The sequence below is a fragment of the Curcuma longa genome, chromosome 14, assembly GCF_044706935.1.
Source record: "Curcuma longa cultivar G26 ecotype Majalengka, Jawa Barat chromosome 14, ITB_CL_G26_1.1, whole genome shotgun sequence".
Lineage (NCBI taxonomy): Eukaryota > Viridiplantae > Streptophyta > Magnoliopsida > Zingiberales > Zingiberaceae > Curcuma > Curcuma longa.
Window position 1 is genome coordinate 419,118 of NC_133874.1, and position 72,089 is coordinate 491,206.

At 36.7% G+C, this 72,089-nt stretch overlaps 2 protein-coding genes and 1 long non-coding RNA gene across 3 annotated transcripts in view; 2 read left to right on the forward strand and 1 right to left on the reverse strand.

Moving 5' to 3' along the window:
• Positions 1-114, forward strand: part of LOC141844960 (uncharacterized) — a 1,233-nt gene extending 1,119 nt beyond the window's left edge. The window contains exon 1 of the mRNA XM_074732949.1: positions 1-114. This exon is cut by the window's left edge and continues 1,119 nt beyond it. Within this exon, the coding sequence (XP_074589050.1) occupies positions 1-114 (114 nt within the window).
• Positions 115-10,823: 10,709 nt separating this feature from the next.
• On the reverse strand, positions 10,824-11,861 carry LOC141844765 (uncharacterized). Its single transcript, XR_012603191.1, has 3 exons — positions 11,546-11,861; positions 11,371-11,459; positions 10,824-10,904 (listed from the first exon to the last, which is right to left on the reverse strand). It is a non-coding gene; the product is annotated as an uncharacterized LOC141844765 (long non-coding RNA).
• Positions 11,862-16,910: 5,049 nt separating this feature from the next.
• On the forward strand, positions 16,911-54,088 carry LOC141845357 (uncharacterized). Its single transcript, XM_074733422.1, has 25 exons — positions 16,911-17,320; positions 17,570-17,715; positions 17,879-17,977; positions 18,122-18,172; positions 22,017-22,133; positions 22,210-22,266; positions 28,397-28,516; positions 31,941-32,003; positions 32,083-32,161; positions 33,375-33,484; positions 33,581-33,634; positions 33,716-33,783; positions 33,859-33,961; positions 34,111-34,313; positions 34,391-34,487; positions 39,685-39,756; positions 39,832-39,908; positions 39,996-40,112; positions 40,527-40,611; positions 40,694-40,861; positions 43,527-43,637; positions 43,717-43,803; positions 43,889-44,016; positions 44,181-44,263; positions 53,517-54,088. The coding sequence occupies exons 1-25, from the start codon at positions 17,113-17,115 to the stop codon at positions 54,086-54,088; spliced, it is 3,075 nt and encodes a 1,024-aa protein (XP_074589523.1). The 5' UTR covers positions 16,911-17,112.
• The last annotated feature ends 18,001 nt before the right edge of the window (positions 54,089-72,089 follow it).

Here is a 72,089-nt window from a genome sequence, read left to right on the forward strand (position 1 = left end):
GAGCGGAGACAGCCTATCCTCTATTCATCGACCCCATCGGCCAATACGGAAGTCAGACACACTGAGGCTACAACCAGGACTGAAGCACAACGGAACGAGAGATGGATCAATTAAGTTCTAATTTTAATTACTACGGTATTTTTGATACTATAGTAGGTAGATAATAAATTTGGGGACCAAATTTTTATTAGTGGGGGAGAATGTAAGATACCAGAACAGAACTTTTTTGAGTTTATTGGTAAATAATTTAAGTTTAGGATTTATTGGTAATTTTAATGGATTTTATAGAGAGTTTAGTGGGAAGATTACTTGATCTTAGTTTAAATTGATGGGTTATGGGATAAGATTTAAACCCGTTAACCCATACGCCCGTTAAGGAATAAACAGTGCCGATCCTTTTCTTTCCCCCCCCCCCCCCCCCGGACTTCTTCCTCGCGCAGACCGCGTCCACGCCTCGCCCGCGTCTTGCGCAACGGAGCCGCCGCCATCCGCTACCGAGTTTCTCGCGCAGGAGAGGGTTATAAGAGGAGGGCGGCAGAAACCTAACTCTATTCCTCCCCTCCTCTGCTGCTGCCTAGCCGCCGCATCGCTCGCCGCCGCCGCGTGAAGACCAGCAGCCTTGCTGCCCTGTCCGCCGCGTAGAGGAGAAGCCGAAGCTGCCTTCCCTGCCTTCCCGTCCTCTTCCTCTGTTTGCTCCTCACCGCCGCCGTCGCCGCCGCCGCCGCCGCCGCCAACCAGAACTCAATTTTAGGGTTTAAGTTAAGGTGAGTTCAATTCTTGGTTAGCAACGAAGTTGGGAATCTTGTTTAACAACGAATTGGGAGCTTGGATTGGGTATTAGGTTTTGATCGGTTGAGGTAAGAATTTGGGGATTTCATAGGATTTTGGATTTGATTTAATTAGGTTAATTAGAGTTTAAGTAGTTGATGTAGGGTAAATTCATTAACTGTTTAATTAAGTTGTTAATCGATTTAATTAGTGTAATTAAGTAATTAATTACAGATTTAGTTAATTTGGTGATTAAGATGTAATTAAGGGCGATTAGGAATTTAATGATCCCTAACTTGAGATTCGGTGATTGGTTATTGTAAGTACCATGGGTTAGGTTTTGTTTTGTTGGTTACTGTAGTTAAGTTATACTAATTGAAGTAGATTAAAGTTTAGTTAAATAATTGAGTTAACTAAATAATGAATGAGTCGGCTAAATTAATTAAATACTTAGTTAATAATTGATTAATCCGTTTAAATTGATTAATGAAAAATTGATTAATGAAAAATGATGAGTTGATGATTTAGTTAGTCTAGTTGGACTAAGATAGGTTAAGTAAGGTGGATAATGATTTAATAACTGTGGTTAATAGAATTAAATTAGTGAGTATTGTTTATTTTAATTTGCAGGACCTTGATTCATAGACCCTACTATATAGAGAGGTTCTTATTGCGACGTTCGTCTAATCCAGGTGGGTAATCTCTGTATCTGGTCAATACAGATCTATTCCCTTTTATGATTACCTTGTTGATATCTCTACTAGAGTTGTTGTTTGATTCATGGTTTGATACTTACCTTTGTCCTTAATATGATCCTACTACCATCAACACAGTGTTCTTAAGTGTTAATTATCTATGTTGAATTTATCATGATTGATATTGCACATACCTTGATGTTGTTGTAGTTAGCGGTTGAACTATGTAAATAGCATGTTGTGGTTAACTCTCACTGCACAGGTTGAGTGAAAGCATTATGGCACTGCACAGGTTGGGTGCTACCTCACTGCACAGGTTGAGTGAGAGCATTTTAGCACTGCACAGGTTGGGTGCTACCTCACTGCACAGGTTGAGTGAGAGCATTTTAGCACTGCACAGGTTGGGTGCTATCTCACTGCACAGGTTGAGTGAGAACATTACAGCACTGCACAGGTTGAGTGCTACCAGGACTAGCTAGATAGCTCTGACTATGCATGCATTTATTGTTGTTTACTGCATTGACAGCTGGTACATATGTTATTATATGATTACGCACTTGTTATATAACTGCTGCATTGGTATGATATACATGATGGTTATATTAGCCTTGCTCTTGAAGTATCATGTTGGACTATATACTTTCGGATATCTATGTTTACATTCCTTTGATACCTTATCATATTGTGCACTTTTATCTAGTACCCACTGAGTATGTATACTCACCACCCAGACCCTGGGGTTTTCTGTCTCCCCAGGTCCCAGATAGGTTTTTCCTTGGAGCTGGGAGATCGGCCGGACTGCCCCCATCTCACAACAGGGCGACGTGGAGATTCCTTCGTGTGTTTCTTTTTGATTGTGAGTACTTGGCATGGTTTCCGAATTTTCATGGATGTGTAATTCTGTATTGTTTTCGATGTGTGATTTTTAGTTTGTACTCGGAGGCGTGGTTTTCATATTTTAATTGTATGTGTTGGATTTGTGTATGTGGCCGTAGGGGCCTTTGGTGATGTAGTAGTCTTGTATTTATCATGTTGAATTGTATTCTTGGTCGTGTCAGCCTTTATGTTTATTATGTATTCAGGAAATTGTCATGGTTACTGGGGAGATGCTGCCGAAATTTTTCGGACAGCCTCCCGGGGCGTGACAGTTAAACTCATTAAGTTCCAATTAATAAGAATGACAAGACCCTGAGAAAAAGGTAACCTATAAGGGTTGCTAGGCCCTAAGAAAACGTAGGGTTCAAGTCAAACAAAGATGTCAATGTGGGTATCCATGATATAAGATTTATGATATGAGTTTATCTCATGCAAATGATACGAGACGAAAGTCATGATATGTTATAACATACAACATGAAATGATGTCCGAAATGGATGATGAATGATGAAATGATAAGAGGACATTCATAACGAAATGAAAAATGAAAGCATATGCATTAAATTATTTTAATGAATGGCTTGTACCGGAGCCCGAAAGGGGTCCAAGGGATGGCCACCTAGAGAACGGCCCTAGGTCGAAAGGCAGAAGACCTAGTAACCGAATAGTCGAGACTTGCAACCTCGTACTACTTGGAATGGCGCGCAAGAAATGAATGGGTACAAGCCGGGGATCCCAAAGAATGATAAGAATGACTATTTTCATCTATTATGTAATAAGCTTTCAAAGGCATGTGCATGATGATTATGCATAATATGACAAGGTAAAGTTAAGGAAGTTACATGTGCTCAATGTTTATGAAATGATATGCTTCGATGTTTATGCTTGCTTTTATCATGTTATATTTATATGCTCGGATTAACGACTTGGTTTTTGGTGAGTAGGAAAGGAGCTTACTAAGCCTTGTGCTTACAGTCTCTTTTCTCTTATGTTGCAGAACCAAATCAAGGCCGTTAGGCAACGGGAAGCAGCAGGACAAGGCCAAATAAAGATGTGTGTGGTGGTGCCATAACAGACGAATATGAAACTTAAATATTGCATGCTAAATGATTGTATTATTTACTGTCGCTTTAAGACTTATGATGTTATGTGGTTGATAGTAAAACCTTAGTAAATCTAGACAATACATGCATGCATGGGTTTAGAAGCAATTGTTGATCTTATCATATCATGTTAAAGAAGGATTATGAGTTAGTTTTGTTTATGAACAAGTTAGTAATCATTTCATGAAGTTTAGATAAGTGTTAGATATGTTTAAATTGAGGTTTTTGTAGTTCTGGAACCCTGAAATCGGAATTTCAGATTCACCAGTCGACTGGTACAGTCATCAGTCGACTGGTGGTGAAGAAATTCGGAAACAGAAAGATCAGTCGAGTCCCGGTCGAGTGACCAGTCGACTGACCAGTCGACTGGTCTATTAGCAGTCGACTGGATAGAAATAAAACAAAAGAATCTTGGACTGGTGGTAAGCCATAAAAGTCCCTAATAAGAGGTCTCTAGTTCGAATCCTGACTCATGCATATTTATTAGATATTTGGTTTTTGAGGAAATAAAATAGTTCAAGCCCTAGAATTATTTATTTTGGATGAATATATTGAATTAAACTTAGAGTTTATGCCTATTGATAATTCCTTAGATATGATGGGAATAAAGTATGATAGTAAGAAACAAATTTATAGAGTTCTTAAACACCTCATATGCATGAATACTCAAATGTAGGTCCACAACTTACAGTATGATGTGTCATATTAGTTAATTAAGCTTCCGCTAGTAGCGTAACGATCCACGACATAGTAGTGGTAGAAGGTGGGTCGTTACAGTATGGTATCAGAGCAAAGTTCCGCCCTTCCGCCACGCCGCCATCAAGCAATAGTCGCCATCCAAGTAAGAAAGATTTAAGTTTTCTTAATGTTTTCTTTCTCTATTAGTAGCATGAGTAAAGATTATGAAGAAAGTTATATCTTGCTTTAGCATCAGTATAGAATATGCTTTACTTTTATTTAATATAAAGCATAAGTAAGTTAGAAATGCTAATACGGCAGGATAAGAATAGTAAACTTATGTTCTCCCATTCTTATGCCTAGTAAAGTAATGGCACCAAGGGGAAGACGTCCTAGAGCTAGAGAGCAAGTTTCTGAAGCAGTACCCCCACCTAATCTGACGGAAGTCGTTACTCAGCTTCAGGGACAGCTAGCTGAGCAACAACAATTGATTGCTACTCTTATGGCCAACCAGCAAACTCCTCTAGTTACACCACTTGCTGCTAATGTGGTGGCTCCAGTAGCAGCTGAGGTCCCACCAGTTGCACCGGTAGCCCCAACAACAGTAGTAGTAAGACAAGAGGCCTATCTTCTCTAGTGGCAGAAACTTAAGCCAGGAAATTTTTCTGGTACTAGTGAGCCATGGGATGCACAGGCTTGGTTTAAGACGCTGGAGAGTATTATGGAGCTTTTAGACTGGCCAGAGAACGAAAAAGTCAAGTGCGCTTCATTCAGTTTATCTGGAGACACACGAATGTGGTGGGAGTGAGTCAAGGCTAAGGTATTAGACAAGAAGTTTCTCACAACTTTACCCTCGGGTGAGGTGATCACCTCCACCCATTGGTTGCGAGCAATATCGATCAAGTTTTCAGATAGAGAACTTTATAGTGATCTGATATTGCTTAGTATGAAGGATTTTGATGTTATTCTAGGGATGGATTTCCTAAGCAAATACAATGCTTCTATCGAATGCCGCAAAAGAAAGGTGGCATTCAGACCGGAAGCCGAACTCCAGTTTAAGTTTATTGGGGAACCCAAAAAGAAGACTAGGAAGTTCTTATCTGCATTAATAGCTCAAAGAATGCTGGACAGTGGATGTGCGAGTTTTCTTGCACATGTGGTAGATATAGAACTTCAGAAAGGGTTAAAGAAAGAGGAGGTCAGGGTTGTCTGTGACTATCCAAAAGTTTTTCCAGAAGAATTGCCAGGGCTACCTCCTAACAGACAGGTTGAGTTTGAGATTGAGCTGGTTCCAGGTACCAGTCCGATTTCAAAGGCACCTTATCGTATGGCTCCGGCAGAATTGAAAGAGTTGCAGGAACAACTACAAGAGTTGCTCGACAAGGGTTTTATACGACCTAGTCATTCACCCTGGGGAGCACCAGTGTTGTTTGTCAAAAAGAAAGATGGGACTATGAGGATGTGCATAGACTACAGAGCACTGAATCAGGTAACCATCAAAAACAGATATCCGTTGCCTAGAATTGATGATTTATTTGATCAGTTAAAAGGGGCTACGGTATTTTCAAAGATTGACTTAAGATCAGGCTATCATCAGCTTAAAGTTAAAGAAGATGATATACCTAAGACTGCTTTCCGAACTAGGTACGACCACTATGAGTTCGTGGTTATGCCCTTCGGAGTAACAAATGCACCTGCGGTCTTTATGGAGTTGATGAACAGGGTGTTCCAAGAATATCTGGATAAGTTTGTCCTTGTCTTCATCGATGACATACTAGTTTATTCAAAGTCTCCAGAAGAACACACTGAGCACCTGAGGACAGTATTACAAATTCTCCAGAAAGAACAGTTATATGCCAAATTTTCCAAGTGCGAGTTCTGGCTCGATCAGGTGGCTTTCCTTGGTCACATAATCTCGAAAGATGGTGTTAAAGTCGACCCTACTAAGATTGAAGCAGTCAGAAATTGGAGTCGACCTAGAAATGCTACAGAGATCAGAAGCTTTCTGGGATTAGCCGGGTACTACCGGAAATTTGTAGAGGACTTTTCTAAGATAGCTTCTCCTCTTACAAACCTCACTAAGAAGAATAAGAAGTATGAATGGACTGAAGAATGTGAGCAAAGTTTCCTTGAGCTAAAGAAGAGGCTCACCAGTGCTCCCATTCTTACAGTACCAGAGAGTAACGAAAGCTTCGACATATACAGTGATGCTTCCAAGATGGGGCTAGGAGCTGTACTCATGCAGAAGGGTAAGGTGATCGCATATGCTTCCAGACAACTCAAGAGTTATGAAAAGAATTATCCCACTCATGATCTTGAGTTGGCGGCAGTAGTTTTTGCTCTCAAAATCTGGCGGCATTATCTGTATGGAAGTCAGTGTCGTATTTACACAGATCACCAAAGCCTGAAGTACTTCTTTACTCAGAAGGATCTGAATATGAGACAGCGAAGGTGGTTGGAGTTGGTCAAAGATTATGACTGTGAAATCCTCTACCACCCTGGTAAAGCAAATAGGGTTGCAGATGCCCTAAGTAGAAAATCTAGTGCAGCCCTAATGTCACTAGTTTCACTGTCCCAGCCATTACAGAAAGAGATAGAAGAATTTGAGCTTGAGATCATCCAGGGGAAACTCTCTGCTCTGACTTTGTCATCTACTTTGATAGAGGATATACAGCAAAAGCAAAAGCAAGATGATGAAATTCAAAAGATTCACCGAGAGATGCAAACAGAAGAGAATAGCAAGTTCCGAGTATCAGACAGTGGGATACTTTATCTTAGGGATCGTTTATGTGTCCCTAATGATAAAGAGCTGAGGAAAAGGATACTTGAAGAAGCTCATGGGACTCCATATACTATGCATCCTGGTTCCACCAAGATGTATCAAGATCTAAAAAGAAGATTTTGGTGGTCTGGTATGAAGCGTGATGTGGCTAAGTATGTCAGTACCTGCCTGACATGCCAACGAGTAAAAGCAGAGCATCAGAGGCCAGGAGGAGTTTTACAACCCATCCAGATTCCAGAGTGGAAATGGGAAGACATAGCCATGGACTTCATAGTTGGCCTACCAAGGACAACTAATGGCTATGATGCTATATGGGTAATAGTAGACAGATTTACTAAGTCTGCACATTTTCTGGCTATTAAAGTATCATATTCAATTGAGCAGTTAGCCCAGCTATATGTGAAAGAGGTGATCAGATTACATGGAGTACCCAAGACTATCATATCTGACCGAGATGGCAGATTCACCTCACATTTCTGGGAGTGCATCCAGATGGCACTAGGCTCTAAGTTGAAATTCAGTACTGCCTTTCATCCCCAGACGGATGGACAAACTGAGCGTGTGAATCAGATTTTAGAAGACATGCTCCGAGCCTGTGTGTTGGACTTCAAAGGAAGCTGGTGCAAGTATTTGTGTCTAGCTGAATTTGCATACAACAATAGCTATCAGGCTACTATAGGTATGACACCCTATGAAGCCTTGTATGGAAGAAAGTGCAGATCCCCTATATGTTGGCATGAAGGGGGGAAAAGAAAGAAATAGAGTCAGAACTGGGACAGAAAATAGACTTTATGGAGGAGACTACCCAAGCCATTAAGAACATTCGGCAGAGAATGGAAACAGCTCAAAGCAGACAAAAGAGTTATGCAGATATCCGCCGTAGACCACTTGAGTTTGAGGTGGGTGACTCAGTATTCCTCAAAGTAACTCCAATGAAGGGGGTAATGAGATTTGGACAGAAAGGAAAATTAAGTCCCCGCTACATAGGACCCTACACCATTACAAAGAGGGTCGGAAAGGTAGCATATGAACTGGAGTTACCACAGGAGATGTCAGCTATTCATAATGTTTTCCATATTTCTATGCTGAAAAAGTGTCTCCATGATCCCAGTCAAGTTATCGAACCTCAAACAGTAACTATTCAGGAAGATCTTAGTTACAAGAGTCGCCCTATTCGGATAGAAGATAGGGAAGTCAAGAGGTTGAGAAATAAAGAAATTCCTTTAGTGAAAGTTATCTGGCAAAACCAGAAGCACGAGGAAGCAACCTGGGAACGCGAAGATGAAATGAAACAAAAGTTTCCAGAATTGTTCTAAGTTCGAGGACGAACTTTTTGTAAGGTAGGGGGAATTGTAACACCCATAATTTAGGATGAGTAGCTGAATGAGATGTGAACTGTCTCCACTCTGGCTATAACTGACCCTGGGTTACAGCTATCGTCTGCTGAACATGATGAGAAGGTACACTATAATAAGTCGGTACTGCTAGTGGCTGGTGCTGCATCGGAATCGTAACATAATAAATCCCTGACTGGAGAGCTGCTGGTACTATCTGGTGCATCGGTCCTGAAGATGATAAAGATCTTTGTTGTTTAGGTGCTCTGAATCTCGATGGAATCCTTTGCGCCTTCTGTGGTCGTTGTTGTGTAGAATATCCTCCCGAAGCTGCAACGTCAGTAGACTCCAACTGAGCCTCCAAGGTACACTCTCTAGCCATATGCCCGGACAATTTGCAAAAGTAACAAACGGGGTGATCCAATGGACAATCTAAAATCCGATGACTATCAGATCCGCAACGATAACATTTCTTGTCCTTATCCTTCTTCTGCTGAAATTCACTCAAAGATCTAGTAGATCGTTTCCCTTTTTGTCGTCTCGCTGGTCGACTACGCCCACGATTTCCAGGAGCCATAATATTACCTGGTTTACATATAACTAATATAAATTTCTAGAACAAGAGATAACTATGCTAGAAATTTTACTTACAACTTGCTTGGAGAGTTCGTGCCGCTGTCTATCCATCTCACAACTCGGATCAAGTACGCAACTCGATAAAACCGATACAACAACAAATTCGGAACGAAGTCCAAAACTAAACCCTAAAACTAAATATGATAGAACATCCAAACTTAAATGCTTAATCTAATAAACCTACAGATGCAATGTTAACTCTCGGGAACACCGAAAAATCCAATGATAAATCTGACGGACACCGAAAAATGAACACAAATGCAACGAAAATCCGAATGAACCTAACCTGCTCTGATACCACTAAATTGTCACGCCCCGAGAAGGCCGTCCGAAAAATTTCGACAGCATCTCCCCAGTAACTATGACAATTCCCTAAATACATGCATAAATACACGGCCACAGGCGGTCGGTGAATAGGACTACACGTCCAATAGACACCCAACAATCAACAGATATAAAGTAAAGGCCTACACGGCCATACAACCACTAACACATGCATACTAAACAAATATGCGACAAAAGCAACACAAACTAAGCGGAAACATCGAAATCCGAATCAACATCCGATAATAAGTACAAATCCATCACACTACAGTCATCACAAATCCAAACCATAATTACATGCCCACGAAATATAAAATATGACCGGAGACAACGACAGATCAAACACAAACCAACAGAAAAACCTTCCGAGATGAGATAGCAGCAGCCGACCCAAATCTCCAAGCTCCAAGTACCTATCTGTTACCTGGGGAGAAAACAAAGTAATCCCCAGGGTCTGGGTAGTGAGCATTAGATGCTCAGTGGGTACAGAAAATAGTGCATGTAGAGATATCAGAAAGGATAACAAGGACATAATAACCAAGATAATCATATATAGAAGGAACAAGATATACATGGCAGCAGGTATCAACAGAGTATCAAAAGTATGAACTAATCAAGTATGGTATATCAACGGGGATGATATGAAAAGATCAAACTGTGCAACAGGTATAGAAATCAGCTACATGTAAGCATGTATGTAATGTCATACAAGTGCAACAATCATAGCAAGTAAATGCAACAATCAACATGCATATGAATAAAGTAAACTATGTAATAATCCTACCAACAATGCATATGATATGCATCAATCAACGCAATCAAAATATCCGTCATTGTCCGCACTCGTCGTCCCAGTCACTCTCCCAGAGCTCAGTGAAATGGGGGCAAGACATGACATACTGCACAGCTCCGACAACTGGCCACTAAAGATAAGTGGGGAGGGGCAGTGTGGCAGGAGGGCAATGTAGCCAGTCCTGGTCGCACCCAACTGTAGTGCAACCTCTTACCTATGTGGCACCACAACGCGGTGCAGGTAAGATCCAACAACAAACAACACCTACAACTACTATGGATGCATGATGATCATCCCAACATGTAATAGCTAATTAATTAGCATGCTCAACAAGAATTTATGAAGGTCAACATATGTCGAGAATACAGTAGGAATATTGGTCTAACAGTGGATAAATAAATCAAGATCAGATAATGTGTGTCCATCAACATCTAACACTAGTATCAACAGCGTAACTGACATGATTAGCAAAGGTATCAACATGATAGGAATCAAAGCATCACAAGGTCAACAGAAGTAGCAACAGAATAACATTAGATCATGTCAAAGGTCAACTAGGTCATCAAAGGCCAACTAGGTTAACAACAGGAGCAACAGGATAGTTATTAGATCATATCAAGGGTCAACTAGCAAGTAACAAGCAACAGGTATCAACAAGATAAGCATCATCAGTAACAAGAGCATCGACAAGATAGATAAAAGCAACATACAAGAAATCATATTAAGGTCAAAGATAAGTATCAAACCATGAATCAAGCAACGACTATGATAGGAATAGTAATAAAATAATCATGCACTACGAAAGGAGAACCTGTGTTGACCAAGAGTACCCACCTGATTAGACGATTGTAGGCAACAGAACCCCCAGAAAGATAAACCAAACTCCGTGTAATAGGACCAATAAAAATCAAGGTCCTGCAGCAAATAATAATACAACACTTAATAGACTATCGTATTAAATTTAACATAACATAAACTCTAACCCGATAGTTTAATCATAATCAACTACTAGATCATCCATCCAACAAAACGAAAACAACTCTAACAGTAGATACTTAATTACCCTCTCAACCTCATTAGGGTTCCTAATCGAACCTCGCAACCTCCGTAACAAGTAAATTACAATGCCAACCAGGTTCACTCGCACAGACCGAGCCACCTTTAAATCCTTAATCTAGGTCAAACCTAACCAACCAACATTTCAGCAACGGTATCTCCCCTGTGCTCAAACCCACATGAGTCAAAACAACACCCAACCCTTGCTCACCTCATCCAATGTAACTAATCAACCAATCAAGGTCGGGTTATCATATAGACCCCTCCAACAGGTACAATCCACCACATTAACCAGTAAATAAACCAAAAACAACAAGAAACTTACCCAAACCAACCCTAGATTAGCCTTCCTTCCAAGCTGCTGCCGACCGAATCCAAGAATTCCCACCGGCTGACCAACTCCAAAACCAAGCTCTGCAAATCCGACAGCATCAGATCCGAGATCAATACCCCCTAAATCTAGGCTCAAGAACCCTAGAACTCAAGAAATTTCGGCCTACCTTGCTTCTTCTTGCTTCACGACAGCAACTTCTTCAGTCTCGATCGGTCAACCCTGATGTGGAGGCGGCGGCTGCTCGGCGACGGGGAAAGCAGTGTGTGGTGGCGATTGACAGGCGACGGCGATCGGCGACTAAGGGCGACGCCTTGTCGCTTCCCACAGCGGCGACGGTGGCGGCGACTTCGAACAGCTGAGGGGGCAGAGCAGTGGTCAGGCAGAGGAGGGAGGGATCTCGCTGGTTGCGCCGGTGGCTTGACGGCGGAGGAGCGCTGGCAATCGGCGTCGGGCGTCCGCGGAGAGAAGAGGCGGAGGCGCGATTTGGGAAACCGGCGGAGGAGAAATCGCGAGGGCTGGGAAGCTACAGAACCGGCTTTTAAAAGTTCCTTCGCGGATCGGATCCTAAACCCGGTAAACCATTAACCCTTAATGCTTATTAATACCATTAAATAAACTAGGGTTTGATTAATTAACCAAATCAACTTTAGGATAATTCCTTTTAACCTTTCTAATCTTCCCTAAAATAAATTATTAGGGTAATTTATCTATAATTAAATCCTAGTATTCTCCGGTATTTTACAAAAGACAAATTCATAGATGTCCAATTTTTCTTATCTATATTATATAAGCATCATGTTTGGACTTATGCGCAAAATTTTTTTATCTTTACTTGATAATGGTTTTATTTAAAGTAATTTGCCACAATTTTATTCAAAATTTAAACACTTCGAAAGTTTTTTCAAAAAAATCCCTTAATTTGCCTATATTGTTATATTGTTGATTATATCAAAAGAGGAGATCTAGAGAGCATAATTTCAAAGTTAAAAGTTAAATATATTTTCAAAAAAAATTGAAAATAGTTTTCTCTGAAAAATTTCAAAGTTTTAATTCTTAATCTTTTCAAGAGAAATATCTTTAAAGTGTCCTAAAAAGTAAAGTATATTTGTAAAACATTTTTTTATAAAATGTTTTCAAACCCTAACTGTGTTAAAACACTAAGTTCTACTTGAGTGATTCTTAAACTCAAATTGCCAAATGAAAAGACCGTGTCAAGTTTAAGGGGAGAGATAAAAAGATTATTTTTAAAAGTTTTTTAAAGTATACATTAATTTTAGGAGGAGATACTAAATTAAGGGGGAGATTGATTTTTGTGACTTAAGTTTTTTTGAAATGACATTTTAAAAGTAATTATTTTTTTACTTAACTTTGAACTAAGATTGTCATGATAAAAAATGAGGAGATTGTTAGTGCAGGGAGCACCAGATAATCGAATTGTAGTTTTAATCATGGCAAAGGGTTTAAGTTAAGTTTGTGGTGTGTATTGACAAGCTAAAATGATTGCGCAGTTAGCACAGGGCAGATCTAGTTGAAGCTAGGTAAAGAAGTTTTAGTCTAGAAGACTAGGCTAGGAAGTTTTAATCTGTAGGATTAGACAAGGAAGTCCTAGTTATGAACACTGGACAAGAAGACTTGGTCAGATCAAAACACTAGACGGGAAATCTAGGCAGATCAAGACCGAACTCTAGCAAAGTGATGGGTCAACGAGGACTGAACATCGGAGGAAAGTCCTAGAGGGTGAGGATAAAATGCTGAGCAAAAATCCAACTAGGTCTAGAGGACCGGATAGTTGACAGAGGTAATTTCTCCTTAGAGGAGTAGGTGAGGATGCGTTTCCTGAAAGGGAACAGTAAGCGTCGGTCTAACTTAGGATTTCATTGAAAACCTAAAAGTTAAGACCAGACAGTTGGTAAACTGTCAAAATTTCTGCTATATATGTTTTACACTAACTCTGTGATACAGGAATTGAGGATCGAAACTTTGGGTTCTGGGCGCTCCTATTGAATTCGAGTGACTAGACTGTCCAGGCGCCTAGAAGGGATCCAGAGGCTTGGAAGTTAGCCGATTGGGCTAGCGAGGGGGGGGGGGGTGAGTGGTGAGTCAGTAGTGGTAGAGACACCTCAGTTTCCAAGCATCTGGAAAGGCTCTAGACACCTAGAGATGGATAAGGCGCGTCGAAGTCAAACTTAATTCGGTAACTTCTACGTCAATATTCAAGGCATCTGAAAGGGATATAGGTGCTCGGAGATGCTAAGTCAGCATCGAGAGCAGATCGACAAGATGATATGGAAGCTCCCATTTCTGCAATAAAGGTGGAATCCGCCACCTTAGCGGCCCCACACGATCGGCCCCACGACCATTTGTGAGGAGGTAAATCAAAAAACTGCAGTTGATCACGACGCAGGAGGGTATTGCCTGGCTTCGCCAGGATTCGAACCCTTGCCCTCTTCTGCAAGTCTGCTACGTCGTAACCAACTCAGCTATGTCTCGGGGGCATGATATGGAAGCTCCCAGAAGGAGTTCTAGGTGCTCGGATTACCTTATAAAAGCAGTTGTGAGGGGAAACTGTAAAGCGCTAATTTACACTACCTCGACGTCCATTCTGTGGGTAATTTGAAGCACCTGAGACTCTATCGTAATGTCGAAAAGTTGCATCGACAACTACGCAAACTTCTTACATAAATTGTTGGTAAAATATTTATTTTTCACTTATATTTTGTACTTAGTTTATTAGGATGATAAAAACTTATCGATCCTAAACTCTATAAAAGGTGAAACTATTTCTCGAAAGAAAAAGAGTTTTTTAGTAGATTGTCCATCGTAAACAGTCAAAGACTGTGGACCTTGGAGTAGCAGCTAGTGATTGTGAATTAAGTAAAATAAACGAGTCAATTTTGTTTCTACTGTGCATTTACTTACTATGTTTTATAGAGTTTTTCGAATTCGTGAAAAAATGACAAACACGTTATTCACCCCCTCTGATGCTCACTTCTCAATCCTACAAAATGTAAGCCTTGAGATCTCACTTCCCGACTTGGACTCGCTTTCCCAACTTAATACTCAACGACCCACTTAGGCTTGAGCAACTTAGCAGTCGAGCATTTCCGATAACAGTTAGGCAATTTGGTCTCTTGACTTTGTGCTCAGCAGCATTCGTTAGGAGTACTTGACGTCCACTCGAGAGCACTCGACGTCCCGACTTCATTCTCGACTTTTCACTAGAACTCGGGAAGTACTCAAGCTGTTCGGACCTCACGACACTCGGAAGCACTTGACTTTGTCCAACGATATCCCACTCATGCTCAGATAACCTAGGAGTTTGTCTTAACTTTCCAAGCTGACAACTTGAGATTATTAGTTTAAATCATCCTGACAAATAAAGTTGAATTTAATTTTTTTTATAAATTCAATTCAATACATTTCTCTTGTATATTTTTCTAAGAATTCTAAATTTTTTTTTTGGAAAAATACTATTTAAAAAAAAACTTGTATATTATTTCTAAAAGATCTTTTCTTCAATACTTGTTTATTAAAAACATAAATAGTAAAGTTTAACCCATTAAATTAACTCTTAAGTTAATAGTGACCTTTTGATTTATATATATATATATATATATATATATATACACGCACAAGTTTCACAAATAAGTATTGCATATCTATATTGTCCTTTTGCTATAGTGTAATTATTATTTATAAAAAATAAAAGATATTTGTATGTTGTCTTATTTAGTTACTTACTATTTATCATGTTTAAAAAAGATCATCAAATGTTTCATTAATTATACATTACTATGTAACGCTTGTGTTTTAAAAGCATCCTTGCTTATTAATAATCTTAAGGCTTGACCACTTTAAAGAAATGATAGATGAAAATGCTAGATTCAAAAATCCTAAACTTCAATAAAAAATGAGATTCATTATCTCAGCGGTCTCACGACCATTTGTGAAGAGATAAATTGAGAAACTATAATTGGGTACTATAGGGGAAGGCTATTCGACTCTTGTCTACTTCGGTAAATTTATTCCGTAATAACCAATTCAACTACGTCCCGAGAGCGAAAAAAATCATAAACTTAAAGTTATAAGACTCATCCAATATCGTATTATTTTATGTCTAATAAAAATTTAAATCATGAATAAAAAAGGACTAATTTGTCTATTACGACATGGTCATTTTTTAATAAGCATCATTTTTAAAAATTTTAATTTATCAAAGTCACTAAGAATTTATGTTTTGATATTCTTTGACAATCATAAAATAATTTTGTAAGTCTATTACAAACATCATTAAACCTTAAATGTAATAGAATACTAATGTTAATTTGATAATTTATATGAACACTGTAGCATTATATTAAAGCTTAGGTGGACTCATCATCCATTTTTTAGGGAATTTAAATAATAAATTAGAATATAAATAATCTATTTTGATGGACTACAGCGAAAGAAGTACTTTGTAATTGCCTACTAACAAAATACCCCCTCAAACATAAGAAATTTATAAGAAGTATAATATAATAGGATCGAGAAAATCAACTAAGAAGGGTGAACAAATGATTTATTAAAATATTAAAAATATATTAACTCCAAATAAATAATGGATAGTACTTTAGAGTAGGATGATATGCAGTAAAAAACTATCTTTATAATTATAAGACTAATATTAAATATTAATGTGATCCTGTTATAATTTAATTTTAAATAATTTAGATATTTAAGTAAAGAGTTTAAATTAAATCTTATATATGTCTTTAAGATATATGTTAACTTGTGTGAGAATTTAATAAGACATATGTTAGTAGAATATTGACATTGAATAAAATAGTGATTATTTTGAAAGTGAAATATTAGAGAGAAATTATAGAGAAAATGATGTCGTCTTTGAAGTTTTATCGAAAACAATTTATTTAATAGTTAAAAATTATCTAAAAATAATTAAACATGTGTATAAATAAATCTAAATAAAATCCTAATTTAATAAAGTCAAAAATATCCTAAAATTTAAAAAATAAAAAATTATTATAAATAATAAAAAATATATTTGAAATTTTTAAAAAGATATTAAATGATGATAGATAGATTAGTTTAGATTTCACTTAGTATTGAATAAAAGTTTTTGAAAAAGTTTTAATTAGAAATCGATCACGTCAATATGCTTCAAGTATCATGTTTTTTGAACTCGTCTTTTTCTCCTATATTTTACATCAGTTAAAAAAAAAGAAAAATAACTTGAGTCAATGTTAGAATTTACTTAATTTTTTACAAGGTTTATAGGTTAGATGTGATTTAAGCGAAAATATAAAATGGTAAAAATTTAGGGCCTTTTAAAAATGTTTTATCAATAATATTGATCTCGCGCTTTGCATTGAAAGCGGAACAGCTGTCCTATCAAACAATCTCCGCCGTTCATCTTGTCAACCAAGTAGAAGAGGAAACGCGTGGACGGAGGCTATGATCTCTCATAATGCGGCAGTCCCATTAGTAGTACACTGCCACGGGGCTCTTGCCCTTTTTAGGCGCGGCCGGGGAATGAGAGCGCGGCGTGGTAAAAGCGAAGCCCGAGCGCGTCGCAGAGAGGAAGAATCTGGCGTTAGGGTTTTCCCGTCCCTCTTCGATTCGATCCGTCTTTCCTTCCCCGATCGCACTGGGCTCCAGCTGGATCTCCGATCTCCCTCGCTCGGCGTTCCTTTTCCGCGATCGTTGGGCGGATTCTAGGCTCTTGCTGCGCTGATGCTCTCGCTGCAGGGTGACGCGCGGCAGCCCCAGCCGCAGCATCAGCTGCAGTCGCCGCCGCAGCTGCAACAGCTGTTTGGGGCGAGCGTGACTGGCGGGTTAGGGTTCCACGTACCAGGGGCCGGCGATGCGGAGACGCCGTTCGCTCTGCTGTTGCTTGATAGTCCGGCCGACATCAAGACCTTGATCACAAAGCCGATCGAAGGTTTGTATTCTCTCCTTTTGAGCTGATCCTGTTTGTTTCCTTAGTGTCGGTTTTTTCTTCTGGTGGTACCTGTTGGTTTGATTGTGTAAGTATGATCTCAAAGAATAAACTTTTTTTTTTGTCAATTAAAACTGACGGAATTATTTAAATTATGCCTTTTTAAAGCTTCCTCTCTCTTTTCTATATTAACGAATTAAAATGCCTGACTAGATCACGACCATTTGTTTATGATTCAATCTGATGGTTTAGGCGATGAGGATGCCCACTTGAATCTTTCTCACGAGAACTACAAAGCTGGAAACTACAATAAGGCATTGGAGTACAGCAACGACGTTTATATTAAAAATCCAAAACGAACTGACAATCTTCTCCTTCTTGGTGCAATATACTATCAGGTCTCACAGTTCATTCTTCTCAAATACGCATAACTTTTGCCTTATCATACCACGTTTACTCCTTTATACTTGACTTTTTGCTTCTTATTTCGTGTAGTTTGTGTCAGATTCCTGTTTTTTTTGGTTTTATTGTCTGATTGTGAGCTTTGTTGTGTCATTTTAGTTGCAAGATTTTGATGCATGTATTGCAAAGAATCAAGAGGCTCTTGCAATTGATCCTCATTTTCCAGAATGTTATGGTAACATGGCAAATGCTTGGAAGGTAAAAAATTCTTATTACTGAAACTGACAGTTGGCAGGATTTATTTCTCTATTTTGCAGTAGTATCTGATTCTTGTTGTTCTAGCCTAGATCTATGTGCACGAAATACCTCAACTTAGAAATGATATAGATAATGTTGACACAGGAAAAGGGTGACATTAATCTTGCTATACAACTTTATCAAACTGCCCTCAAGGTTTGTTTCCTCCACTGAGACTTTTACTATGTTCTTACTTGTTGGCTATTTTTCTGCCTTTTGTCTCTTCACTTAACAGTCTCACAGTATTTTTCACTAAATATGTGAGTGTAAATTGGTAGATTCATGGGTCCCAAATTCACCTTTTAGAGTCTAGTTGTGTTTCCTTACCTGATAATTTTGCAACAGATTTTTATTGGTAAACTATAGGCCTTGTTTGTGTTGTCTTTCTTTCGTTTGTTTTTTTTTTTTTCACTTAATAGGATTCGTTTTCACCTGTAATGCCATATCTCATATTCTCTAAGTACTTTCTATGTTAATTTGCTTACAAGGAAGTTGCACATTTGCGAAAGAATGTATCATCTCTATGCTACGTCAATAATTCACATAGCATGGCCATGATCTTCTAACAACTAATTGCTTACATGTTTGTATTTAGGTCCTTGATATCCCCAATCCATTGTCCTTGTTCTTAATTTCACTAGTATTAATTCTATATAAGCCATTGTTCTTTTTCTTAATATCATTAGTATTCTATATAAATCATTATTCTTTTTCTTAATATCATTAGTATTCTATATAAATCATTATTCTTTTTCTTAATATCATTAGTATTCTATATAAATCATTATTCTTTTTCTTAATATCATTAGTATTCTATAAGCCATTGTTCCTTTTCTTAATATCACTAGTATTCTATATAAGTCATTATTCTTTTTTCTTAATATCATTAGTATTCTATAAGCCATTAATTTTTCCCTTGATATCACTAGTATTAACTTTATATATTTTTTGCTTTCTCCTTTTAGCATTAGGTATGTAGCCAAACATTGTGATGCTAACATTGTGACAATTTTTTGTAGAAGTTAACTTATTATGTCTTCAAAAGTTTGCTGGCAGATGAGCTTTGTTTATGATCTATTTACCCGACAATATCTATTGCTATGTTGGACAATCCCTGCATCTGGTCTAAAGTCAAGAAATGTCATTTTCAAGGACTACGCCGGGGTTTAGTTTGCCTTTATAATGCTAAGATAGCACAATCTGGGTTGTGATGGCTTTATCAGAGAGTATGCATTTGGTATTTTATTACCTAGAATCAAGTAAATGCTTTTGAAATCGAAGCAAAAACGTTCTACACTGTAACTTTTGTTCTGAAGTTAAACAATAGCAAGTTCACCTAGTATGATGACCAACCATCACATGGCCATATGGAATAATGATCCTCTGTTATACTTCATTACTTTATTACTCACAAAGGTCAATGTTAAAATTCTACTCAATAGCACATGTAATACTGGCCGTTCAAATTTGTCATGACCTTTGGATTGGAAGTTCAAATAGTGCATTCTTTATACGCAATCCAATCTTTCTTTTATTTGACTTAAACTATAAAATTGTTTGACTCTTGACTTGCCCATTTACTTATGTCTACTTTTTATTGTGGTGATAGCATACTTTTTTGCACAATTGAACTATAAAGTTTTTAACCTTATTATGATGTTATCTAAACCATCCCTAGCATCAGAAATAGTTGGTGGTGGTGCTTTCTATGGCATTATTAAGACCAATTTCAGCTTAATTTTAGACTTTTGAAGGGGAGCCTTGGCGCAACGGTAAGGTTGCTGCCATGTGACCTAGAGGTCACAGGTTCAAATCCTGGAAACAGCCTCTTGCCAAAGGCAAGGTAAGGCTGCGTACAATGGATCCTTTCCCCGGACCCCGCATGGCAGGAGCTTCGTGCACCGGGCTGCCCTTTTTTTTTTTTTTAGACTTTTGATGTCTTTAGAGCTGCATCAAGTCGGATAATCAGGTGTTATTCCTCATTGGACTCTATATGTGATGGGATCATAAGCATTATATTTTGACCTTTTCTTCCGCCTTATCTATAGTACACCTCAAAATGCATTTGATATTATTTTGGCACTGCTCTTCAAGCTTCTATTTTTTTCCTCATGTTGCTTTATTGAGGCATGAAAAGAAGCATTGCTGTCATGTAATTTGACATCCTGAAAGCTTAACCATGTCAGTGTCACTTTGAACAATTTGGCAAGGGTGGAAAATCTTGATTGGGCAAATTTTTTGCATTCTTATCATGCTTCCTTGTTTGCAAAATTAATGATATAGCTTTAACTTTCATGGAGTGGTTCACACAGAAAAAAGATTGGTTGACTATGTAAAATCAGTGTTTTTTTTTTCAATCTACAATGCTATTTGTGGTGCCTACTGCTCATTACGACATGAGGCTGTGAAAATTTGGTACTGCATATTTTTATTTCTCATCGCTATTTGATAAAAGCTAAATGTGTGGTGATATAAGAAGCTACTTCTCTTTTTCAACAAAACAATCTACTTTTCCAAGTAGAGTGACGGCCATTGTGCATGATATGCTTAGGTGAGGTTCATGCTCTTATATTAGAAACTGATAAACAAATAGGAAACTAAGTTCATAATGGTTGTTTAATAGGGTGGAAACTAGGAGTTGTAAGAAAAATTAGGTAAATGCAAAAGAATTGACTAAGCAACAAAAGTTAAAACAAAATTAATTTCATAGGAGAGGAATACATTTATCAAGTTGATGCGAGTCTAATTTTTAGTTCAAATGGCAGTTTTTAGGGTTTAGTATAGCTATAGTAACTTGTTTTACTATCAGCTATAAGGGGTTGACTCAAGACTTAGTCTTGAATGGAAGGAGGTTTATGCAGTGGAGATCACATGTGTGTTTGTGTAGGTTCACTGGAGTTGTGGTTGCCAGAGGCGAGATGAGAAATGGAGGCTCACATGTGCTGGTGGGGCCGTGAATAGAAATAAATGCTAGGGAGGTTTGGACCGAATGATTGAAAAGTATGAGATTGTATGTATTTGCTATTCAGATTGCGGGGACTAGAACTATGTGCATGGTGGTTTGGTCTTTTTGATGATGATGGAAGCTACCTACTGGATTGAGCTGGGGTGGCAAGGTTGTTGGTGATGTTGGTCTCGCAGGGGTGGTCGTGGGCATCAAAAGTGGAGGAGGGCTTTTTCTCTCACTCGATTTTGAACTAGAGAAACGGTCAGTGAAGGCAGCAACCATTGGAGGCTACTTCGACAAGGGTATGCTTCTACTTGTGTGGACAAGACAATGCTGATGGCGATGAAGCAGGGATAGTGGTTCTGTCAATTGGTGCAGGTTGTTGGAGATGGAGTCAGGCAGTGAGAGAAGGAAGAACTAAGAGGAAAGAGCAGTGGACTACGGAATCCTGAACTGAAACAGTTCAACTTTGATGCTACTTGTTGCAACGCCAAGTTTTACACACAGAATTCACAAAAGGGAAGTCTTACTGAATCTGCACAATGAACCGTGAGGCACTGGGAGCCCCTTTTATAAAATTCCCTTTTATGGTCTTTCTCGACTCACAACAAACCATCAAATTGCAAATGTCAGAGTCTCACATCTTTTGTTCTGATACCAGTTTATGCGATTCCTATCATGATCGCAGAAACTGTTAACATAAGAAAAATTTGAAGTCATAGTAGTTTCATATATGAATGAGCAAGAGGATTCTGTATCCTATTATAGTGTAGGCTATTTATATATCTCTGTTTTGTTATTCTCTTTTTGAGAAGGCACATCTTGGCGCTTCAGCTGCTATATAAATTAACAATTTTACCTTTTGATACTTGAAGATTGACATCTGATTGTCAGAGCATATGCAGTTTCTAAAATTGAGTCAACACCTGCATCATAGGTGCAGCTAGCTTTCATAACTAGGGAGCATTTGATTTTATCCAATAGAATAAATTATTTATATTTGACATCCATCTGTTTGACACGATCTATGTACACTATGATTTCCATTTGCAGTTGCGACCAAATTTTGCTGATGCATGGTCAAACTTGGCTAGTGCATACACTAGAATAGGAAGACTGAATGATGCAGCTCAGTGTTGCCGCAATGCTCTTGCTTTAAATCCTCGATTGGTAACAGATATCTTATAGCTCTGTTCATATGTTGTTATTTCTAATGGAATGAACATAAGAATTCTTGACAAATTAGGTTGATGCCCATAGTAATCTGGGAAATTTGATGAAGGCACAAGGCTTGTATCAAGAGGTTAGTTACTTGAATTTACATACCCAATTGATTTGTTATTTCAAGGTACTAGATTATTATATGTTTATTTTGTTGATTCAATAGGTTTTTTCAATTGCAATTCAACTTCTCTTCATTCTACATTCTATCATATGCTTGCTATTACCTATATTTCACCTCTTTGTCTGCATATAAATGTCCAATGCCATAGCTCCTATTTTCTTAGTTGATTTAGAAAATACTGAGATGCTTGTGATCTTAGCTTATACCAAAATAACCTTTGAAGGATCTGTTGTAGCTTGCTGGAATGCCTATCCACATAGGAAGGCACTTGGGGTGAAATTAGAAAAAATGCTTTAAGTGATATGGTTATACTAATTGATTGGCTGGAATATTAATTGACAATAACAATCATCGGGTCAGGTCTGGTCTATCTGCAATAGCAATCATGTTGACCAAGTTCTTAACATCTATTGTTTAACTCAATATTTGCATTTTGTCTCCAGGATCAAGCAAGATAATTGAGTCCCATAATGTGTATGTATGCTTTTTGATATGGTCTGAACTTATTGGATTTGATACACGCACTGGGCTTTCATAGAATTTAACCTAATTGATTGGAAGTAAATTAAACCATGTTATACTCGTTGCCCTACCACAATCTAAGATGGACAAGGAATCAGAAGATTTAAGAGAGTGTGATGCAGTTGTAACAAGTTAATTAATGATTTAGCTCAAATTCTTTGACTCCTGCTCTCATGGAATGATGACGAGCAAATAATTATCAATTTCAGTGATCCAGAATGTAAGTCCTGCAGCTCTTGCCCATTTCATGGAATGATGATGTTCAAATCATTACCAATTTTAGTGATCCAGAAAGTGTAAAGATTCAAAGAACATTCCTGTCTACAGGAATGCTTATCCTTGACAATTCAAAGACATTTAGTTATTAATCAGAAATATGCTGTGGTTTTCTCAAACCTGAAAAAAATCAACAAGGGTCAACCTACATGGTCATGCATTATAAATAACTTTTGTGTAAGAAATGCAATGGGTAGGATTTTGCTAGTGTTATTGGATAACAAGATCAGGGAAACTTAGAGCATAAAGGATTTTTGCTAAGGATAATGAGAAGGTATGTGATGAATTGTTTCTTTTGATAGGATTAGGTGAACAATCAGCAATAAAGATAGGTGGCAGTGAGGAAAAGTTAAGAGTGAAAGACATTTGCAATTACCTATCATATTGGAAGATGCATCCGAATTAAGTAGCTGCAGAGTATAATATTTTACAATAGAGGAATTGCTAGAAATGGAGGCTGTTGTAGCAAACATTGACGAATTGGAGTTTTGAGTAATGCCTGAATTTGTTATATTTAGCAGCACTGGTACAAATGCTTGTGCAGAGACCAAAAGATGGTGTGGTGTTGACTTGTGTAGTAACTTGCGAATTAGGTGGTTGTTTGAATTTTTCCCAGCAATCATCCAATTCATGGTTTGTGCGACCATAGTGAACACGATAGATAGGAACTATATCCACTCCACCTCCATGGCCTTTGCAACTGCATGAGCTATTGCTTGAAGTGGAGATGGCAAGGGTATAGTTAATGGTCCAAGGGTACCATGAAGTACTCAAGTTAAGACATTAGATACAGATGCTTCTGCAACATTTGCAAGTATTTGTGAGTATTGGGGATCAGCGAAATATTCTTGCATTGGAAATCATATACTTTTTGTAACATGTGGAGTTATTCTGCTTATGAGTTCACAGTTATTGAACATCATTCTATATTTCTTTAGAAGTAGAAAGGTACTGTTGGTTGCATATTGTTTAGGTGCTTTTGAACTTTGCCATGTTAAGTCGTATCTTTGTGAGATGATTGCTCTTTTCCATAATAGGGAACAATAACTTCAAATGTTCATACCTAGAGGAGATAAATGGAACTTTTAAGTTTGTAATTGTTCCAATATACTATTGGATTTAAGGTCATATGTTTGTGAAGAAAAGAATAAATTGATTTTTTGGGTTTAGTTAAGCAAAATCCCAGATAAAGAGTTTTTCCTTGGGCGGCAATTTACATGAGAAGAAGGAACTAGGGTGAATATTGCTGCTGTAGTGAAGGGAAGAAAATGAAAGCTCGGCGGTGTTGGAAGTTGGAACAAGAGGAGGGACAAAGGAGGGTTGTTGTGTGGGAAGGGGCTTTGTGTGAGGGGTCTATGAGGCTTTGTACAACATGTGATAGTTGTGAAATCATGGGAAACACTCACTGTTTATTTACATATGTTTCATATTCGTTAAATTTTATTATGATTATCCGAAGGGTTTTTTTTACCTAAGAGAGAATCTCCTCGTTCGCAACAATATCAATCATAGTATCAACACCACAGGATAATACAAGCAAGATCCATATACAAAACAATGAAAGAAATTGTGATAGTTGTGAAATCATGGGAAAAACTCACTGATTATTTACGTATGTTTCATATTCGTTAAATTTTATTATGATTATCCGAATGGTTTTTTTTACCTAAGAGAGAATCTCCTCGTTCGCAACAATATCAATCATAGTATCAACACAACAGGATAATACAAGCAAGATCCATATACAAAACAATGAAAGAAATAATTAAATGTTGAATTTAATTAATTTGAGTACATGGTAACATAATGTAAATGGACTCATGCAACGGAAATAACATGAGAATGCATGTAGTTGCTGAATGAAGGTGCAAATAGAAAAATGTGACACTCAAACCCATCTCGTGCACTTGTGGGTATCTTTAAGCATAACCTAAATTGAAACATAACCATAGTCAACCTCAATAACCGTGACACCAAAGGAGGCGTGTCATGAACACAGAAGCTCAAAAGGTAGTAAAAATGACTGTACATGATATAATATCTCATAGAGGAAACAAGGTACTCATCATGTCAACTAATTCGCATTCTGTTTGCACTATGTTATATCAATTGCTCTATTGTTCCTCTTGAGTATGCACTCATAAAATCTCATCTCATCTCTTAAATGCTCATTTAAGGTCATGTATCATTTTATTTGAACATCTCTCATATAAAAAATGGAAGCTCTTTAATCACCAAATAATAGTACGGTTGTAGCACACATAACATGCAAGTGTGAAATCCCTTGCATTTAGTTGTGCGAGAACATCTATCTATCTTGATGTATAAAATGGATCGCTGTCCCTCTTAATGCGCTAATGGATCAATTTCGCTCGAGAGCTTGGGGCTAAAGCCTAAGTGATGAGTACATCAACATAATCTTTTTGCTAGTTTTGATATAAGTTGTCATGCATTATTCCATCAAGGGCTAATGTAAGTTTTAAACCTATGCATTAAGATGTCATTTTGTTTAGGTTGCTTTTAATATTTTAATACAAGATATAAGAAACAATGTACCTCAAAAACAAGTAACAAAAGGCATAATATAAGGAATAACTTTTAAAATAATTCCTTCTTTTGTCACATGTGGATGAATATTACCCAAAGCATGATGCGTTCAAAAGAAGCAAAAATAAAAATCTATTTAATTCTCTTACTTAGCCTCATCATAAGAAATCTCATGTTAACTCTTCAATGCTCATTTAAGGCCATTTATCATTTTTATTTGAACATCTCTTGTATAAAAAGCCAAAGCTCTGGAAACACCAACTAATGGTATGGTTGTAGCCTGCGTAACATGCAAGGGTGAAGTGCCTTTCATTTAGTTGTGTGAGGACATCTCTCTTGATATATCAAATGGATTGTAGTCTCTCTTAATGTGCTAATGGATTAACGTCGCTTGAGAACACAGGGCTAAAACCTAAGTGATTAGGACATCAACATAATCCTTTTGCTAGTTTCAATACAAGCGGTTAAAAATTATTTCATCGAGGTCGAATGTAATTTATACAAACCCATCAAACTATCATTCTAGGTTTCATCTTGTTTAGGTTGCTCTGAAACAATGTACTTCAAAGATAAGTAACAAAAGACATAGTATAAGGAGTAATTTTTAAAAACAATTCTGTGTCTGTGCACGAATATAACCTCAAGCATGATACGCTCATAAGAAGCAAAAAATAGAAATTCATTTGATTCCCCATTTCATCTTGAAGCACACTTTTAATATACCCATTTCACAAACATCTCATGTTTAGCATATCTTGACAAAATTATGGTATCAGATTAATCATGCACAATGTATGTGAAGTAGTCAAGCACAAGAACACCCACTTGAAATGAGAACTTGGATTGCACTAGCTCGTTCCGAAAGAATCTAAACTCCTCGAATTGGTGGATTTACAAGGTACATATTGCAAAATATACCAAAAACCAACAATTAAAAGGGTGGAAGCCTCTTTTGTCAACTCTACCCCTTATGTGGCATCAATCATTCGTGCTGCATGGGTCAAACCCTCCTACAAAAGGGATATTTTACCCTCATATGACATAGTTTAAACCACAATTTTAGTTTAAATGAAATCATGCTCAAATGGTTGAACCATACAAAATACAAAAATGACATTAATAACTTCCAATTGGCAGTATTCCAGCACACCCATTGTATCATATGAAACACTAACACAAAAATCTATCAAATTGAATTAAGGCATAAACAACACTGTAAAAGTTCATACATGAATATTAAGACATTAATAACTTCCAATTGGCAATATTCCACCACACCCATTGTATCATATGAAACACTAACACAAAAATCTCTCAAATTGAGTTAAGGCATAAACAGCAGTAAAAGTTCATACATGAATATTAAGCATGGAGTCGTTCTTTACCTTAATGATCTTTTTGATCTATCTACCTGATACTTGGTCATTCGTAGAGGCTTGAAGATACCTGCCAAGCAGCAAGCTCCGATTATGAATTTGAAAACCGAATCAAGAGATAGGTAAGGGGGTCTCATCAACAATGAAATCATTACAATTCCAAGCGAGACAAGAGATGCCGGAATTGAAGTCTTCCTCATCAACCATATTCAGATTCATAAGATTGATAATGGTCAGCATCAAGATATGGTCAAAAAGTACTTGGATCTGAATAAAACGTCAAATTGGTTACTCACCAAATGAGGAAACTCATTAGCTAAGGAAAATATGTGAGTAGTCAATGTTGACTGACTACAATAGGGTTCTGCTATGCTTTCGACAACAGGACAAGGGCCAAGATCACACAATGATCAGGTTCATGGGGTGGTGATGCTAGGTCAATACAAATAGAGGGAGAGGGAGAGCTTGAAGAAAAGGAAGACATCCTAATCCTTGCACTAGGGACGCTTGAACAAGGGCATGATTAGGGATTCCAGTGCTCACATGTTTTTAGTGGCACTGGTTTGTAGGATTACATGTGGGACTTTGAGGGATGGCTTGAGATCTAAATAGGGCTTGACAGAGGTTCGGCTTAGGTTGAAGAGATCATGGAAAAGTGGATCTCGATTGGGATCGAGGGAACACAGGGGCTTCTGTAGGAGGTTATACGAAGAAGGCAACATGGCTAGGTCTTGGGAATTTTGGCTCTTGTGAGAAAAAAGGTCTTAGCCTTGAGGGTTAAGCAAGGATATGATGTGGGGTTCATGTGAGAGTGGGGATTTTGTGAGGTGTTACGTAGGTTTTGTGAGGGTTTCATGAAGAGTTATGCAAGGGAGTTCAAGGGTGTAGGAGGAGAGAGATAAGGGGGTTAAGTCAAAACTAGGCCAGACTAAACATATTATATTGACTACACTCAAATAAACTTGCTTCCAAAGTAACCCAAAACCACATCTCAATCAAGGCAAATTAACATATGCTGTAAGGGCAGCCCCAGTGCACGAAGCTCCCGCCATGCGGGGTCCGGGGGAAGGATCCATTGTACGCAGCCTTACCTTGCCTTTGGCAAGAGGCTGTTTCCAGGATTTGAACCCGTGACCTCTAGGTCACATGGCAGCAACCTTACCGTTGCGCCAAGGCTCCCCTTCAAATTAACATATGCTGTCTGCCTAAAAAATTTCAAATAACCCTTGATTTTTATATAATTACACCTAAAGTCTACAATGGAAAAAAAAAATAAAAATTGGTGACTATGACATTTATAATTAAGCATATTTGTCTTTTATGTTTTTTTGGATGGATGCATAATTTTTTTTCTCGGGCATATGCAGGCTTATAATTGTTATTTGGAGGCTTTGCGGGTACAACCCACATTTGCAATTGCTTGGTCCAATCTTGCTGGCCTTTTGATGGAGGTAGGAGATCCTAACAGGGCACTTCTGTATTACAAGGTAAGTGACCTATATTTTTGCATTAGCATCATGTATTCTTGTTTATTGTTGGATGGTTTCTTAATGGTTCATTGCAGTGTGTTATTTTATCATTAAAACTTTGAAATTTAGGCTTTCCCATGATGAAAGCCTTTTTTATTGTTTTTATTGTTGTTGTTTTTTTTTTTTGGCATACTTATGTCTTGAACTAATCGATGCTCACATGGTTTCCTGATTTAGATATTGCATGTTTTGCTCATGTTTATAGCTGATAAATTCTAATTATTGGTCTGAAGAATGATCTAAAATCCAATTTTCTGTGGAATAATTATTCATTTCTGTTTCTGCTTAATTATTCTTCTTATCAAACCAACTAAATTCCTCTTTCAACCTAAGTAATAGTTATTTTGACATATCAGATTAGTTCTCTCTAAAAATGTTAGAAATTTTCTCTTAGGTGCAGGAATATTTTGATCTTATGGGGTCTCCTTCTTCTTTATTATTACATAATCTCTGCAAATCAACCATAGAAATATAAAATATCAATGAAACATCTTCCATTAAAAACCATTCCATAAACCAAACTATCAAATACATATTCTTGCTCCATACTCATTCCATTTCTCTAGCTTACTTTATATTCCATTGTTCATCAATTTCACTCAACGTGTTAATGGTATTTCGACATCAACTAGGTTTTGATTGGAGTTATAATTCTTGCAACAACTTTTTGTTTATTTGGTTTGATAATTCTTGCTACCAATTTTTGGTGTATTTGTTCTTGTTTTTCCTATTGCTGCCCTTCAAGTAAGACAATCTTTTTTTCTACATGAAAACTATCATTTTGTTAACGGAAAAAGGTAATATTGGAACCTTTAGACAATATGATTAGTTATTCGGGATAATGTATATTTTGACAAACTTCAAACAAATAGCTTACAATTTTAGTATGTTGTAAGTAAAACATTCATTATTCCTTAAACAAAATGACAATTTTTATCTCAGCATGCATGATCTTTTCTCTTAGGATTTAATTAGACTTATGATCATTAACAGTCACATTCTGTTGTTTTTTTATCATGGCCCATCATCATTTTTTTGGGGGGAAATATAGAGATTTTAATTCCTTTTCCTATTGCATTATAATGTTTTTCTTATTTTCTCAATTTATTATGTGCTTCTCTACCATGTCAACGATCAATTGAGGCCCCATATGTGCTATGAAAAAGAACAAATAATATTTAATTTTATCTTAGCCATGGTTTAGCTTTTCTTCAAAGAAATCTGCCATTATTCTAATTAATTTTATATTTAATTGGTCCACCATGGACTAACAAATTAGAAACAATTTATTTTCACTAGAACTAGACCAAACAAAAAGTCTGGTACACCAAGTTGTTATGAATTAGATCAATACGAGTTGGCTATGTATATGTATATGTGTGTATAATATATATGTATATATAATGAAATCAAGCAAATTCAATTACCAAGTTTTAAAAGGAAAATCCAGTTGACTCACTGTATATTGCACATGTGGTATGTGAACGAAGACATGGTCAATGCTAAGAAAATAACAATATTACTTGTATTGATAAACATGACAGACTTATACATGATACATATATTAATCAACCCAATCCAATTTATACTTCCACATATAAAAATATATCATGCAAAACACATGAAATATAACGTTCATTGTGTGGTCCCCTCCAAGTCCACCGAAGTAGTCACATAAGCATTCAAGCAGTCTCTTTTATGAACTATGTTAACTATAGTTGTTTTCCTTTATTATTTTTCTTCTCTTTTATTCCTCCTCCTAAGAACATGAATTCTTTCGTGTCAAATAATATTATTTATCATTTCACATGGCTCTAATCTCCTAACAACATGGTATCAAAGAGTCATGAGTGATTATACCATTTTGTTAGGAACATCAAAGATCAGAATCATACACAATCATCTTGGGAAGAAGTGAATGCTATCTTCCTTATAACAGGGCATAAAAGATGAGATAATAAGGAGAGAAAATTGCTCGCGATCAAATTTGCTTTATTTATTTATTTGTTTGATGTAACACATCACCTACAATTCTTTTAACTTTGTTTGATTCCTAAATATTTGGTCTACAAGACTATTTATTTGGATCAAACACATATAATAAAAATAAATTTAAATACAAAATAACTGTTGCTAATACCTTGGTCAACAGTGAACTGATTTCATGTTAACACTAATGACAATAATGATAAAAAATGCTTGCAATAAAATTAACTATTCTTCATCTTCACTGTTGGCATGGAGCCTCAATTGGTCACTGTGTGGTATAGAAGTACATAACATTGTAGTTATGGTTTCATGAACAGGCAAATTTATTTGGAAGAACGCTCCCTTCTATTTCCTCAATTGTATCTCAGGAGCTTGTGTGGAATTCTTTTGGTGTACTAGTTATTTATTTGGTGTTTTTTTTTATTATATATATATTTACTTTAGATCAGGTAATCATCCTTTTATACGGATGGATTTTTCTGGCTTAGCTGGTAACTTGCCTTCATTAGAAAAATTTGGAGCTTGAGGGCTTCCATGACCATATACATTATCTAAAAAAAATGGGATTCGTCCTCTTATATCTTCTTTAACTAACAGAGTAAAGGATTACTTCATGTAAGGTTTAAAATATCGAGCCATATCGAGGTTTTGGTTCCAGACCAGAACGATATAGTTTCGATATCATACCATGCCGATATAATTTCAGTATTTTTAAAATATAAAATATATTAACTAAAATAAAAAAATTTAATCTAAATATTTAAAAATAAAAAAATATTTTTTAAAAAATAATAGGATAATTTTACGAGGTTTTAATTAAGCCTATTTAAATTATTCCCAACTATAGTTAGAAGTTGATCATTAAAACTTTATTAAAACCTAAGCTAAGAAAAAAAAAGCTCATTGTGTGACTGGCCACACGCGATCGGGGGCCCGCGCGACGCCTTCAGAGGAGTCGCCGGGCCCGTGCAATGCCTCTGTACAATATCCCGGTCGGAACGTCGGTGCCGGTCAGCTGGTATAACGAAACTTTTTGCCAGTATCAAGTGATACGACTCGAGAATTCAATCCTTGACTTCATGTTTGATATGTTTAAAACTCAAAATTTGAAGGATAATAATTGGTGAAGTTTTTATAGAGATTGAACTCGTTTATGAAAGGTGTTAACATGCATTCCTTGCTTGCTTCTCTTGTAAATGTTCACGTGCATCAGGAATGTAAATTATAAGGTTTGAAATAATAATCATTCATGCACCTCTACGTTTTGCCTGTTACTTCTAAATCAAGGGGAAAGGTTGCCTGATAATCTTTTTGATAATCAGGGAACATTTGGTTTCTAATTCATGGTATCTTGTAGCTAGATCTAGATCTTTACAGTTCTATTCTTTGTCAGGAAGCAGTTAAGCTTAAACCAAAATTTGCAGATGCCTACTTGAATCTAGGGAATGTTTACAAGGTAAGTCTTTGTTAGTTCAAACGATTTTACATTCTGGTGTTGGAGATAGACTATTGGTCTTTCTGTTTACTTTTTCCAGTCATTGAGAATGCCTCAAGATGCTATTTTGTGCTATCAACATGCTATACAGGAACGCCCAACTTATGCGATGGCATATGGTTAGTATCTTCTTTATAGTGCAAAGTATTCTGGTTATACGAAATAAGCTAATTTCTTTTCCTAGCTACTCTTAATTTGTTGATGGCATGTTTATTTGCAGTGGAAAAATTATAGACTCTGTTTCTTGGAGACCAGAAAGGATACATAGATTTGTTTCTTGTGTATTTTTGCCAGGGGCATCATAAACGAATCTCAGTTGCTTGTTATGAAGGAAAAAGCAAATGCCTTCTCCTATGCCGGATAGAAAATCTTGCCAATCAATCATTCTTATTTTCTTTTACTGAATTTTGATCAAGGGAAAAATGTTTTGTCTGTGAAACAAGTGAAGACGCTAGCAAGGAGGAAACAGTCATTCTTGTGATTATGCTGTGAACATAAACTATTACAATCTCTTGTTCAGTTCATTTCTAATTTCCTAGATAAAGCTGGCCTTAGCAGTTCTTGTTGAGGTCATGGTGGTTATCGAGGTAATATTATCTGATGAGCATTTATCTCAACAAGATTGGTAGTTGCACTTTGAACATTACTAGAAATACTGCATGAGAACTTTCTTCATTGTTCTTCTTGAAGGGTGCTGGACAAGAACACCTTATGGACCTATTTACCCATTATCTAATTCCCCCGACCCACCTTATGGACCTGTTTACCCATTATCTACCTAATGCAGCCCCCGTCTCTTTTTCTCCATTCTGTAGTACCATTGTCTGTTTTCCTATGATTATTCATTCAGGTGTTCTTGGATGTTTCCCATGTTTAGGTGTTCCTGAACCATTAGCAGTTTACTGCATGTGCCCGGCATGGTACACTTGGAGAAGTCATTTCCTTAGGTGCTACTGCTGCATAGGAAAAGAATAATTCCAATAGTGCTAATTCTTTTTCTTGTTGGCAACTTGACAATGTTGCCAAGTGCAAGCTAAATTTATAAGTCTGCACAACATCATCATTTGTCAGTGTGAGCTCCTTGGACCATACAAAAATTTGCTGTGACAATTATCTTGTGCGAGTGAAACCTTTCTATAAATGCCTGCCCTAGGTGTATCATAGAGGTTAATTGAAATATGCTATTTGATGTGATAACTCCAAATTTTTTGCATTGTGGAGTGTTGATCTCTTTTGATTTTGTGGATAACATTGCTGCAAACTATATCTGAAGAGAGTTTATTATGCCAACTACGCATTGCCAACTATGCATTGGGGATATACTCGATGCAGGAAATCTTGCGGGCATCTACTACGAACAAGGTCAACTTGACTTGGCAATCCTGCATTACAAGCAAGCTATCAATTGTGATTCCACTTTTGTCGAAGCATATAATAATTTGGTAAGTTAATAATGTTCCAAAATGTGAAAATGTGGTGGCACTTCTAGCTGGTGTTCCATGTTAATATTAGTGATTGACGTTGTTGCACCTTAAAAGGGAAATGCTCTCAAAGATGCTGGGCGTGTGGAAGAGGCTATCAACTGCTATAGGGTGACTGTTGGATATGGTTTTTACTCTTTAAGATAGTTTATGCCTTGTTGAGTAACTTGTTTATAATAATTTTTTGTCAAGTCATGCCTTGCTTTCCAACCCAGCCATCCACAAGCTCTAACAAATCTTGGCAATGTATACATGGAATGGTAAGCTCTAGAAATGTTGGATGGCATTCTGCTGATTGTTCTCGTTGTCCCTCAATGAAACGTCTCTTCATGCAGCAACTGTATGAGTATTGCTGCATCATTCTATAAAGCAACTTTGTCAGTTACTACAGGACTCTCTGCACCCTTCAGCAACTTGGCTATGATATACAAGCAACAGGTAGAGTACTATGGCTGGCTTTTGCATTTCTAAACTGAGTTATTGCATATTCCCTTATTTCATGGAAGATAGTCATATACTTTGTGAACCTTTTTGTTTATGTTCTTTGCCTCTAATTGGAAATTGATAGCTCTCTTGTATTAAATCAGGGAAATTATGCAGAAACAATAGCCTGTTATAATGAAGTTCTTCGAATTGATCCTTCTGCTGCTGATGGTCTTGTCAATAGAGGGAACACATTTAAGGAGATTGGTAGAGTTACTGAAGCAATTCAGGATTATATACGAGCTGTGAATATCAGACCGACTATGCCTGAAGCCCATGCAAATTTGGCTTCGGCTTACAAAGATAGGTGATTTTTTCTTTGAATTTGGTTTGTTGTTGGATTATATCGCTATCTTACATCTTTGCTTCTTTCTTCTTGTGTAGTGGACTTGCAGAAGCAGCTATAAAGAGTTATAGACAGGCTTTGATGCTACGCCCAGATTTTCCTGAAGCGACTTGTAATCTTCTGCATACTTTACAGGTAAAAATATGCAGTCCTCAAGACTTGGGAATTATGCTCATTTAACTCTGTTTGTTTTAATGGTCTGTATTTTTCCTGAAAATTTTTATCAAATCTTTTAATTACTAATTTATCATTTGTTTCCAACTAGTCTGTTCCTTTCCCTGAAAATTTTTGTTTAGCATGTGTTACAATAAGTAGTCCCATGCTTCCACATAGCCTTTTTTTTTGTTTACTTTTGTGTTTGAGACTAGTACATAACTGGTATATTTTGTGGCTTTCTAATTTGTTCAATTAGACTGATCAGTATCAGAGTTTATCCTTATCACTCCCCATTCTCTCTCTCTCCCTCATTGTTTGTTTCAGTTTCCTCCTTTTCTTTATACTGCCATATCAAGCCCTCTTCCTGTTCCATCACCCTCTCTCTTTCTTTCTGCCAGCTTCCTCTCTTCTCACTCTCTTTCTTCCAATCACCCATCTACTTTTTCTTCTCTACTGTTGCAAACATTTCCACTTCTACTCTTTCTGCCACCTCCACTTGACCCATCTCTCTCACCATTGTTTGCTTCTACTTCATTTAACCCCTTTCCTTCCTCATAAAAGTCGGGCATTTGTATTCCTAACTCTAGGCTATTCTCTTTCTTTCTCTTAAGAATTCTCTCTTCATGTTCATCTAACCCTATGACTCATTTTATTTTTGTCTCGTCTTCTCATTCTCATGGAATCCTAGACCTATGAGTCCAAATCTAATAGTCTCATGAAATAGTATCACCATTTAACCTCTCCATTTCTTGACAAGAAGGATATGGTAATCTACTCTACATGTTAAAATTAAGATCTCAGTCTTAGTTTATTAACAAAATGAAACATACAATTGACTCTTCCATAATGTTTTGCTCTTTGAGTAATGAATTATAAGATGTTTTACATCATTCATACTGATTAGGTTGGAAATTAAATATTTAATTATTTGCAAAAGGATAATACATCTAGGTACTGTGCTTGTCCATGAGGAAAATGAGATCTTGTTGTCATATATCATTCTAGATCCACTGACCATGTGATTGTTCTGAAGCATCAGCACGAAGAGTCTCATATGATAATGTCTCTCTTTACTGTTTATTAACAACAGAATGCTTAGGAAATTAAATATTTAATTATTTGCAAAAGGATAATACATCTAGGTACTTCGCTTGCCCATGAGGAAAATGAGATCTTGTTGTCATATATCATTCTATATCCACTGATCATGTGATTGTTCTGAAGCATTAGCACGAAGAGTCTCATATGATAATGTCTCTCTTTAGACACTGTTTATTAACAACCTTTTCGAAGAATGCTTAGATGGAATTCTTATCCATCTTATGTTCATTGAGATGATACTGGAAAAGTTTGGGTGTCCCTATTGCATAGGCTACTTTGGTTCACACTCTTTAATTTGCTCTAACACCCTCCAATGTCACAATTGCATTACAACATAAGCACTTTTAGGCTTTTCTTAGAATCCATCTGCTTCTGCTAATTTTGCTTCCATAGTAACACTGGTGTTATTTGGTTATTTGTTTCTTATGCATTCTTCTACTATGTTAGGCAATCATGAGTTGTTTTCACTCTGCTTCTTTTTTATTTTACTATCTATTTTGAGAATCTTGACACTGGTGGTTTGCATGTCTCTATCAATTGCCAATGTTCCTTAGACACCTTTATTATTCTTTGATAAGTGCTTCATGTTCCATAGTTTCCTATGAATCTTTGGTCTATTTTTCCTCTTACTAAATCCTTACATTATTGTGCAATATTTTATTAGATTGATTGCCTTTTACATCCATGAACAAATGTGACATTCAAAACAATTTGAATTAATGGATTCTACTACCTTGTTGACTGTCTTTCTTTAGTGGCCTGGTCTTTTAACTATCGATATTATTTTTTATTAGTGGGATTTGTCTCTATGGACATCTATCACTATTTGAAAAAACGTTTTTCTTCATCTTCACTTGATATTTGGGTTCTTGATGAATACCATTCTCTTTCTTAACTTGTAATGGTTGTTAAAGCAATTCTTTATTTGCCTTGTTTATTCTGATTCATATGCTCTGAGTTTGAGATGCATGTTTATGATCTACATTGGTTTCTATTGTTGCATACCATGTCTATTATAAGATTCTTGAACTATTTAATTTTTTGAAATATTGTATTGTGCCGCGTGACAAGGTCGAAATGTATAAACTATCAAAATTTGATACTACTTAGCTCATGAAATCTATCCTGTGTCAATGTGTCAATCATGTCGATGAGTATAGTATGTTGTGTTATATTAACATTTGACTTCTGGTGACATGCTACAGAATATGAATTGAAACACATTTGTTATTTTTTTTATAACTTTTGTTTGCACAATACAATGTCAGAATTATACCATTTAGGAATATAGTTGTGGTCTTTTTTTCATCTCTTTTGTACTTTCTCTTGAATTCTCCATTAGCACCATATGTCGGAATACTGGCATACTACCGAAACAATATTATTCTAATTAAAGTTCGAAACTCTGATATGCCTTGATTCGAGATTTTGAACCTTGATTGACTTGAGATTTTGAACCTTGATTCAAATAAAACTGCTTTTAGTTTTTGAAAATTTGAAAAAGTACGAAAAAAATAATTCCATTGTTTTTCTTGATTTTGTGTCGTAAGCTCATTAAAATACTCATGCTTACATTTCTTAGTAGGATGTGGTTTTTAAGTGTAGGAATTGCCATTTTCTCAACATTACACATTATAATGTTTAATATATAACACAGAAACATTATTGTGGAGATGTTCTTTTCTTCTCCTGTTCCATTAATTGACTTCTTTCTATCCTTTGGTGATGCTAAAATTATATTTTTAATCCTTGCTAGTCTCATTTTGAAGCAACTTGAGTTTTTACTATTTGTTCATGCGTCTGAATCTTGACATAATAAGCTAAGCCTTAGTGCTTCTCACTAAATTTTGGCAGATACTCTTGTAGACAAGGTTTCAGAAAACATACGCAAGATGTATGTGGATAATTTGATATGTAGCGCTTATGCTGTTACAATAACAATCAAGTCTTATGCTATTAAATGGGGATAACTATATAGATCCTCTTAGTCCATTGGACTATCCCTTATTATATTATTATCTATATTTAAATAAATTTTATCTTGTTTTATCGTTGTTAATTAAGTCTTTTTTGGTCTTCCTTTTCCTTGTTTAATGTGTATATTTGTCATAGTTTCACATTGCCTAATTAGAATGTTTATTGGTCATATGATTACATGCATGTACCATTTTAAATGCATTTCTTAGAGTTTTCTCTCAATAGGTGCAATTCTGCCTTTCTCTCTAATATTTTCATTTTTTATCGTATCCATCTTCATATGTTCGCATATCCACCTTAACATCTTCAATCTTTATAATTCTCATCTTTTGCTCATGTGTTTGAGTCATAGCTCAATATTTAACTACATATTACATAGTAAGTCTTATTGCCATTTTATAGAACATTTCCTTAAGTTTTAGAGGTATCTTACGATCACAAAGAACACCCTCTTTCATTTCAACCATTTTGATTGTATTTTATATAAGATATCTTTTTCAACCTCTCTATCCTTTTGCAAAAAGGTCCTAAATACTTAATGCTCTGAGGGGTAGGAAATTCATCATTTTTTTCTTAACAATTATCTTACCACGTCTAATATTGCAAAATTTGAATTTTATATATTCTATTTTTACTCCACTAAGCGTGTTAAATATTTATATTGATGTCTAAACTTATAAAGTATCAATTTTTTATTTACAACCTTATGATTTTAAGTAAATTCAGTCTAGTTACATCAATATCTTTTTTTGACTGCAGACCAGATATGTAATATGTGGCTGTATGTGGTCCCTTTCAAAAATCTGCCCTGGCAATCATACATGCAGGCCCAAAACAACCCCTTTTGAAACCATGTTTGTACAAATGAAGAACTTCTTGCCTTGCAAGCTAGAATTCAACATTCTGTCAAGGCTTAAGATGTTCCGTTACTGATTTTTGCTCCAATTGGGATCAATTTCAACTCAGTGTCTCCTTGTGCTGAAATAGTATGCAGATCAATACTAATTGAGCTTGCCAACCTAAAGCCCTATGCTACTTCTCTTTAGTTCTCTAGTGCCTTCTTTCTGTTCCTGTGTTTTCTTCCTTTTCTTTCTTCATTCTTTGTTGCCTTGCCTTCTTCCTCTTCTCCTTCATTGCACAGCAATGTCTTGTAGTGAAAGAAGCAATCCTCATGTCTTGTCATTGGTCTTTATTTGTAGAGAAACTTGTCTTGTTTTCTCCGCACTCCTTGATTGAGCATGGCATATCTTTTGCTTGCATCTACTGACTATGTCCATATCATGGAAATTGTTTGAACCCTTACATTTCATCACTGGACATCAGACACTGAGATCTGATATGTATACCATTTCTTTCCACCATTCCCATTTCCCACAAGTGCTTCACTACCTCCATATATTTTTATTCAGAGTGAGACACCTATGTTGGTGTTAAGTAGCAGGTTATGTTATATACTGTCGCCATAAGAAAGTGATGATTTTGAAGATTACTCATGCTATCTTAGATTTGTGGGAAAATTGTTCTCTGGAATTACCAGATATGTTCTCTGCATTTGGTATCGTAAAGAAATCCATGCGAGAACCAAAAACCTAATGTTAGGAGCAGTGTTGACAGAGAATTTCTTGGGAAATAACTTTTATAAGAAGTTAAACATTTGACTGTCTTGTATCTGCTATTAACAAGAGTTCCACTTCAAAACATTTTTTTGTTCAAAGTTACTTTGTATGCTGTCATGTACAAATAATGCCTTCGTCATATCTATTACAAGATATAATTAATTTGTTTCTTGAGACAAGCTAGGCATGATTGATATATATGTCAGCAATCACATAATGCCATCACTTATCTCTGTTTTTTTTTTTTTTTTGTGTTTATGACTTTTATATCTGTGATGCATTTGTACCTTTACTCCCTACTATGCAATCTTTGATATATGAGCCAAACTACTTATATATGATATCATACATTTGAAGTTTCTAATATAGCAAACTATGCAAGCCAGGTTCATTCTTTGAGAGTGAAAACTGTGGTCTTGTGTAACTCTCTCTTATCATTTTTATCTGTTTCTGACTATTCTTTCCATGTATTCATTTTACAGTGTGTTTGTGAGTGGGACGACAGGGAGAAGAGGTTTTCAGAAGTTGAAAGCATCCTTAGACGGCAGATAAAGGTTTTGAATTTTTTTATTGATTCTCTTATGCATATACTTCTATACTAGATGGTCCTGATGAGTGTACAATTTCAGATGTCTGTTCTTCCAAGTGTGCAACCATTTCATGCTATTGCATACCCAATTGATACAATGCTTGCATTGGAGATAAGGTGACTATTTACTGAATGCAACAGCAATGTTACTGCCAATTTTCTTCCTTCCAATCTCGTCTGCTTATTGTTTTCATTTCCGTTCAGTCGAAGATATGCAGCACACTGCTCAATAATTGCTTCACGTTATGGACTTCCTGCTTTTGCCCATCCACCTCGTGTTCATGTGAAGGCAGACGGTAAAAGTGGCAGACTAAGGGTGGGGTACGTTCCATCTGTTGTCTTCTGTATACTGTATACTATAATTATTTATGATTCTTGAGAACCTGGAACCGAAATGTGACCCAGTTGGCTTTCGGCTGAGATGTGGATCTGACTGACGGGTTAATTACGAGGACAATTCTTTTATTTTATGAGTATTCAAATGTATGATATATAAAAGGATTTTAAAAATTGAAAGATACAGTAGGTTAAAACTAATAGAGAAGTGATTGGACCAACCTAGCTCAACCTACCATGTTAACCGTGTCAGCACGTATCAATTTATTCAATCCATGATTTGTTGCAGTTATGTTCCATTAAACAGGCCCAGGGTGTAATTCTCATATTTTCCAATTGAACCGACTGGTCTGGTCTTTGTAATTATTTTATTTACTCATTGTTTGAACAATCTTTCAGGTATATGAGCAGTGACTTTGGCAATCACCCACTGTCACATCTTATGGGCTCTGTCTTTGGAATGCACAATCAAGAGAACATTGAGGTTTGATTGGCTGCATCATTAGAATTTTATTGTTGCCTGCTTTATTGATTTGGTTCTCTTTATTAGAAGTTCTCATCTACAGGTTTTCTGTTATGCGTTGAGTCAAAATGATGGCAGTGAGTGGAGACAACGCATCCAGTCTGAAGCAGAACATTTCATTGACGTGTCTTCAATGTCATCTGATTTGATTGCTAGAAAGATCAACGAGGACGGGATACATATCCTAGTAAACCTCAATGGTTACACTAAGGTATTTTTATTTGGTTGGCGTCTTCAATTTATGCTTCTATGGCAATTGCACAAATGGATGCACAAGCTTTTATGTTTTCTACCAAAATCCTAGAAAAACACAGGTGAAATGTCAATTTAACTAGAGCCTTGGTTACAATACTGGAAAGATGTCATTTTTTTGCTTTAATGTTTGAGTGGCAATACTTATTGCATTTGTAGTGCTACAAGCAGTCATCTTGAGGCTTAATAGGATTTTGACCAAAACAGTAGAAGGGCAGGCAGGGAAAGGTGGTTTTGGTTTACAGAAGAAGATTATTTAAGATACATGCTTATGGTATATTGAACTTTAATTCTCAGTCCCATGTTTGAAGAGGACAGACATTTGGCAGCTGATAACTATGATAATTCTTTCTCACTTGTCAGTACATATATTTTATGTTGCAATTGTTTTTTTTTTCTGAAAGGGACCGCTGAAAGGGACCCATACACCATCTGTGCTTAATTTCTTTGTAGGTAGATGAATAAGATATCGGATAGGAAGGGGAGGGTAAGGAGGGAAAAAAGCACAAGTGAAATGACCTTTTTATGTGTTTGTTTCTCATGCTTCCTCACCCATCCTATTTATTCACTATGGTAAATGGAGTAAAAAATGCTTGATGAAATTGATCTTATTCTTTGTATATGGCAAATATATATAGATATATTTTTATAATTGATGGAATACACTTGAGTTGATTTTTAGGTAACTAGGAACAATAAAGTACTAAGAACCCATATGGGCTAGGCACAATACATGGGTTCATGATGAGAAGTGGGCGAGACAACAATATCAACTCGCCAACAATAACAACAACAAAGTATTTATCCCATTAAGTGGGCCGGCTATATAGATCCTTTTATACTATCGGGCTTGATCCCATATTATATCTTTATGTATATTTAAATGAAATTTATTTATTTTTATCTTTGCTAACCAAGTTATCTTTGATTTTCCTCTTCCTCTTTTAATCTGTATATTTGTCATGGTCTCATATTGTCTAATTGGGGTATCTATTGGTTGCTTAAGTACATACCCATACCAACTTAAATGTATCTCTTGCATGTCCATACCATCTTAAACACATCTCTCATAGTCTTCCCTCAATACAATTTAGACTTTTTTCTCAAATGTTCTCATTTATTATCTTGTCCATCTTCGTATGGCGTACATTCACTTTAACATCCTCTTTCCCGTGACTCTCGTGTGCTTAATTCATAATTCAACATTTAGTTTCATATAACATAACAGGTCTAATCGCCATTTTGTAAAATTTTCCTCTAAGCTTTTAAGGCCTAACACTCGTCATCTCTTATCTTATAATTGACTTACTACATCTATTACTAATAAACTTAAATTCAACATATTACATCTTTACTCTATTACAAGGTTTGAAATCTCGAGCCGTTTCGCGATACCGGTGAAAATTTTTGTTCCGTCAGCGGACCGACATTGACATAGTGTTTCGGCAGTCGGGATGGAGGTGTCACGCGGGTCTGATGACGCCTCCGGAGGTGTTTGCTAGGGCCACGCGTGCCCCTGCCCAGTCGCGTGACCTGCACATGCACTGGTTGTGATTGCGCAGATTTTTTTGAAAACTGAGGTTTTAATAATTAATTCATAGCTATAGTTGGGAAAATTTAAATAGGCTTAATTAAAGCCTCTTAAAATTATCTTATTATTTTTTAAAAAATATTTTTTTTATTTTTAAATATTTAGATTATATTTTTTATTTTTAGTTAATATATTTTATATTTTAAAAATATCGAAATTATATCAGCACTGCATGATACGATATCGAAATTGTATCATTTTGGTCTGGGATCGAAACCTTGGCATGACTCGATATTTTAAACTTTGCTCTACTAAGTCTAAATATTTTATTTTTGGTATTTACTGCCAAGATTTGTGCTTAGTCTATGATGGGCAAACATGTACCAATGTAACGTGTCTTGGATGTATCCATTGTTCATCCATGACTAGTATAAAAAGATATGGATGTATAGTTGAATGTTGATGTACATACCACAATGTAAGAATTCGTGTAACACTAGCGGATGTTTCAGCTTCTTTTTCCTATAGTTTGCATAGGATCTTAGAGGAAACAACAATATGCAATTGGTCACTGAAAACATGTACAGATAAGGACAATGAAAGATACATTTACATGACAAGATTTTAGCACCTCAACATGCCTTGAATAATACTGCAGTTGAGAATGATGTTTGAAACTGTTATTGAATTCAGTTTTCTTGATTGCAATAGTGTTCTACACTGAAAAATTTTTCATCAAATTCTTTAGCTTAACTAGAGCCACACAAATACTATGGAGAAATTAAAACAAATTAAAATGAATACTAGTGTTTTGGTACAAAATTGAGTATTACACATGTTTCAGTCTTGTCTATTAACTAGCTTGACTTACAGAAAACAAAACACTCATAGTACTTGCAGTCTAGGTCTTTAATTCTAAACATCATTTAGTTGCTTAATATCCCACATCTAGTTGTTGACATCCAACGAATCCTTCAATGTAAATCAATCTTTATTAATAATGTTGGCATACTCCAATGACCAAGCTATTATAGTGTTAAATATGATTATGGTTTCATATTGGTACAATTTTTAACCTAATTCCATTATTTAGGGTGCCAGAAATGAAATTTTCGCAATGCAACCGGCACCAATCCAGGTTTCTTATATGGGGTTTCCGGGAACAACCGGTGCAAGTTATATTGATTACTTGGTAACTGATGAGGTAACCTGAAGTCACTTTCGATCTTTATTTATTTAGTTATGTTGCAAATTTACTTCTGATATCCTGTTTTCTTTTGCAGTTTGTTTCTCCTACACGTTTATCACATATTTATTCAGAAAAGCTTGTTCATCTTCCTCATTGTTATTTTGTGAATGACTATAAACAGGTTACTTGATTTGAAATCTATTTTTTGTCATTATGTTGTTGGTGGTGAAACATTTTGATAATGCTGTTAAAGTTGCACATGACAGAAAAATCGTGATATTCTGGTTCCTATCAGTCGGCATAAACGTGCAGACTATGGTTTACCAGAAGATAAATTTGTTTTTGCATGTTTCAATCAGCTGTACAAGATGGACCCAGATATATTCAATACCTGGTAATTCACAAAATGCAATAATTTATTGTCAAATGCTGTCAATCCAGTCGTTGGATGCATTTAGTTATGTCACCATAGACACTTCTTGATAACAGTAAATAATTGGGGTTGCCCTCTGCCTCTTTGTATGCTTAGAAGGTTTTTTTTTGTGCTATGGATTGCAGGTGCAATATTCTGAACCGTGTTCCCAATAGTGCATTGTGGCTGCTGCGATTTCCAGCAGCTGGTGAGACGAGATTGCGTGCATGTGAGTATGTTAGTTATACTAGTTGAATTTGATTTTTAATCTGGTTGGATCTGGTTCTTTGTTAGAATAAAACCAGTATAAAGTGAAGTTTATTGAAATTGGTTTTGATCTGGTACATCAGGTTCATTGTTTATAAATAACCTCTCTAATTTTTGAGCTCTTCAACCCTGAGATGGAGTGCTGAAAATTTTCACTGTAGGTGCATGTAATATGCGCCCATTAATGAAGTATAAAATGTCATAAGCACTGGATGCTGTGTGCCCATACTATGTTGTGACTATTTAGGTAGATCAAGCAAATTGTTACATAGAGGGCTACAATAGCTTAAGTGAACTATATCTATCCAAAGGGTATTTCTTACTAGTTGGAGTATCTATATCTTTGTATTATCAGTAGGATTCCTGATTAATACTGGAATGAGTGCTTTAAGGCAGCATGGTTTCTTGAATCATTTGACATCCAAACCATATAATTATTTATACATTTTGTTGTTTCTATCGCACTTAAACCTTTCATTAATATATATTGTATTTTCAATTGAGTGATTGTTTGCAACTGAATCTAACCTATGTTTGGCTTAAACCTAGGTTTGCCTGTTTGTTTAATGAAAAATGGGAAGTTGCTACTGTAGTAGTGAGTTTTCATACGAGAGCCTTTGGTGTACTCATTTTTATAATTATACGTTAAAAGAGTACACTCATTATTATAATTATACTTTAAAACAGTTTGATTAATAGTGAATTCTATTGTCCTGTAAAATTTTGAAGGTTTGTTGTAGGAGCTATAGTGATGTGATGTTTATACATTATGGTTTAACAAAGATTTCTAAACTGGACCACTACCTATGGGCTTTCTTCCCAGATTAGGCACCCTAATTCGCTTAAATGTTGCAATGATTTTAGGCTCCTCAACTTTCTTCTGTCAAACTGTAAGCTTGATTCCTAAAAAGAGAAAGGAAAGAAACACCAAAGAAATGAAGAGGATAGAAAAAAATTCATAGGAAACGCAAAAAGAAAGAAAGAGGATAGAAAAAAATTCATAGGGAAAAAATTGTGAAATATTTTTCATGTAGTTGTTTCCTTTGATGGGAGAGAAGAAGAGGGGGGGGGGGTGGGGGGGGGGTGGACAAATTTTAAAAGCTTTTTTCATTAAAAAAAATAATAATAAATAAATTTGAAAGTTTTTTTTTTAATTTTGGATTTAAGCTGCATTCTATGTGAAAGTGAGTTATTCCACCAAAATCAGGCAAAAGCAATATAGAGGAAGAATGGAGAAAGTTTTTTGATAGAATTTGCTTTCCTTTAGCTTTTTTCATCAAAACAAACAAATTGGGAAAAAAAAAATGTGCAATTTTCTATTGAGGACTGATTTGTGATTATGTAAATGCACTCGATCCTAGATGTATAATTAATCCAATACATATATAGGTACAAGGGCTACCTAGGATTATTTTTTTTATTTGCCTTAGTAATTCACATAGTATCAGAGCCCCAATTCTTCTCAGAGCCAAACTTTGTGTGCGGTCTTACCACCTCAACCCAAGTTGTTGTCACCCACATTTAAATGACTAATTCCTTTTTGTTGTCGATTAATTCCTGCAATTTGATCGACCAATATTCTATATTTTGAAATATTAAATGACAAGTATAACAACGTTGATGTCATGAGGATGAATTGAATTGTTGCCCAACTATGATTATGGCTTATGAAGTTAGATCCAGGGGAGCAATTTTTCACAGCTCAAATGACTAGTCAAATGCATATTTGGCTTCGAGTTTGAAATTTTTGTTAGTTTCTTGGTCAACTGCTTAGGTTGCCAAAGACTATCCTTGTCCATAGATTAAGAGACGCTCCCTCACAACCTTCCTTGCTAGAAGGTCCTTTCGTGTCTGTGCTTGGTATTTGGTTGTCTTTGATTTACTGAGACTTCTTAGCTACTTGGTATTTGGTTCTCTACTTCGTGTGTTTGTCAAATGCCAGTCCACCTGGCCCATTTGGACTTCTCGTCTGCACCTAATCTACTTTTCCTTTTCTGCCAAATGTATGGTCCACTTGACTCATTTGGATTTTACTCCTGTCAATTGTTGATCTTTCCCATTGCTCTTGCAATGCATCTATTAAATTTTCCTTCATCTACACACTTGATACATAAATTAGATTACACAATAATTAACTTTAAACCCTTTGTCATTTATCAAAACACTAGTTTGATTAGCTGATGCTACTTGCACCAAAACATTCTTGTTCCCTAGCATGAATGATTCCAGTGCCATTCAGTGGCTTGTATTCCTTTTTCAGCTTTACTTCCACCTGTGGAGACAATAAGATCTGGCCAACTGCTTCCTCCAAGATATAGAAGCCCAAATTCTTTTACAACAACTGCTTGCAATCCAAAACCTTTGAGTACTTCACCACTCATCTATCCTAAGACTTCTCATAATGGTGTCTTCTTGGCTATAAAGTTAGACTTTATATTTTTGGGGCATATAAATAGCCTTTGGGTCTATTTTCGACTCAAAGAGGCATAGCAGAGGTACAACTCTTATATTATATACAGTTAGAACTTAACTTAATATTATGGTAAATTCGGATTAGTCGTAAATAGCCCCAAAGGCTATTTTTCTACTCAGCATAGCTGAGGTCTTTATATTATAGTAAGACGGATTAGTTTACGCCTTTGGGGCTATTTATCTCCTTGGGGCTATTTATCTTCTTGGGGCTATTTATCTCCTTGAGGCATATAAATAATTTTTCCAAGCAGCCTTTGGGGCTATTTACGACTAAGCCTAAAATCAATATAAAGGAGATATTTACCTAAAATAAATATAAATTCCGATCGCCAAATATATAGTAAGGGCCGCCATACTATAATAAATTCCCAAGGAGATAAATAGCCCCAAAGGCCCTGCATTCATAATATAAGTTCTAATCCTTATGTATATAATATAAGTTCCTCTGCTACCCCTGTATATATATTGGGCAGATAAATAGCCTTTGGGGCTATTTACGACTAAAACTTATATAGTATGGCGGCCCTAAAATCAATCTAAAGGAGATAAATAGCCCCAAAGGCGTAGACTAATCCGCCTGTATATAATATAAGTTCCTGTATATATATTGGGCAGATAAATAGCCTTTGGGGCTATTTACGACTAAAACTTATATAGTATGGCGGCCCTAAAATCAATCTAAAGGAGATAAATAGCCCCAAAGGCGTAGACTAATCCGCCTGTATATAATATAAGTTCCTCTGCTACCCCTGTATATATATTGGGCAGATAAATAGCCTTTGGGGCTATTTACGACTAAGCCATACTATAATATAAGTTCAAATATATAGTAAGGGCCGATCGCCAAATATATAGTAAGGGCCGCCATACTATAATATAAGTTCAAATATATAGTAAGGGCCGCCTTACTATAATATAAGTTCAAATATATGGCCTAAAATAAATATAAATAAATTATAGTAAGGGCGCAATTTAACTTAATATGAATGCCCTAAAATCAAGTCAATTCCGCCATACTATAATAAATTCCCGAAGGAGATAAATAGCCCCAAAGGCCCTGCATTCATAATATAAGTTCTAATCCGCCTGTATATAATATAAGTTCCTCTGCTACCCCTGTATATATATTGGGCAGATAAATAGCCTTTGGGGCTATTTACGACTAGGCCCTAAAAATCAAGTCAATTCCGCCTTACTATAATATAAGTTCTAGACTATATTATATTATATTAAGTTTGGGCCATTCACTCTACTACTCCTAGAGCGCTTGAGCGCTTCTTGTTACGCAAATAGCAGAGACTGATTTTTTATCTTTTATCTTCAATTGAACTCAAAAACAAGAGTGTACTTTCCAGCTTTCTAGAACTGTCTTAGGCAACCGGAGCACTTACTAAGTACTTCGCGGGACCTCGGTCCACTCATGGCGTTGCTCTTTGGAACTTATATTATAGTAAGGGCTTTCTCGAGCCACTTTCCAGAAATACGCGGAGGAAACTCTCAAGTTAAGGAGTGAATTCAAAAGATGAAGATTCTTCTCTTCTCAACCCACTCTATGTTGTTGATCATCCATTATGCATCAATGGTGGCTAAATTACAAAGGTTAAAGCTAAGAAGATGAAGGAAGTACTTAATGTGTTAATTGAAGATGTGAAGGCCAGAGTTACAATTGAAAAAGGTTTAACCAATAGCAAGTCATGTGACTTAGTCAACCTAATTCAAGCCTTCAATGAGCTTAAATAATCACTTAAGTCTCATGTTTATGTGGTAAGCTCAATTTCTAGCTTTATTTGGATTTTAATAATGTCATAAGCTTAAAATGGCTAAGTAGTCTACATAGGACTTTACTAAATGGGCTTTCTTTTGGCCGTTTAAAATTTTTAGGTCACCCTTAGCTATAAATAAAGGGTGTGACTGCCACACATGTTCTTATCGATTTAGACTTTCCTTCTTTCTTTCTTGAATTTGTTATGGGTTCTTGAGAGTTTTCTCTCATTTTCTGTAAAAAGGTGGAATCTGTCACCCTAGCGGCCCCACACGGTCGGCCCTATGACAATTTGTGAGGAGTAAAATCGAGAAATTACAGTTGGTCACAACGGAGGAGGGTATTGCTCGGCTTCGACGAGATTTGAACCTTGGCCCTCTTCTGCAAGTCTACACCATCATAACCAACTCAGCTATACCCCATGGGTGAGATTTTTCTCACATGGATTCACATTAGGAGGTTAGGCAGGAAAAAGTCTAAGCATGCTTGGTAAATGGAAAGTTTGGCACAGGTAAGTCTAGTAGGTTAGACTTGTATGGTAAAGCTTATGTAAGCCTAGTAGGTTAGATAGACTATAAGTAGGCTTAGGTTGCTTATTTATATGCTTATCTTGTAAGAACCAAGAACTAGAAGCAAAACCAAGGAAGCATAAGAGGAGCAAACAAAAGCAGCTGAATCAAGCTCAGAAGTCAACTTAGGTCAAACCTGATTGACTAATTTTGGACGTCAGAAATGGTCCAGGCGCCCTTGTAAGGTCAGGATCTAGATCAGGTGGAATTTTCCCAAATAAAAATCGATGAAACCTTATTGGATCTGATCGGTTGGGGTCACCCAAAAATGGATCCGGGCACCTGGAAGAGTTTTCCTTCGCTTTGCGGTGCTACCGAACGTGACCAACACCTTACTCTTGCAACCGCGGAAGTTTCAAGAAGAGTGTACGACGCTCAAGGCTTCTAGATCGACTATACGGGTGTTTTATTTTATGTCTTACATTTTATATTTAATCTTATTATATTTTGGACTGTAAGATGAGTTTCTTTGTGTCTGTAAAAATTCTAGAAAGGAGATCATTAGTAGACGGACACCTTCCTATACATCAGCCTTGGATGTACTTACCCTGGAGGGTTGGGAACCAAGTAAAAATCAGCAAGTCCCCTACGTTGTTTTCTAATTAATATACATTTCTAGTCTCTGTGATAGAACGAACGAACGATGAGCGTTATTCACTTCTCTCTAACGCACGCACCGGTCCTACAATTTGTACCTAACCATTACTTTAGGAACTTATATCAGCGACTGCAGGGTTATCTCAAGGCTCCAAAAGTGTCAATAAGTATTTCAAGGAGATGGAGTTGTCCATGATGCGGGCTAATGTGGATGAAGATCGAGAAGCCACCATGGCTAGGTTCTTCATGGTTTAAACCCAGAAATTACTGATATTGTTAAATTGTAGCATTATGTTGAGTTGTCAGATATGGTCGACCGAGCACTAAAAGTGGAGGAACAACTCAAGAGGAAAGGATTGGCTAGGAGGGGACAACCAATGGATACCAACAACACATGGAGGGTAGCTCCAAGAAGGGACGAACAACTGAAAAACAAACCAAAGTTTGAACCCTTCAAGAAGCCCAAACCAACAACATCCACTACTCAAGGTAATAGTGAGTCCACTTCTTTGAAACCCATGATATTAAGTTCTTTAAATGTCAAGTGCATGATCACATAGCTAGTCAATGTGTGAACAAAAAGGGTGATGGCGATAAAGCCTAAGGTGAAGTTGAGTCAGAAGATGAGGATGATGTAGCTAAAGAAGTGGCAGAAAAAGAGGGCAGTGATGTCAACATGCTGTTGTTGGAGATTTATTGGTGGCCCGATGAGTTCTCAATCTACAAGCTAAGGCGGAAGAAGATAATCAAAGGGATAATTTGTTTCACACTCGTTACTTTGTGAATAATATGGTTTGCAGTGTTATTATTGATGTAGGAAGTTGCACCAATGTGGCAAGTACTGATTTGGTGGAAAAATTATCATTACCAACTCATAAACATCTACATCCTTATCGACTTTAGTGGCTAAATGATTGTGGCAAAATCAAGGTGATAAAGCAAGTTTTGGTAGCAATTTCCATTGGCAAATATAAAGATGAGTTGTTGTGTGATGTGGTTCCCATGCACGCATGCCCTTCGTTATTGGAGAGCCCTTGGCAATTTGATCAGAAGGTAACATATGATGGGTTCATGAATGGGTATTCCTTTACTTGGGAGGGACAATCTATTACTCTTGTACCCTTGACTCCAAGACAAGGTATGGAGGATCAGCTGAAAAAAAAGAGCGAATAAAAATAAGAGAGAAAGAAAATTTTCAACTTGTTTTGCAAAATGGGAAGTTTTATGTTAACATTTAGAAATGTTTTTTTTTGTACTAATCAAATTGTGTTTCATGGTAATATTGTTTGTGCTAAGGGAATATAGAGGTTGATGAAGGAAACATTAAGGATATTTGTGAATGGTCAATACCAAAAACCATAACAAAATTATGTATTTTTTATGGGTTGTCTAGTTTCTATAGAAGGTGGTGCATTAAGAACATTAGTACATTATCTACACCCTTGAATGAAGTTGCTAATAAGTTGAGTTTTATTGGGGTAGTGAGCAAGATTTAGCTTTCAATTTGCTCAAGGAGAGGCTAAGTTTTGCACTATTTGATTTTGCTAAAACTTTTGAAATTGAGTGTAATGCTTCAAGAATAGATATTCCAGTTGTGCTAATAATACAAGAAGGTCAATATTTTGCTTATCTTAGTTGGAAACTCAACAAAGCTACTTTGAACAATGTAATTTATGACAAGAAGATACATGCTTTGATGACGACGATGGAGATTTAGCAATATTACTTGAGGCCCAAAGAGTTTTTCATAGTGATATTTGAACCATGATGATGGGCTTCATCATCCTGTTTGTATGAGAAAGGATAGATTCTCTACTAAATGTCTAAGTTGCATCCACGAGGAGATCATTTCAAGTCATTACTCGAATCAATGATAATGCCTACAATCTTGATTTACCAAGTGAGTATACATTTAATGTGAAGTATGTTGAAACAAACTTACTTGCAAAATTTTAGTATTTTTTAAATTTTATGGAATTTATAGAGCATTTCTGAAATTTGTTTCAAAAAGCTGAACAGAACTGATATAAGTCGACTGTTGCAGACATCAGTCGATTGGCACCAGTCGACTGTTGCAGACATCAGTCGATTGGCACCAGTCGACTCTCACCCGTTTCTCACTCGATTAATAATTCTGTGAGATTCTTTAAAATGTAGCAGTCGACTGATATGTTAATTGGGCCATCTACTAGTCAACTGGTGGTGACCTTAATATAAAAATAAACCGCATGTGAGTCGACTGGTAACCCTAGGGTTACCGCCGATCTCATCTCCCTCTCTACGTTTTCGCATCCTCCGACCATCTCTTGCATCCCGAAGCCCTTTTTGTTGCTCTCCCACCTTCTTCCCCACTTTCCCTTTGCAAACATAGGGATTGTAGGTGGTTATTTGGGCTAGTTCATCTCCTACTTCCTTTTTCACATCCATTGAGCGAAGGTAACAATTTCCACTTAACTCTTTCATTTCCTTATCTTATTTTATAATTATGTGGCTAACTTTGTATTTTGTTGCATGTTATTGCATCACATTGATCATGCATTTGTCTCATTGCATGTAGAGTTATGCAAAAGCGTGTTGCCTCTTGTAGGCAGGGGGAGGGCTCTTCCCAACAGCCCCCTCCTTCTTTTCAAGGGTTGAGAGTACCGCGATTTTATTCACCGGGTGCTCAGCACCAATTTGAGACCACCGAATTCCAACTCATGGATTGTTGGTATCTTAATAGGGCTTATTTTCAAGCCAAGACTCCTCATCTTTATGACATCATCATGCATTATCAACTAGAGTCCATAGTGAGTTGCACGCATCATGTCAATCTTGACTTATGCAGGGAGTTCTATGTTAACATCCATCCCATTGGTGGGGTTAAGAGTAGATATGAGTTCACCGTAGGAGGAATTCCCATTGAATTCAATCCTGAGATACTTAGGTCATTTCTACGTTGTCGGGCTTCAGAGAATCCCGTTCATTTGTTTTCTTGATGTTGTTGGACCCATAACGGGTTCATTCTCACATGTCACCATTGATCATATCCATCGCCATTATTTTGGCGCTCCTAGGGATCCACTTCGAAAAATCTTTAGAGCCACTCACATGTCTGCATCCCACTACGTCTGGTATAGGATCATTCTGGACTGCATTCTTCCGATTGTCACCCGAGGACGAGCCGTGATACGGCTTCCTCATCTCATTATGATGTATGCCCTGGAGCAACATCTTGATATAGATATTGCTCTTCATATCTTTACATCTATTGTGTACTTTTCGGGTCCAGCCCACCACCGAATTCCAACTCATGGATTGTTGGTATCTTAATAGGGCTTATTTTGAAGCCAAGACTCCTCATCTTTATGACATCATCATGCATTATCAACTTGAGTCTATAGTTAGTTGCACGCATGATGTAAATCTTGACTTATGCAGGGAGTTCTATGTCAACCTCCGTCCCATCGGTGGGGATGAGAGTAGATATGAGTTCACCGTAGGGGGAATTCCCATTGAATTAAACCCTGCGATTCTTCGATCATTTCTATGTTGTCAGTCTTCGAAGAATCCGTTCATTTGCTTTCCTGATATTGTTGGACCCATAACAGGTTCATTCTAACATATCACCATTGATCATATCCATCGCCATTATTTTGGTGCTCTTAGGGATCCACTTCGAAAAATCTTTTGAGTCACTCACATGTCTGCATCCCACTATGTCTGCTATAGGATCATTCTGGACTGCATTCTTCCGATTGTCACTCGAGGACAAGCCATGATACGACTTCCTCATTTCATTATGATGTATACCCTGGAGTAACATCTTGATATAGATATTGCTCTTCATATCTTTACATCCATTGTGTACTTCTCTGGTCCAGCCCATGGCAAACTATACATGCCATTTGGTCACATTCTTAACTACTTCTTTGCATCTAGAAGAGTTGATATTTCTATAAGAACCATACATCATCTATCTAAGGATTATGATCAGCTTGACCCGCATCACCACAAGTTGGCCAGGATAGTGTTTCATGAGGGTGCTATGACATGTACACATGATGCTGCACGTGTAGCTTCCTTTGAGTCCATGCAGGAAGAAGCTAGCGATGCACCTGCTGCTGCTCCTCCTCCTCCTCCTCCTGCATCTGATGCATCCCCTGTCAGTGCTTTGGATGAGAGGATCTCTCATCTCGAGGGGATGGTGCATCAAGGATTTCGATATTTTGGTAAGCAGCTGCAGGGTATTACCAAGAGGTTCAAAACTAGCATCAAGAGGTTTAGACCTACTATCAGGGTGTTTAGGCCTACCATCTCAACGTCCAGGGCTACCATCAGGAGGTCCAAGGCCTTTGTCGAGACTGGGCGACAGCTGATCAGAGACAGCAAGAGATGTATGACATGATACAGAGCATGCACCTGTCATACTAGGCTCCTCCTCCTCCACCTCCTGCCGATGATGAGTAGATGACTTAGTTGAGTTAGGTTGATGTCGAGATTGTATTGTGATTTGATATCTTGAACATGGTTGCTATATTTGAGGATTATGGTGTATGGGATTTTATTCTATTTCATGATGTCACTTTGTGTATGAAGTTTAAACACTTTTATGTCATGTCATTTCTATTTTATCAATTATCTTTTAATACATGTTTATATATTGCATTATTGTTTGTTTTCTATAAGGGTGGTGTAAGGATCTAGGGGGAGCTCTTATAGTTTAACAAGTCATATTTCCATCATGACCCCATTCTTACTCTTTCAACATATTCTATAACTCTATAAGGAAGCCTTAGTGATGTTTACCTATTGACAACCTTGTCCATTGAGTATGTTGAGACAAAGCTCTTGTGCCATTAAGAGTTTCAAGGTTTCTCAAACTTTGTATCAAAATCTTATTTTAATGGGTCAAAAAAAATTTAAATACTTTTCTCCTATTGTATCTGGTGTAAGTAATGACCGTATGAAATTTTATATTTTTTCGTCGTACATTGAATTACTTATGTTTTTCCGAAACTCGGTTCTAAAAACTCCAATCCATGAACCGAGGGTTCTGAAAACTCAGCACATGAAGATGGAGTTATAAACAAAAGACATGAAGGAAAACATTTTACAACTCAAATCAATGAGAAAAGAGAAGAAAAACTTAGTTGTTTTGTTGCCGATGTCTTCGAAAGAATCTTCAAATTCTAGGGCAGATGAAAATGTTGACAGCTCTTTGGAATAACTCTCCTAGGGTTCTTTATCATGAGTAAAATCCATCTCCTAGGGTAGGGGGAGAAACCCCAAATCCTAGATGATCCAAACAATAGCTCCATAGGTCTTTTATAGTCCCCAAAGTCAGCCAAATCTGTTATGCCTTCCTAAATTGTTGGGGCACCACGAAAATGATATTTTCAGGCCTTTACACTTTATTTTTATGGGTTTCGCATAATAAAAGTTGTAGATCTCAATATTATCTTCAATTTGATAGGTCGTAGGCTTGTGATTCAATCTAAGTCAAAAATTATGGTTGCTCAAAGTTTGATTTGCAATTTAGGCCCCCTCGTGGTCAATCGACATGGTCGTGCCAGGTCGTGTTTTGGTTGAAGTTGCTCTCTGGTTGTTGGGACACAACCTATGCCATGGGGCACGGCTGTTCCATGGAGCACAACAGTGCCTAGATGTGTAAGGACATGCCAAAGCATGCTCCACGCTGTCGACTCTTGCTTCAAGGCTCCTTGCTCCGCTTAAGCTCAATTTCTTGTCCTATTAATCAAAAGGCACAAGGAGCAGTTCTCCAAATAAAAAGGAATGTAATTGATGCAAATGAGATGAAGGTATGCAATGTATGCTCATGTAATGTAACAAAACTCATGCAAAACAATACAAGATATCCTTTATAGAGCACACACATCACACTGCTCGAATTTGCTTGGCCTCGTTTCTAATACTTGCACTATTCCAGTCAGTGTCCTTACTAAACAACAATAAGCTATTGAAAGTCTCAAAAGGCAAATACCAAGGCTCGAAGGGCAAAGACAAATCAGTACTGACCACCAACCCAGCAACTCTCCAACATCAAACCTATCTGAGACATATTTAGACTTAGATGTTGAACAAACAGCTCCTGTAGACTCCGATTACCAATGACCAATGCTAGACCAATCAGGCACACCAGTGATATTAAAAAAACCATTTATAGCAATAAGCTGTGAAGACCAATAGGGCATAGCAAATAGCTTGGTCACGGGAACTAAAACTTGCACATTGAATGACCCAAATAATCACCTTAAAGGAAAACAATCTCAGGCTCCTAGGAAGCCTAGCATACTACATCCCCCCTGTAACACCAGCAAAATCCTTCCAATATCCCCCCCCTTTGTTAGCACTTTCACCCAAAACCCTACCAATTCTTGTGGTTAATGATTTCTTTGGGCCGCAAAAACTAGTTTTGCGTTGTGGAAACCCCGAAATACTAAGCCACCAGATCCGTGCGAAATTTAAAATAAAATTTCACATACTTATTTTCTAACCTAGATCTACTTTAGATCTACATGATAAGAACATTACCCTCGATGCGTGCCCTTCGCGTATCCCGCTTGTCCTTGTGATGGTCGGATCTCGAGGGAGTCAAGTGAACTCCCCTCTACAAGTAGTATCCACATGGACAAATCGACGGAGACCTAGACTCTAGAGTGTGCTAGCACTCCTATGGGAGTCTCGGCCAAGAGAGGAGAGGGAGAGGAGAAAAGAGATCCAAGGAGGAAGAAGAAGGCTTGAATGAGATTGAATGAAAATCAATCTCTTCATCCACACTAAAGTGGCCGGCCACATGAATGAGATGGGGGGTTACTAAAACTCTTTTAATGCCATGAATTACAACACTCTTGGTAACCCCCATGAGGTGGCATCCCTTGATGATGTGGAGCACCATCATTGGCTAACTTTTATACCACATCATCATGAAGTCATTTGGTCAAGTCAAGCTTGACCATGAGGTGTCATGAAGTCAAGTCAAACTTGACCATGACATGGCATAAAGTCAAGTCAAACTTCACCATGACGTGGCATAAAGTCAAGTCAAACTTGACCATTAAGTCTTCCTTCTCAAGTCAAGTCAAACTTGACTTCTAATCTCCCAAGGTTGATCAAATCAACTTAATTAGTCTTGTTTAGATTACACTTAATCCAATTTGATTCATCACATGAATCTAATTCTCTTGGTTCACAAATGAACCTAATCTCCATCTAATTGCCCTTTGTGTGTGACCCTGTAGGTTCTTGTAACGTTGGCAATGCTTCTAAATCAATTTAGAAACATAAACAATGAGCGGTATCTAGCAACACATCATTGTTACCCAAGTTACAAGAATGTTGAGATCCAACATCACCAAAGTGACTACTAATTGTGACTCTCACAATATGTGACCATGTCCTTCTATCATTGATATCATGATTGATCAAATCCGAGGCATAGACCGTGTCATCCTCTAATCAATCTATGTCTTGAACTCCAAGTAGACTCACTCTAATCAAATGAGCTCAATATCTCATATTGACTCATTTGGGCATGGCCATGCACTTAGTGATCTCACTCTATCAAGAACTATATATCACTCCCGTTATATAGGAGGGATAGATCCCATCTACATCACTCACATCCCTCCACATAATTTGTTACAAACCCAGTAATCGCCTTTATAGTCTACCCATTTACGGGTGACGTTTGACGAAGCCAAAGTATGCAACTCCTTATATTGGGAACCATGGTGACTTCAGGTCTAAGGACTAATAGTCATACTAATAGCCACATGAGAAAGTATATGACACTCATATAACGATCCATGATACTTTCTCATGGCGGGTCATTCAGTATACATTCTTCAATGCATACCCATGTGTCAACTTGATATCTCATATCCATGACTTGTGAAATCAAGTCATCGAGTTGACCTACATGCTAGTCTCATCGCATTAATATTATCCCTGAATGTTAATACTTGACTAGGAATCATTAAGAGTAGTGTTCTCTATATCATCTCACTATTGATTCAACCAATCGATTGATATAGATACAAACCATCTACTCAAGGACGTTATTATACTTAGTTATTTGACACCAATACAAGTAAGTATAATAACCATAAAGAAATGCCTTTAATATATAGAAATATGATACAATGAGTCCATACAACAATCATCATATGATTGGCTCTAGGGCTCTCACTAACACCCTTAGCATACTACATACCCCCCCCCCCCAGAACCAGATAGGCTCAAATTTAGAAACAAAAATAAAATTTCCAACAACCTATCATAAACATACCAAACTGCCACCTGCATTGACCTCAAATTCTGAATCACAACTCACTCACACAATAGCAAAGTAGATTTGTAAGAAAACCCACAAATTGGAGAGAGCAACTGATATAAGATTCAAACCAAGTCCTACAGAGAACTAGACAGGCTCAAATTTCGAAACAAAAATAAAATTTCCAACAACCTGTCATAAACATACCAAACTGCCACCTGCATTGACCTCAAATTTTGAATCACAACTCACTCACATAGTAGCAAAGTAGGTTTGCAAGAAACCCCACAAATTGGAGAGAGCAATCGATATAAGATTCAAACCAAGTCTAGAACTCAAAAGAGGATACTACCACTAACTGCAAGGAAAAAGCCAATCCAACAAAGATTCTGCAACAAGGTTAATTCTCAGAGCTGCTCAACCCATTAACAACCATATTATAACTTGAGGAAGGATAAATTGCCGCTCACCATGGTTTGGACAATATAATAGATCAAGGAATGGTGGACAGTGAGGAGGCCCACCAGCAGGCCATCATAGGGCAACAAAGAAGCAATGAAATATCAAATGAAGCAACCACATACAAGGGGAGAAATTCAATAGTCAAAATCATAAAACATACAAGCAAGTCACAACAAACCAAGATTTAGGAATGCAAAAGCTAGCCATCACAATACCCCTAGACACTTATAAATAATGGCTTAGCTATTATTTGATTCTAGAAATGAGAAGGGCCTCTCGGGGAGGTACACCTCCTCATGCAAATCCCTAATGTATTTGGAAGGAGAAGTCCTCACAAAGGAAAGAGAGGAGGAAGGAGAATTTAGAAAGGTACAAACTAGGTCAAAAGCAACAACAGGAAAGACAACAACAGTCCACACCATTAGTGATTAGTGACTTGCAAGAAGAATCAGCATTTGACTTGTATCAGGACATGAATTTTGTTAGGCAAGAAATATATATAGGAGGCCAAGACCATGAACAAGGAACTGCATCAAGGAGGGAAAGAAAAAGACAAGAGGAAAGACGAATCTAGGATTGGACAGATACACTATTAGGAGGCAATTGCCACCTAAACCAATATAAAGATGGGGGTTTGGAATATCAGAGGCCTAAATAAATGTTGAAATTTAGCTTGGGATCCAAGCTACAAAAGAAGATATCTAAACCTATCATTGTGGACCTTCCAACTATAGATTGCATTTAATGCACTTCATCATGATGAATTGAAGGATCCTCCTTGTTGCTTTGTCTTCTTGCATTTCTTGTACATGAATTTTGTTAGGCAAGAAATATATATAGGAGGCCAGGAGATGGATGAGCTGTGAGACCATGAACAAGGAACTGCAGTATCCCGCAATTTCTGTATTATGATTATTTCTCATCTAGATCTTTCCAATAAAGGTTTTACTGCAAAGACGAGTAATGGTTAGGTAAATCAATTTACCTACTAACCTTTGGTATTGCTGAATGTCCTCCCAAAAGAAAAAGGACAAGAGGAAAGACGAATCATAAATAAGAATGATAGGATAGTTCTCCCTGCAGAAAAGCATTGGACAGATACATAAGTCAAAAAGGAGACAAGAAAGGAAGAGGAAAAACACTATTAGGAGGCAATTGCCACCTAAACCAATATAAAGATGGGGGTTTGGAATATCAGAGGCCTAAATAAATGTTGAAATTTAGCTTGGGTATTAACATTTTCCACAAATATCACATCCTTTGATGTGTACATCTTGTTAGTAGCAACATCAAAGCATTTATATCCTTTTTCTGATGTATCATAGCCAAGAAAAATACACCCTTGATGTGAACCCAAAAAGAAAAATCTCAAGAACCCACAACGAATTGAAGAAAGGAAGAAGGAAAGTCTAAATCAATAAGATGAATAGAATCTCGACCCGATACTTAAGAAAGTCGAACCTTGGTATGATGAAGAGGGAAGACGCCACAACCTTAGGATGGAGGTTGATAAGTCTTTGAACGCCACAAGGGGATGCCTTGATAAGTTCTAGTTCAATGAAGAACCAACAAGTGAGAGCCTCACCATGCTTTAGATTGAAATATGCCAAAAGATACATATGTGGCCATCACCCATTTTATTTATAGCTATAGGGTGATCAAAAAACCCTAAAAGGCCAAAAGAAAGCTCATTTAGTAAAGGCCTATATAGACTACTTAGCCATTTTAAGTTTATGGCTTCATTACAACTCAAATAAAGCTAGAATGGAGCCTAAATTGAGCCTACATATCCCTACTACATAAACATGAGACTTAAGTGACTATTTAAGCCCATCCAAGGTTTGAATAAAGTTGACTAATCCATATGACTTCCTCTTGGTCAAACCTTCTTCGATTGTAATTTTGACATTCACATCTTCAATTAGCACATTGAGTGCTTCCTTCATCTTCTTAGCCTCAGCTCTTGTAATTGGGCCTCTATTGATGTATAATGGATCATCAACAACATCTAGAGTGGGTTGAGCATGATCCATATTAGCTTGTTGGGCAACTTGTTCACTTGGTTTGACTTCATCATTCCCCCTCTCCTCAAAAGGATTCATCCTTGAATCTTGATCACCTACATCAAAAGGAGAAAGATCAGAAACATTAAAAGTAGAACTCACATTATACTCATCTGGTAAGTCATGCTTGTAGGCATTATCATTGATTCGAGCAATGACTTGAAATGCCCTATCACCTCGTGGATGCAACTTAGAAAGATATTTAGCAGGAAATCTTTCCTTTCTCATATGAACCCAAACCCAATCTGCTGGTTCAAAGATCACTTTCTTTCATCCCTTGTTGGCTTGTGTGGCATATTGTTCGATCCTCTTTTCAATTTGCAACATCACTTTCTCATGCATTTGCTTCACAAACTCAGCTTTTCTTGTACCATCTAAACTAACATGCTCAGAGATAGGAAAAGGTGCCAAATCCAATAGAGTTAAGGGATTGAACCAATATACCACTTTAAAAGGTGAAAGATTAGTAGTAGAATGCACAGATCTATTATAAGCAAATTCAACATGTGGTAAACAATCTTCCCAACCTTTTAAGCTCTTTTGAATGATAACTCGTAACAAAGTAGACAAAGTTTGATTTACTACCTCAGTTTGTCCATCTATTTGTGGATGACATGTTGTAGAAAATAAAAGCTTTATTCCCAACTTTCCCCATAATATTTTCCAAAAGTAACTTAGGACCTTTGTATCATGATCAGAAACTATGCTTCTCGACCTCCATGAAGTCGCATGATCTCCCCTTTCCTCATCAACTCTTCAACTTGCTTTTGAAGCTCCTTTATATCCTCCAGATTACTCCTATAGGCCGGTTTATTAGGAATTGTTGCTCCTGGGATGAAATCAATTTGGTTCTCTATTCCCCTAAGTGGTGGCAATCCATCAAGAACCTCATCAGGAAATACATCATCAAACTCCTGCAAAAGAGATTTAATAATACTAGGCAAAGAAGAGTTAAGATTGTTAATGTTGAAATAAGCCTCCTTATACAAAAGTAAAATCATTGACTGTTGAGAATAAAAAAACTCTTTCAACCTCTCTTTCTTTTGCAAAAAAGCTCACTTTTTTACTCTCTTGCTCTTGAAGTTTTTTTTCCTTTTCATTCTTCTTTTCACTCCTCTCATCCAAACTTTTTATTTTCTCACACTACTTTTCTTTTTCATTCTTTCTTTTCTCACACTCTTTTTCTTTTTCTTTTTTTCTTTTCTCACTCTCATTTTTGATCCACAATTGATCTTCATATACTTGCTTAGGAGTTAATGGTACAAGAGTTACAAGTTTACCATGCATCATAAAAGAATACTTATTTTTGAACCCATCATGCATGGCCTTCCTATCAAATTGCCATGGTCTTCCTAAAAGCAAATGACTTGCATGTATTGGCACTACATCACAAAGAACCTCATCATGATACCTACCAATGGATAATGAAACCAATACTTGCTTAGTGACCTTAATTCCCCACAATCATTCAACCATTGTAGTTTATAAGGTCTAGGATGTTTAGTGGTAGGTAAGCATAATTTCTCAACCAAAAGAGTACTAGGTACATTAGTGCAACTTCCTCCATCAATAATCATACTACATACCTTCTCTTTGATGTGGCAACGGGTATGAAATATGTTCTCTCATTGTTCTTCATCTTCTTCCTTCATTTGCACATTTAGAGAACGCCTAGTGACAAGGGCTTCACCTTCAACGGGATACTCTTTATACATCACTTTCCAATACTGGTGGCAAGGCACTATCATCTTCGGACTCACTCTCAGTTTCAATATCACCATTTTCTTTCAAAATCATAATTCTTTTGTTTGGACATTGTGATACAATATGTACCCTTCCCAAACACTTAAAGCATTTAATATCTCTATTTCTTGAAGACTGGATAGGTTCTTTACCTTTGACCAATGGGGAACTAGCATCTTTATTCTTGGAAAACTCAGTCTTACTCTTTGATGCAACTTTATCATCCTTTTTATTCCAGCTAGATTTCCAAGTGGATCAATTATGACTTTGCCCATGCTTGATTGAACCCTTCCTTTTGTGTTGCCTTTCAACTTTCATGGACATAAATCTCCATCTCTTTGTGGTATTCCTCCATAGTTTTGAACCCTTGTGTTAGACTTTGTAATCTTTGGTTCAAATCTCGATAGTAATGTGAGGGAATGAACCTTTTTCTCATTATCGATTTCATCTCCTTCCATGTGTCAATAGGTCTCTCTTTGTTTCTTCTCCTCCTTAGAATAATTTGATCCCACCAAATATAGTATAATCAATAAACTCAACAGCAGCAAGTTTTACCTTCTTTTCTTCTGAGTAATTGTGACAATCAAACACTAATTTCACTTTTTTTTCCCACTCTAAATATACATCTGGATCACTTTTACCTTGAAATGAAAGAATCTTCATCTTGATATTGCCCAAGTTTCTATCAACATATTCATTTGCCACTAGAAGCTCTACTGGAAATAAAAGCTGAAAGAAAATTTGTCAGAACTTAATTTAGGCAAGTGCCAGAATTAAATCTAGGTAAAACTTGAAAGAAATTCAGAATTGAAAGATACTTGAAATAAGTGCTAAAAGAAAATTTGCCAGAACTTAATCTAGGCAAGTGCTAGAATTAAATCTTGGCAAAACTTGAAAGAAATATGAAATTGAAAGATAAAGATAGCTGAAATGAAATTTACCATAACTTAATCTTGGTAAGCGCAAGAATTAAATCTAGGCAAAACTTAAAAAAAATACAGAATTGAAAGATACTTGAAATAAGTGCTAAAAGAAAATTTATCAGAACTTAATCTAGGCAAGTGCCAGAATTAAATCTAACTTGAAAGAAATGCAGAATTGAAAGATAAAGATAACTGAAAGGAAATTTGCCAGAACTTAATCTAGGCAAGTGCCTGAATGAAATCTAGGTAAAACTTGAAGGAAATACAGAATTGAAAGATACTTGAAATAAGTGATAAAATAAAATTTGCCAGAACTTAATCTAGGCAAGTGCTAGAATTAAATCTTGGCAAAACTTGAAAGAAATGCGAAATTGAATCATAAAGATGGTAAAAAAAATGCAAGTATAGAAATAACAAGCTCTCTACACCCAACTTTTGTTGCTTCTTTTCTTTTACCTTTTTTTCTCTTTTTTTTTCAAAATTTCAGCCTTCCTTTCTTTCCTTTTTTTTGGCCAAAAATATTTTTTTCCTCTTTTTTTTGCTGAATTTTTTCTCTTTTTGGCCGAAAATAAATTTTTTCTTCCTTTTTTTTATAGCAACAAGTAAATAAGATTTACAAAAATTGAAAGAAATGCAAACAATAAGTATCAAATGATGAACAAGATAGATAAAGTTTCAAGCACAAAAGAAAAGGATAACCAAATCGATTTAGAAAAGAAAAAGCTCTGATACCGACTGATGTGAACCCTTAGAGAAAAATTTCAAGAACCCACAACGAATTGAAGAAATAAAAAAAGGAAAGTCTAAATCGATAAGAAAGATGAATAGAACCTCGACCCGATACTTAAGAAAGTCGAACCTTGGTATAGATGAAGAGGGAAGACGCCACAACCTTGGGATGAACAACATAAGTCTTTGAATGCCACAAGGGGATGCCTTGATAAGTTCTAGTTCAATGAAGAGCCAACAAGTAAGAGCCTCACCATGCTTTAGATTGAAATATGCCAAAAGATACATGTATGGCCATCACCCCCTTTATTTATAGCTATAGGGTGATCAAAAAACCCTAAAAGGCCAAAAGAAAACTCATTTAGTAAAGGCCTATGTAGACTACTTAGTCATTTTAAGCTTATGGCTTCATTACAATCCAAATAAAGCTAGAAATGGAGCTTAAATTGAGCCTACATATTCCTTTATCATCCAATTTAGACAAACCTTCTTCGATTGTAACTTTGACTTTCACATCTTCAATTAGCACATTAAATGCTTCCTTCATCTTCTTAGCCTTAGCTCTTGTAAATGATATATAATGGATGAAAGCATAGCATGTGCACCCAAACATTAATGGGATAAATGCACCCAAACATTATTAAAGAGATATTAGGCCTTTTATTGTATAGGAGTTATATTGGAGACTTTCCTCTTAAGTTTTCTGTTGGCATTAGATTTATGAGATGAGTTGCTGTGCTAATGGCTTCACACCAAAATATTTTGGGAATATTAGCTTGATTTAGGAGAGTTCTTACTGTTTCTAGTAGATGCCTATTTTTCCTTTCAGCTACCCCATTTTGTTGAGGGGTATAGGGACATGGGGTTTAATGAATAATTCCCCTTTCTTTTAAGTATTCTCTTATTTTATTGCTTGTAAATTCTCTACCATTATCAGATCTAAGGATTTTAATATTGCCATTGTATTGCCTTGAGATATAATTATTATAGCTTTTAAAAGCCTCAAATACTTGAGATTTATTGATGACAATGTAAACCCAAGTGTATCTAGTTTTATGATCAATGAATGTAACATAGTATTTATAACCTTGTTTAGACAAAATTGGAGAAGTCCATACATCAGAGTGAACCAAATCAAAGGGTTTTTCATATACAGTGGTAGAACAAGGATAGTTTGCCTTTGTTTCTTTCCCGAGAATACAAGGTTTGCAAATATTATCTAAACTAGCTGTGGGGAAGAATATTTTAGGACATAACTACTAGGGTGACCTAGTCGAGCATGCCAAAGTTGGGACCTCCTGGCTTGCTTTAAAGACCTAATAGCCATGGTCCAAAACATAAAGGTTATTCCTTCTATATCCCTTGCCAATCAAAAGATTTGTCTTGATGTCCTAAAATGATACTTTGTTAGAGTCAAAAATAACCTTACAATCATAATCCTTAGTTATTTTACTAATAGACATTAGATTGGAAGTAAAATTTGGAACAAAGAGGGCATCTATTGGATTTCCTAATGTCACGCGCCGAGAGATGGCCGCCCGAAAAATTCGACAGCATCTCCCCTGAAATAATGCAACTTTTCCTGGATACATTTTAAGGTACAGGCCAGGCCCACATGGCCATCTACAATCCAATATATGTAAATACAAAATTAAACTACATAAATAAGGGCCCATACGACCATATACACATATCCAACACATACATATGACCATAGTAAACTACAACAATAAACCAACCAGGTATGACCACAATAACAGTCGACAACGAACTCCATCAAACCATGAAAATAAAAATTGTGCAAGCGGAATTAAAACAACGATAAAATCCATGTATACATACGTAAGTCCAAAAGCCATACATCGAACGTAATCTAGAACCACACCTCCACTTATAAACCGAAAACTACGCATGAATATCAAAAGGTATACAGTTTCAACATGATACTACAGGAGCAAGGTCAACATACAATATGATAATCATGTATGTCATGTCAAACAAATGCAACATTCATATAACAAGTGCATAATCATATAACAACAATTTCATCAGCTATAAATGCAGTAAACAATAACAAATGCATGCATGGTCACTGTCTACACTCGCCACCCCCAGTCACTCAACTTGTGCAGTGAGCTAGGGCGCACAACAAGACAACTACACACCCTCCAACAATAGACCACTACACGTGAGTGGGGAGCGAGAAAAATATCACCGTCTACCGTCAACATCCCCAGACACTCAACCTGTGTAGTGAACTGGGATGCACGGCAGGAATCACCCGCTCCAACAACCGATCACTACACACGAGGGAGAGGGGCAGTCTTCAGGAGAGCTATCTAGCTAGTCCTGGTAGCACCCAACCTATGTAGTGCTATAATGCTCTCACCCAACCTGTGTAGTGAGAGTTAACAACAACAACATGCTGCGATGCATAGTTCAACAGATAACTACTACAACATCAAGGTATGTGCAACATCAATCATGATAAATCAACATAGATAAACAAATCAGATCATGTTAAGGTCAACGATAAGTATCAAGCTATGAATCAAACAATGACTATAATAAAAATAAGTGATCATGCACTACGAAAGGAGAACCTATATTGACCAAGCACATGAGTACCTACCTGATTGACGAATCGTCGCATAAAAAACCCTAATAAAATCCTCCGTGTATAACAAGATTAACAAATCAAGGTCCTGCAAATTAAAACATCTTCTAAATATTTTATTAAATTTCTCGCAAAGAAAATCCTAGTCGCTTTTAAGGTTACTCTAACCCAATTAAACCAGTTTAACATAGCTCAGTTAATTTAACTTAAGCTAATCTCATTCAAATTTAACTCAATCTTCGCTTAATCAACCGAATCCAACAGTAACCCTAACCCAAACACAACTAGCTTTAACCAGATTTAACTTAACCTAATCAATTAACTCATCATCTCCAAATAATCAAGTTAAACTGATCTCTCAATTATTAACTAAATACTTTAATCGATTCATCAATTATTTAATTAAATTAGTTGTTTATCTATAAGCAAAACCTTAATCTGATTAAGCATGGTCAAAACCTAATTGGATTCAACCAGAACTTACCTCAACCCGAGCAAACAAGGCAAGCCCTTCTTCTTCCCTTGATGTTCAGCCACAACAACCCCTTCTCTTCCTGTTAACCACAAACAAGAGCAAGACAACAAAATCTATACCTAATTCTAGCAATCCTGTCGCCGGTGCTGCCGGAGAGAACATCGAGAGATCGAGAGGAGAGCCGAGTGATGAAGTTTGGAGGGAGCCATCGAGAGGGGCGCTGCAGCACGGCGGTGAAAGGATGTGGCGGCGGTCGTGCATGAATTGGGGGCAGTGAAGGATATGGCAGTGGCGTCGGGTAGAGGATGGGGCAGAGCGCCGACGGTTGTGCCGCGACAATCAGGGCAGGATGAGCTGGCTCCACGCAGCAAGCAACGGTCGGTGCTGGTTCAGGGCAGCATCGATCGGACGACAGCGGAGGTGAAGTCAATCGAAGGAGGAGGGAGGCGTTCCGGCGTCCGTGGCTTTGGCTACAAGCGGCGCTGGCTGAGGATCACAAGGGCACACAGGGAAGAAGATGCTGTGCGGGCCAAGGGAAGAGGAGGTAAACGCAATCCGTCTAGGGTTTTTCTTCCCCGGCTCCCACCATCGATCGTCTTCTTGTAGGCCTAACTCCGCGAGTTTATCGCCGGCAACCGCGGGCGCTGCGAGACCGTGTCGCACGCACGTGGCTGCGAACGAGGAAACGAAGCCCCGTAAAAAGATCGCGATCATTGTTTCTGTTGGTTTCCTAATGGGTTAACGGGTTTAACGCGATCCGATCCTTTAACCTTTATTAATTCTGGGCTCCTTTAATTGGGCTGTCAATTTGGACTGATTTATATGGTTAAATGAGCTAAGTTAATTAGGCTTTTGATTGGGCTAAGTGCTTGGTTTTATTTAGGCTACATTATAAACCTAAATTAAAATCCAAATCCCTAATTAATCAAGACTCTAATGATCAATTAACCCCTTAATCCTTATCAATTATGGTTATTTACAATTAACCCCTATAATTTTCTCGTATTCCTAATAATTAACCCCCTTAATCTTTATTGATCAATTCGGGTTATTTACAATTAACCCCTTAAGTTTCTCATATTTAACACCTAATAAATCAATTTCTCCTATTTGATTTACTGTTATGTTTTGACCATTAGCTACCTTAACTATTTTACATTCTTCGAAGTTTCTGAACTTTATGATTTTATTCCTATCATTTACCATATGATAATCACATCCTGAATCAATAATCCAATGTTTAGTATCTAGAGTGGAGTTTAAGCATATACCTGTTGTAGAGGTTTGGTGATGCTCCTCCATGGAAGTTTGTGCTTTTAATGTTTGCACGAGTTCCTTCTTTCGAAATGGCTTTGGTCTTAAATGAGGATGAAGAAACCAACACTTGTCCTTTGTATGCCCTTTCTTCTTGCAATTGTGACATACTTCTTCTTTTGGATGAACTTCGTTAATCTTGAACCCATGAACTTCCATTTTTTTGTTTGAAGTTTCTTCAATATTCAAGCTTGACTCGGTTCTTTGGATGATTTGCAATACGTCATGATAGGTAGGGAGATATTGCATTCGCAGAATTTCCTATCTCATAGTTGAGAATGAGTCTCCGAGAGTCATAAGAAGACTAAAAACCTTGTCTTCATTTTGTCGCTTTAGTATTTCTATCGGATCAGTGGTTGGTGGTCGTAGAATCTCAAGCTCGCTCCATAAGTTACCAAATTCTCCAAAGAGTTGTGGAAGAGTCTTGTTCTCTTTTCTCATGTCTGCTATTTGTCTTTCTTAGTTCGAAGACTCTTCCGATGTTGTTGGTTTGCCCGTATAGTGTGGAGAGATGATCCCATAAAGCTTTAGCATTTGGAGAACAAGCAACCATACTCTAGTGAGCTTCATCTAGAGAACGAAGAAGATGAACAAATACTTGATTATCTTTCTTCTGCCATTCTTTGAAGATAGGATTAGATTCGATAGGAGGATCTTGAAGAATATGATCTTCAAGGTTATAGGAACTTAGGATCCTCTTAATGAATCCAGACCATTGAATATAGTTGGAAGAACTAAGAAGAAGAGAAGAGAAGAGTTGAGGAGGGAGCGAGCTTAGTTGCGGAAGAGATAGACTCTGATGCTCTGATACCATGATGAAATTTAGGTATTAACTTCAAAGCTTGTTACAAAATGGAGGAGAACCCATGAAAAAGCTTATTGCAAGAAAGAGGAGAAAACATGAAGTCTTATCTTCATTATCTTGAAAGTAACCATACAAGGTGGTTTTATAGTGTTACATGAGAGCCTCTTGAATGTTGTGGATACATGAACGTTGGAGCATGCTCCAACATTCATGTTTTTGAATGTTGGAGCATTTAATGCATTAAATTTATTAAATGCATTTAATGCACTTAATCTTTTTGGATATAGAAGGAGCATTTAATGCACTTCATCATGATTTAATGCTTGCATGATAAACTAGATTTGATTTAATCTTTAATTATTTGACGCCTTGAACTTTAACATTAAGAATGTGATGTATGATTTGGATAGCCAATTTGGATGGGTTGCAAGTCTGCAACAAGTAACATGATGCGTAAGCAATTAAAACTACAGCAATGCTTCAATTTTCACCAATTGTAAAGATATGAAGATCAAGATTCAGGGTTAGCTAATGCCAACACATGGATTGGCAATGTTAGATATTAATATTATCACATTGGTATGAGGAGAAAGGTGAATAAACACTATAGAAGATGTTTATATTGTAAAACTACCTTGGTCAAACATCTATTAGATGAGAGGACATATTAGGAACCTGGAAATATTCCACTCTTTAATCACAATAGGCATGATTTTTTTTTTTTGAGAAAGGAAAATAACCTCAAGACTTCTTTTGTGTATTCCTCTGTGTTTTTCAAAATATAACTATTTTGCCTTGTTAATCTATCTCCACATGAATCTTCTACAAAGGATTTTTCTTTCATTATTGGTTTTGTTTTCAAGAACCTCCAAAACTATGGTTGGAATTTTAAAGAGAACTTTCTACTTGATCATTCTCAACAGAGAAATACTGCTGAATAGTTCCACTTTGAAAAATCTATAACCATTAGATTATTGTTCATCTGATTGGTGGTTGGTGCCCTCATTCTCACCTTGTGATAGGACATCATCAAACCTTGCATTCCTTTGTTGTATTTGTTGTTGAAGTGATTCCAAGCAATATTTTTACAAAGAATATGTTAATTAAAATGATGTGTTATGTCACGACCCGGGAGACGACCGTCCGAAAAATTTCGACAGCATCTCTCTTTTTTTATGAGGTTTTATTTGGGTTCTCTCTTAGTTCTTGAAAGAACTTCTGAACTTATCGTGTTTGTCTTGTGACATTCAAAACAATCAAAACTTATCACCGGGTGGTGTGGTATCTCTTGTCGTTATAGTGTCTTGGTTAGGGTTAGGTCCCTGCTTGTGAAAGTTGAAGTTTCATTGAATCATTAGAGGTGGCTTGATAGAGTCAAACCAAGTGAACAAGTTGCCCAACAATCTAATATGGATCATGCTCAACCCATTCTAGATGTTGTTGATGAATCATTATGCATGAATGGAGGTCCAATTACAAGGGCCTAGGCTAAGAAAATGAAGGAAGCACCTAATGTGCTAATTGAAGATATGAAGGCCAAAGTTACAATTGAAAAAGGTTTGACCAAGAGCAAGTCATGGGGCTTAGTTAACCTAATTCAAGCCTTGGATGGGCTTAAGTAGCCACTTAGGTCTCATATTTATGTAGTATAGATATGTAGGTTCAATTTAGACTCAATTTCTAGCTTTATGGGTTATACCATAAGCTTAAAATGGCTAAGTAATCTACATAGACCTTTAGTAAATGAGCTTTCTTTTGGCCTTTTAGGGTTTTTAGATAACCCTATAGCTATAAATAAAGAGGGTGATTACCATACATGATCTGTTGGGCATATTTTCAATCTAAAGCATGGTGAAACTCTCACTTGTTGGTTCTTCATTGAACTAGAACTTATCAAGGCATCCCCCTATGGCGTTCAAAGAATTATCAACCTCCATTCCAAGGTTGTGGTGTCTTCCCTCTTCCTCTATACCAAGGTTCGGTGTTCCTAAGCATTGGGTCGAGGTTATATTCATCCTTCTTATCCATTTAGACTTTCCTTCTTTCTTTCTTCAATTCGTTGTGGGTTCTTGAGATTTTTCTCTCATTGGTTCACATTAGTTGGTAATTGTTCATCATTTGATACTGAAACTCAAGACTTAAACTCAAGACTCCTGAACTCAAGTTTCAAAATTCAAGATCAAAGGATGAATACTGAAATTGAGATTTAAACACGACATTAACTATCAAAATTTGAAATTCAAGAATGAAACAAAAGGCAAAAAGGTTTAAGACTATCGATAGGGATATAATTTGAGAATAAAAAAACAAATTAAAGGTAAGAAAACAAGATTCTCTATTGGAGGTGATACAATATTCGAACTGTAACATATAATCCTCAGATTGAAAATCGAAGTTTCAACTATTTGGATTAAATTAGCAAATTCCTTTATTGGAGTTTGGGGCCCAATTGATTCAGTATCAAGTTTGTAGAGTTGAAAATGTCACGTCCCGGGAGATGGCCGTCTGAAAAATTTCGACAGTATCTCTTGTGTAACAATCCAACTTTTCCTGATACACAATGATATAATAGGCCCACACGACCGATTACTAATACAATACAAATGAATAAGCTGCTAACTACCAGTTAAAGGCCCACACGACCACTATGCAACAACAAAAATCCCAAAACACTACTATAGTGCTCACAACAAGCAACGATAAAACTCCACAAATCTAAATAATAAAAATTCAACAGCAGAGAATTAACAAGGTTCATGTCCACAACTTATAAGGAAAACAACGAACATAAGTGCAGATACACATATAACTCCAAAACTAACAATTCAATACAGTCTAAAAAAATATGTGAAGTAAGAACAACAAACTAAACTCCTGCTGTGAGATGATGGGCCAGATTAGCAAACCTCCAAACTCCAAACCACGTCCTTATCTGCTACCTGGGGAGAAAGAAAGGAAAACCCCAGGGTCTGCGTGGTAAGT

What these genes read in the sequence shown, in the direction of transcription:
- LOC141845357 (XM_074733422.1), top strand. Translation starts at nt 17,113, where the DNA reads ATGCTCTCGCTGCAGGGTGACGCGCGGCAGCCCCAGCCGCAGCATCAG. An exon ending in AACTTATGCGATGGCATATG is followed by an intron (nt 32,162 to 33,374) that starts GTTAGTATCTTC and finishes TACTCGATGCAG; the next exon opens with GAAATCTTGCGGGCATCTAC. An exon ending in ATTACTTGGTAACTGATGAG is followed by an intron (nt 43,638 to 43,716) that starts GTAACCTGAAGT and finishes TTTCTTTTGCAG; the next exon opens with TTTGTTTCTCCTACACGTTT.